Genomic DNA, 72,089 nt, shown 5'->3' with positions numbered 1-72,089 from the left:
CTGAGAGGGAATATTCCCTTAAATGATGGGAATTGCACCAGGAGATATTTGCAAACTTGAGTCTTTTGCCTCAAAGCATTCCTAAATCTGTACATGGCCTAAACAGGGGAAAACTACAGTGTTACTTGTAATGTTAGAGGATGTATTTTTGGGCTGGAAGAGTAGCTGGAAAGTTAGGGGAGAAATTCTGGAAGGGAGAGAGACACAAAGAGGAAAATATCAAGATATATATGTAAATCTCTCCCCCACACACACCAAATTGGCAGATCTTTGAACAACACACATGCAGGGTAGGCCCCAGAAGGCCTAGTGTAAAAACAGCAGTTAGAAGATGAAAGAACTGACTGAGGATTTCAGCTATGCCCCCTGTAATGGAGATAGGATTGGAATTTCAGCCCAGCCAAGTTGATTCCCTGTTAGAAATGTAACAGCACTCTTCAAAGAAATACAATAGAATCCCGACCCTCTATACATATCTTTCATGATTTCCAGTACACAATTTAAAAGAAGCATGAGATTTGAAAAAATAGGAAAATGTAATCCATATGTGACCAAAAGCAGGAAGTAGAAACTCTCCCCAATGTGTTGCAATTAGCAGTCAATAATACGAAAGCAGCTATTATAAAGATGATCATGGTGGTAAAGAAAAATATTCCCATAATGAATGAACAGATGTGGGAACTCAGCAGAGAAGTGGAAATTACACAAAAGAACCAAATAGGAAGATGAAATAAAATAAATACTTTTGAGTTTACCAGTAGATTAGAAACAGTAGAAAAAACATGAAGATACAGCAATAGAAATTATCCAGTCTGAAGAAAAGAGTGTAAAAATTTTGAAGAAAAATGAAGAGAGCCTTATGACCTGTGAGATGATTGAGTCCCCAGCAGAGAGGAGAAAGACAGAAAAATTAAATGAGGCAGAAAGGCAAATCAGTAAATAATAGCATAAAACTTCCAAAATTTGGTGGAAAATCTAAAATTTTAGATCCCAGAAAGTCAGCAAACCCACAAAATAAAACATAAAATAAAAGCATACTTAGGTACATGATAGTCAAGCTCCTAAAATCCAAAGATAAAAAGTAAATCTTGAAAGCAGTCAGGGAAATACATATATAAAGGGGAAGACATTACATACAGGGAGAAATAAGGTGAATGATGGATGATATATTATCAAAAACAAAAGAGACAACACAACAACAAAATGACATCATTCAAGTGCAGAAAGAAAACCCAGAAGTCAACACAAGATTCTATATTTAGAAGAACTCACTTTCAAAAAGGAAGCAGAAGCCACAATAAGATACTGCACGCCTATTAGGTGCCTGAAATAAAAAATAAAATTGAAAATACCACATGAGGAGGTGGGTGAGGTGTAGGAGCAATTAGAACTGGGAATGCAACATGATAGTTGCATTCAGAAAACAGTTGAGCAGGTTCTTATAAAGCTAAACATACACTTATTATATGACTGAGATATCCCACTCCTAAGTATTTACTGATGAAAATTGAAAACAAATGTTTAAACAAAAATCTTTGTGGGAACATTTATAGCCATTTTATTCATAATTGCCAAAAGCTAGAAATAAACTAAATGTCCTTTGTCAGGTGAATGGAGAAAGAATCTGTGATGCATCGGTACATTAGAATACTACTTGGCAATAAAAAGGATAAACTCTTTTTTCTGTGTGTGTGTGAGAAAGATAAGCCCTGAGCTAACATCCATTGCCAATCCTCCTCCTTTTTCCCCCCAAAGCCCCATTAGATAGTTGTATGTCATAATTACACACCCTTCTAGTTGCTGTATGTGGGACACGGACTCAGCATGGCCAGAGAAGCGATGTGTCAGTGCGTGCCCTGGATCTGAACCTGGGCCGCCAGTAATGGAGTGCACGCACTCAACCGCTAGGCCACGGGGCCAGCCCCAGGATAAACTCTTGATTCACACAACAACATGGATGAATCTTGGATGCATTTCTCTAAGTAAAGGAAGTCAGATTTAAAAGGCTGTATAGTATATGATTCCATTTATATGACTTTCTAGAAAAGGCAGTATTACAGGGATGGAAAATGATCAGTGGTTGGCAAGGGATGGAGTAGAGGAAGGGGTTGAATACAAAGGGATAGCATGAGAGAACTTTGGGGGTGAAAAACACAGCTCTGTATGGTACTGTGGATATGGATGCATGACCATAAAGTCAAAACCCATAGAACTGTACACCGCAAAGAGTGAATTTTACTCTGCAAATTTTAAAAATCAATCAGGATGCTGGGGAACCTAGATGGAATGGAGTGACAAATGAATCTCACTGTATTACAAGCATGTGACATAACCATACAGAAGGGGTGGGGATGACAGGTCCTGACCTAAGTTACTTTGGAAGACAGTGATTTGACGGGATACTGTAGAACTAAAGTACTGGACACAAACACTGTACTCTAGATGGTAAATTTGTTTTTCATAAGGGTATGGAGTAGCAATTCTGAAACTAGTTGACAAAGTAAATATATTGTAGCTAACTGGAGTTTAGTTTCTCACTGTTGGTGAAAGAAGTTACAAATAAACAAAAGGAGAATGCTAGAATAAACTCTGTGGTGCTGGATTGGAGTTGGAAGTATCAGTATGAATCCATGTCTCTTTTAATATATCTATCCAAATAGATAGATAGATTGATATATAGATGGATAGATCGATAGACAGATGTGTCTACCTGAGTTTATATTCATACATACATTTCCAAGCTCTGCTGAGACGGTCTAGAGGCAGTGACACTCTAGTACTAATGAGCACACCTAGCTCCCAGATCTTGTTTTCTAAATATCATTCTCCAATAAAATAAAGAAGATTTTCTTGGAGAAATGGCTAATTCTAGGGCTGGAGATGGAAAATACAAGATGAGCCTGGATCATCTTGTAGTGCCAGAAAGTAGGAAAGTGCTTTCAAAAAAAAAACACACAGAAAATGATGGGACGTGTCAAAAGGAATCAATCTGAAAGACTTTCCAATGACTCAAGCTGGAAAACTCTGAACAACAAAATAAATAATGGTAGCATTGGGTAATTACTCAGAGAATAAAATAAATATCCATGAGGCTATACTGATATAAAAAATATTAAATAAGTAAGGAAGGGAAGGAAGAAAGAAAAACGTGGAAAAAAAAGAATGAGATAAAGAAAGGAAGAAGGAAGGGGGGGGGATCTTCCTCACAGAATTCCAAATAATAAAAATGCGAGATAGCATGAAATAGAAATTTGTCACTTTAACACTACAGTAATAATTACTTTTGGAAAGAATGACTGATGAATGCAAAAACTGTGGATGAAACTTAAAGAAGAAACAGTACCTTAGTAGAGTCTCAAAGCATTTCCTTTCCAAACACTTAACTTATTTCTCTTATTTCTTTTTTTTATGATTTTATTTATTTATTTATTTTCCCCCAAAACCCCAGTAGATAGTTGTATGTCATAGCTGCATATCCTTCTAGTTGCTGTATGTGGGACACGGGCTCAGCATGGCTGAAGACGTGGTGCGTGGGTGTGAGCCAGGGATCCGAACCCAGGCCGTGAGCAGCGGAACGCATGCACTTAACTGCTAAGCCATGGGGCCGGCCCCTCTTATTTCTTTAAAATACCTATGACTATCTAAAGCAAAAATTATAACACTGTATTGTGGGATTTATAACATGAGTAGATGTAAAATTTATGATAGCAATAGCACAAAGGACAGACAGAGGTAAATGGAACTGTTCTGTAGCAAGGCTTCCATATTTTACATTGATTAAACTGATGAACTATTAACTCTAGGTAGGATGTGCTATCTTAAAGATGCATATTGTAATCTGGACCACCCAGTAAAAATGCAAAGGTGTGTCACTTAAGTGCTAATAAAGGAATTAAACAGCATGCCAAAAAACGTTTTTAAAATACTGTTCCCAGGAGATGACCTGCACGTCCCCAAGAGGAAGCTGAGCGCACTTTGGGGCATCCACAGAGCAGAACGTCCTCAGCCGTGCCAAGGAGCAAACGCTGACACACACATGCTGAGAGAGACTCATCAACCTCGTGCTGAGGGAGGCAAGCTGGACAGAAAACAACACACATAGGATGATTTCAGCCAAGATGAACCTATGCTGAAAAAACCAGAACAGGGTTTGCATCGGGGAAAGGAAAAAATTGCCTGGGAAGGAACAGGAAGGTGTTTTCTGGGGGTGATGGAAATATCTTATTCTTAAAGGGATGAAAGTTATATGGGCATGTTTATTTGCCAAAACTGTACGGTTGAGATTTGTGTCTTTCAGTGTGCATACATCTTACTCCTCACACACGCACAAAGGCTTAAAAGAATAATAAAGTGAGGTGGGAATGGGATGGAGTGTGGATGAAAAAAAATGGCAGATGATTAGTAGTTGCTGAAGCTAGGTGACGGGCCTACTGTTATATTTTGTTTATTTAGTATATTGTTAAAATTGTTCTGTAATAAAACACTTGTATAAGAAGACAAACTTGACATACAGTGTTCACTGGTAAGATATCAGTTACCTTTGGGGAGGAACTAGGGAGAAAGGGATTGTCGGGGCCTGAGTGAAGCTGGTGCTAGTTCTTGGTCACACAAGTGTGTTCACTTTGTAATAATTCTTTGTGATTTACATGGATGACTTCTGCATATATTTCTGTACGCATGTTATATGTCAATAAAGATTTTAAATCCTGCATATTTGCACAAAGATACTAACTCAATATCTCAGAATGACAGCAGTGTTTTGTGTTAAATTGGAACACATTCACTCATGACACCATCAGATGGATTTTAATACTCCCAAGTATCTATTAATGCCCTCATCCTTGCGTGGCCCCTTGGGTCTTTCCATTTTTGCCTCAGTTTTGTAAGTGGCATGGATTTGAGATTTTATGATGCCATCTTTCTCCAGCAAGGTCCACCCCCACCACGATGCTCACCAAGGCCTCGACACCTAGTACAGTGCTGTGTTCACAGCATGCACTCAAGACCTGTGGGACTGGGTTGAATGAGGAAGAAAATGAGGAGCACACGATGTTCTTAACTTATGTCTAGGTGCCATATTGTGACTTAGGAAATTGATAGAGTTTTTCAATAAATTTGCTATGCCTTCTAATTTTTCCTATTTAAAACAATGCGAAATAGGGTCTCACAGTTCTTTCTCAGAGAAAGTCTGACATTTCAGGCACAGATTACTGACAATTATTAATGGCCTATGACTTTCCCACCTCATCTTAGTGTTAAGTTTTTAATTCCTTACCTTGGAAATGACCTAACTTTGCTTCTTCCGAATCTTGTAGTAATACTGATGCCCCAGAAAATCAGGCCATGGATATTCTGCTGTTGTGCGTTCTCCCTGAAAGAAGTGGAGCTGTGCATCCACCAGTCTGAGAAGCGTGTGGTGCTGTAGTATTTGAAGTCAATCAGAAAAGCTAAATGGAAAAACGACTTCAGAGAATTATCACCATAATCCTCCACAGTAACAAATTATATTGCATAATTATTTTGCGATTCTGCGGGTATATTTAAACAGGGATATTAAAACTAGTTCCCAAGGAGCCAGCCCCATAGTAGAGCAGAAATTGCATATTACCTTCCTGCACAAACTTGCCTAACATTGTGGGAAGGACCAATGGGAAGTTTCGGTGTTGTTGCCTATGTTAACGAGGCCAAGAGGTCCACAGTGGGATAAGGAAGTCCAGTGAACCAGCCTGTGTGCAGCGTGGGAGTAGGGGAATGTTTGTGTTCCCCTGAAGTGGCTTAGGGGTCACTTACCAGTGCACCTGAGTTTCTTGTCTGTATAATGCAGGAATTGGGGCTGTCCAATGTGATGTTTTCTCCTTTTTATGACATGGATCAGGGCAGTCCTTCTAAGACTCCTGACAAAGGTATGGGCCCTTCAGGCAGATGGGGTCCAAAGGGAGGATCTCTGCAGCGACCCTGACCACGGGGTCCAGAGGGAGGATCATGGCAGCCTGGAGAGATAGGGGGGATGAAAGGACAGGTGGCGTTGAAAAGGCAAATTCCAGGATGCCAGGCACCCGATATTTCCATTTTAGATATTGAATTTACATTTCAAATACTGGCCAGGGGGCTTCGACAAGGGCTGCAAGCAACCTCAGCAATAGCTAGGCTGGTGAGCCCCACTCCTACCTGAGTACCAGCCTCAAGGGATGCAGCCCAACCATACTGCGCATACTGTGGGGGGTGGGCAGGGCATGGAGATTGGGCATGGTATAGAGAAGAAGTGGAGTGGGAAGAAGAAGGTGGGATGGAGAAGCAGAGGGGTGGGGACCATGGGCCAAAGGACAAGGCAAGCGTTGAGGCCACGAGCTGTGCATGCTGGGAGATTTTCTCTCTTAACTGCTCCCAGCTGGCAACCTGTAGGGCTGCAGGACTAGAACTGCCAGGATGCTCTGGGCACGGGGCGGTGCCTGGCCCTGGGGGGAGAAGCAGGGCACTGTGAGCTTGGCCGAGGGCCAAACCATTGACTCAGGACTCAGGTCCTGCACCCGCTCCATGTTGACTGATTCCCAGAGGGATGTGATTGGACGAAAGGGACCGGGAAGTTAGGAGGGTGTGGCAGCTGCATGGGAAGCCTCGGGCCTGCAGCATGCAACTGCTTTTGTCCAAAATTGAAGCCCAGACTGTCACCTCTTCCCCACCGCCTCCCTCCTTTGCTTGATTCCTCCGCCCCCCTGTGTGCCTGTGGGTCTTTCCACAGCCTCCTACCTAGTCCAGGGCCAGGTGCTTCTCTAAACTGCTTATGGGAACTGGTTTGACATCCCAGAAATTTTCCACTTTCCCTGCTGCCCTCTGCCTTCTCCAGCCAAAGTGCCATCATTTCATCAGCTTTTGGGAGAAATTCGCCCTTGTGGTCCCTCTTGGAAGCACAACTTTGGAGTTTTGTAAGGTGGTAACATTGGCTGTTGCTTACCTTTTTCACAGATGTGGAAGTTGAGGATCCTTGGGGTTAATCATTGGATTCCCCAGGATCTGCTAAGGGCAGAGTAGAACAACACGATTCCCAGGCAAGTATCTAGTAGGCTGTTTTCACTAACCCATTCCAGTACAGAGGTCTCCAAAACAGCATCGTTAGGATGAGAATAGCTTAAGGATTTTGCCCTTTAGATTGATCACCTAATCTCAGCTCAGGACTGAATGGCCAGTCTCTCAGGGACATTAGGGATGACTATGATCCCTCAGGAAGAGACTGGTTGTCCGGCTTTGGGAGAGGCATTTTCATGGTAGACAGCACCTGGGCAGCACTTGAAACCCGTCAGCATTAACATCTCTGCTTTGGATTCCGGCAAGGTTCCAGGATAAACACGCCCAGGGATAGTCAGATGAACCGTATGCTTTAAAAATTGATTAGGGTAGTGAAAGGAACAGAGCATAAAATATCCTGATTATTTTCAAAAGATGAAATGCAAGCAAGACCTTCTTGTTAATTTTTTTATGCTCATTCTCTTGGTTTTACTGTACTCTTGAATGTAGAAAAAAATTTTGAATTGAAATGTTATCTTTTCCTGAGATTGGTAAATTAACTTAAAAGTCTTATTGAAACCTGTGGAGGAATGGTTAGCAGCTTTCACGATTTATGTCCTCCCTAAAACTTTGGGTGTTGATCTACATGAAAAAAAGTCCTTGTTTATATTACACATCCCAATAGGTTACATTTCCAATTCTTGTATGTGGGATATTATCAAAACAACTGAATAAGCTGGTCATGGAAACGGGACCCTGCCACTATGTGAAGAATTTGCCTCGTTATGTATTAATGACACGAATTCTTTAACATTTTTTTAAAGAACGGACGAGAAACTATGCAGTGTCTCTGAATGTGGCAAGACGGGGAATTCTCGTTAGACCACATCCTCGGGTTCTTCTCTCGTGTTCAATAGTCCTGGGTGATAGTCCGTGTGGTCAGGTGCAACGCCACTCCCCCAGCCCCCAGTGTTCCATCCTACTCTGGCCTGTGACCTCTTCAGGGGGTTCTGATGACACTCGTCCACAAGGGTTGGAAGGAGACATTGTAACATGAGGATATTCTTCATTTTGAAACAAGGATTAATGGAGATGAAAGTCTCGGGGTCTATGTGCTCCGATGCAACTGCTGTTGGTGTGTGGCTGCAGTGACCACTGTTCTCCCAGCAGTCCCCACAATGGCTGTCTCAGACGTTTGATCTCCTGGTGCAACCACAGCAGCTGTAGACAGAGCTGAGCGCTCGTGGTTCAGTGTCTTCTGTCAGATATTGTGGCTCTGACCCTCCTATGCTCGCCCCCTTCCCATCCCTATCTGCTGATTTGATTGCTTTGTAGTTGTTTCCTAGGAACCACTGTGTGTAACTGGATTTCACAGTGTCTTTAGGGACCCACCCTCACTACACGAGTCACTGTACAACAGCGACATATCCTGGTGTAGCTCGTGTTCATCGTCTCCAGTGGAGCTGTGAAGAACCTGCTTTCTCGGAGCTCCTCTCATTCTCATGCTGCTGGGGCTGCTTACAAAGTTGAGCATCCCGTCTTTGGTCTCATTAACATTATTCTTTTTATCGATTATTTTGAAGTCGGATATGACTTTGTTAATAATGTGGACACTTGCTGTCACAGGAACTTTTATGTATCTTCCCCAACAGCTCTGTGAAGTAGACCTATGATCCACACATTACAGGGGGGACACCGAAGCTCAGAGAGATGGAGTAGCTTCCTTCACTTCACACAGTTTCTTGGTACATTTTGTGTCTCCACGTGGAGCTCCATCTCTCAGGTATGTGCACTTAGCTGGTGTTCCACTTTATGCCTCTCTGCCAGCCTCCCCAAAGGCACACGCCCCATCCTGATTCCATTGTCTGCATGATGGCAGTAGCCCTGAAAAAACAGGCTCCGGGCAAGGATTGGACTAGCGGGCGTCGTCCTCCGGCTCACCCTGGGCAGTTTCTAGGTTCATTGCGAGAGCTGGAGCAGTGGAAGATACTGACTGTCACTCACCTGGAAGGTTTGTTATGTAAAAATACTCCACTGACTTTTTGCAGGTGTCATGTCTTCTTTGTCTTCATTGCTCCTCTGGGCTTTCTCCTACAGTCCGTGCTGTGCAGTAACATAAAGAACAGAGACTGGTGAACATAATACTGTTGCCCTGTACCAAACGGTCACATCACTCATTTTTTTAATTATGAAACAAATACACACTGTAAAAAAAGTCAAATTGCACTGATCTATGTAGAGTAAAGTGAAATATTTCCATTTCATCCCCTTCCCTGAAAACTAACTCTCCTACTCAGAAGGAACTATTGTTAAGAGGTTGTGGCTTATTCTTCTGGAAATTTCCCAAGAACTTGTAAATACACAAAGTTTTTTTAAACAAAAATTACATAACTACATCGTTTTTCAATTTGCTGTTTCCCAAACTATATATCATAGATCTCTCTCTTTATCAGTGCATATAATTCTAACTTACCTTTTTAGAAGTTTTAGAGGTATTCCAAAGAATAGGCATACCATGATCTGTTTATATCTTCTTTGATAGCAAAGTGATTACATCCAGTTACACTATTATACATAATGCTGCTATAAGATCCTTGTGTGGAATTTATTGCACTGCTTTCAAATGCTCAATTTGCTTTGTTTCCTTTTAGTCAGAGACTATGATATATTTGTAACAATTTTATGGTAATTATTTTATAGGGAAATTAATTTTATCACAGAATAATGACATGTATGGGGAAGCTGGACTTCAAGGTCATCCATCTCAGTATTCTGGAGAAAAATCAGGAAACTTAGAAGGTATTATGCTTGCTCCATCACATTCTAACAAGTCATGTTAACAATTTAAAGTTGAATCTTTGAATAGCCTCTACTTTTTCTGTTCAAATGAAGGATGACTTTTGTTGTCTTGAAAACTTCTGACTCCAGGGGCTCTTAGTTGTGCTTCAGAGAGTGTAAGATATTGGTATTGTATCTATTTCTCTTCAGCTACAGGTTGCGTCTTCTGAAGATCATAGAATTGAACATGGTTCAATCGATATATATGATTTGGTTCAAAAATTCAAAGTAATGAACTCAAGATTAGGAATCTATAACTTTGATTCTTAATAAAGAATTTCCTTTAATATCCTTAAGTCCCTGTCATTACTTGTAAAATCTCACCTATGGGTGAAGAGATGTGGTTCTGTTGGCAATGTCTGGCTTGAACATCCATAGTTAATCCTGCCACATCTGTAGGTAGATTAGACTTGACCTCTTGATGACCTCTGCCCTTGTTCTTTGAGCTGGGAAAAATAAGTATTTAAAAAAGCTGCAGTTATTAACACTCAATGCTAGAAAAGCCCATTAAAGAGTGAGTTTGGTTTGGTAAACCAAAGGGAGTATAAGCAGAACAAAGTCTTTAATATCTCTAAAATTCCAAAAAATTCTAATTTTTAAAACTATAACTCTAGTTTTGCCACAGTGCAAACTGTGTATATATGAATGAAGTACCCCTCTGTCCATTTCTTAAGTTGTTTCCCTTGATTTGATGGACTTATCTTGTAACCCGGATTCCAAGTGTGAAAGAACATCTTGGTCCTTCAAAGAAAAGAAACCATTGAAATTTAATTTTCTTTTAGCTCGGCATCCCACAGGTTTGAGGAATAAATGATCATATAATGATACAATGATTTTGAAATCTAATTGTTAATTAGGGGGGTATAAGTGATGATTGAATGGTGGTCCATCACCATGGTCAGGGGTATTGTACACATGGACGTGTAAACACAATTCAGGAAGCGGCTTTAGCTCCTTGACTTCCCTAAGAACCACAGTGCAGGAGGATCTAGGTACACAGCCGTCTGCCTCGATCTCCTGGGTTACATGTAGATCCAGGTGTCTTGACAGTGGCTTCAGAGCAGTTAACTTTTATCTATTTCTCCCCTTCCTTATCTCCAGTTTATCTCACACAGTCTTGACTACCATATTTTAATGTAAGACCAATTATAGTTATCTACATGAGTTTCTTGTTCATTATTTCAGAGTAATAATCAAGGATACCATTAAATATAATTTAATTGACCTTATTAAATTTGTTGTACTTTATAATTGATTAGAACACTGCATGTAGTTCGGCGTTTGATATTCACCAAGCATGTTAATCTGCTTATAACTGCTATGTGCCTCATTCCTCTTAGAAGTGTATCTTTGGCCGATCACAAGATTTTAATGACTCAAATCATCATAAATTAAGATAATGTACTGTCTTTTGGATGATAGGGAGGCACATGGGTCCATTTTGGAAATATGCCCATCTGTCTTTGCTCCCCATGAGAAGTTTCTGGTCACTAGGTCTCCAGATGGCTTGCACAAGCCCTAGGTCTGTAATAGCTTGGTGCCTCTCCTTCGAATTGGGGTAGAAATAAAGGAGATTAGAGAGACTTATTAAAGTTTTGATTGCATGAAGTCTTCTAGGAAGACCATCCATGCATATTGTTCTGGATAGCTCTCTGTTCCTAAGACTACTAGTTATTTTAAGGGCTTGTCGGGAACTGTGAAAGGTCTGATATTTTACCTTGCCTGCAAGCTAATAAGTTAGCCCACTGTGTTTTAACAGATGCTGACAAAAGACACGAGACCCATGGGTCAGAGACAAAGGACTTAATGACACAGCAATAGCAGTGGCCAGAGTATCAGCATTTACACCGGTTCACTAAATCTCACTTCCTACAGGGTGATACACAGTAGGCCAAGTGACATGCAAAGGGTTGCAAGATCTCAGAGCCTAAGGAACTCAAATCTTTGATAACGGGCAAGATGTCTGCTAACCTTTGTGCTCGGGGGGGGTGTTAGTTTTATTATACTGGGCGGTAAGCAAGCCTGCCCTTTGCTCCAGAGGAGGCCACTGTTTCTATCTTCCAAGCCTCACAGCTCTACACACATCCTTGAAAAGATAACCTGGTCTTACTGGCTTTCAAAGATAAGCTTGAATGAGACTTGATCATCATTCGGTTCTTCTGTTTCCTTTATTGAGATTGTGCAAATATGCTCTTTTCTCTGTAAAGTTCACTAACTTTATTCATACATAAGGGATGCTTTTGGTATTATTTATTAAGTTGAAATTATCTTATTAGAGCAAACGATGAAACTGTTATGGGTTGGATCTGAAAGTATGATTTCCAGGAAAAATGTGAAAGAAGATTAGTGCGCACAGAACTTTGCCACAAGGAGCTGATAGCAACTTAAATGATTTTAATTTGAATACTGTTTTTTACAACTTTCTTCCATTTACTTCATCCTCTCTGTTTCCTGTAACTCTCATATGGGCATGGGGCAGTTTCAGGGATTCATTGAACTCATTTACAATATTCAAATGGTTTTGTCTGTTGTGTTTTTTTTTATTGAGTTAAAGTTGACATACAACAATATATCAATTTCATGGGTACAACGTAATGATTCAATGTTTGAGTATATATTGAAATGATCACCACAATAAGTCCAGTTAACATCCGTGCATACATAGTTACAAATATTTTTCTCTTGTGATGAGGACATGGCATATTTCAAGGTGCAGAAGAATCAACGATGGTGTCATACTTTTCTATATACAGCTTGATGAATTTGGACATAAGTATACACCCTTGAGACTGTCATTACCATCATGGCCACAAACATATCCATGACCTTCCAAAGTTTTCTCTCACCTCCTTTATTACTATCATTCTGTGGTAAGAACTCTTAGTATCTACTCAAGTAGCAAATGTGACGTATACAATAGAGTTTTGTTAGCTGAAGGCACTACGCCATATCTTACATCTCCAGATCTTATCTTGATAACTGAAACTTTGTATCCTTTGATAATCAGCTCCCCATTTCCCCATCCCTCCAGCTCCTGGCAACCATCATTCTAACCTCTGCTTGTATGAGTTTGACAATTTTACATTCCACATATAAGTATTTGTCTTTCTCTGTCTGCCTTATTTCACTTAGCATAATATCTTCTAGGTCCCTCATGTTGTCAAAAATGGCAGGAATTCCTTCTTTTTTTAAGGTTGACAAATATTCCATTTCTTTATCCATTCATCCATCAATGACGTTTAGGTTATTTCCATATCTTCGCTGTTGTGAATTAGCTGCAATGAACATTAGAGTACAGGTATCTCTTTGAGACCTTGATTTCAATTCCTGTGGGTATACACCAGAAGTGGGATTGCTGGATCATATGCTAGTTTTCTTTTTTGGAGGAACCTCCCTACTGTTTTCCATAATGGCTGTACTGGTTTACATTCCCACAAGGTTTCCTTTTCTCCACATCTTCACCAATATTTGTCATTTTTAGTTTTTTTGATAATCACCATCTTAACAAGTGTGAAGTGATACCTCATTGTGGTTTTGATTTGCACTTCCTGATGAATAACGATGCCAAACACCTTTTCATACACCTATTGGCCACTTGTATGTCTTCATTGGAAAAAGTCTATTGTGGTCTCTTGCCCATTTTTTAAATTGATTTGTCTTTTTGTTATTGAGCCAACAGAAAAAAAGGAGAACAAAATTTCCAGGCATTATGGGTACTTCCCAGTTGATGCAGATGGTCTTGTGTTTACAGTGGTACCAAATGGTCATGTTTCGTGCTTTTTCTTCAGCTTGTCATAAGACCAGCAGTAGCTGCTGCATGGCAGATAATCGGAATCTTCTGGGTTTGGAGGTTTACAAAATAAATGAGTGGTAAGGAATTTTTTATATTTCCAAGGAAATTATTGTGATCATAGTCTATGGAATCCAGGATTAGTTAGGTTAGGAGGAAATTAAGGTGAGGATTGGTGATCTGGCATTACTTCTGATCTTGAGGGACAGGTATCTACTGTATGAGTGTTTGAATAATAATATTAAAGATCAGGAATTTGTGGTGGGTGAATATGTTTTCTGAATTATTTACTTGTGAACATAGTCACTAGGATTATGTGAACATCTGGGTGATTGGAGGAAGTTGTTAACAGGGGGTGGTTGAAAATATCATTATTGATTTAACCTCTATGAACACCAAGTGGTCAATGGATTCAGCAAATGTGTAGACAGAAAACACAGAAACAGTGAGATTTTGGTTTTACTAAAGGACTGGGGATTGACTGTCCTTAGTAGGAGTGCCAGGACTTGTGCGGTTGAGAGTGACAAGGACAAGAAGAGAATAGAATCACACTCAAACAAGGAGGGGGTGTTAACAGGATGGAGGGGGAGACATGATATGGAGTAGCCTTGACTTTTGACCTTGAGCTTTCTGTTCTTGATGCAAATGTGCCTGATGACATCCCAGGACACAGGTCAGATCTATCCCCACAGGATAGAGGGGGGGTGGAAGTACAAAACAGCCAGGATAATTGTCCCAAAAAGGCAGTCTTCTTTTATCATTTGACTTACTTTCATGATTGGTTTTTGTAGCGTAAGAGGAAAAGAAGTATGATAAGAAGGATGTCAGTCACGTCTTCACAGAGGAAGCAGCATAACTGTGAAAACCAGTCCAAACCAAAGCCTGGTTTAAGCATCTCCATCCCTTTGAGGATGTCCAGTGAAATATTCAAGAGGACGGTGACTAGAATCCCATCACATCCTCGCAGTGACGGGTCTCACGGAGGACTCCTTGGACCAGCCCCACCAAGTCTGCTGGGCTGAGAGACCGCAAGGACTCCAGGCCTGCAGCAGTGCAGGACAACTTCTAAGTCCTTTCAATCTTGCCAAAGCATTGCAAAATCTTGCACCTAGTCACACCGGTGAATCCCTGCCAGGTGTGATCGCAGGTGGTCTGCATTCCAGGTCCCATTTCCACTCCTGCTGGTCTTCAGATTTGGCAGAGATGATTCCAGGAGCTGATATGGGCATTCCACAGCTCGACTGCCAACAATTTCTGACGACTGAGGAAGGTATCAGGAAGGAGGAAAGGGCAGTGAAGAGCACAGGAGCGAGACTGGTGATAGCACTGATGGCGGACAGACTTCCTAGCAAGGCAGAGAAAGTGAGGGGCCAAGAAGGCCGTCCTGACAGCAGATGAAATGGAGCAGGCACCTCAGTGAGGTCTTATGGCTGCGTCCCTAATGTTTCCTAGCTTTGAGCTATTGAACTTTTAAAATATACCAATACTTTTCTTTTATTAAACTCTGCTGCGTGACATAGAAAATATACATAGTGGTTTCTTTCTGAGGTGAGAGGTTGAGTTTCAGGTGAGGAGAGAAAGATTTTCCTTTTTCGTGCTGTTTTCTCATTTTCGTTTACTATGAACAATATTTATTTGTACTTTAAAGTCAGCAGCCAGTTATCAACGTCACGGGATGATTCAGCTTTTCCAATCACAGTCACAGTAAAACCTACATAAAGTGGATTATTCTTTTTGTATAATATTCCAAAAGATTCCAAAATATTATTTCAAAAGCACTTTTGTGTCTATGTTCTCAAATTAGATATTTACTTCTAGGTCTCCATTTTTCTGTTCTCTGTTGCATGCCAATTCAGAGTTGCATCAAAGGAAATACCAGATTTCCCACAGTTTTTTAGATCCATATATGTTGGAAATGTGATTCATGAAAATGGACATGGCAGTTGGGGGATCGTGCTATTATCAAAAGAGATCTTTTCAGCATCAATAATGCTGAAAGAAACCACTGCTTGTTGGGATTTAATTGTCTATTTGAGGGATCAAGCTTTCACTGTTGGCACTTCTCTTTCTCTTTGGAGGGCAAGTACGGCCTTCCCAGTATTTCCATTAGCAAATCACTTTCCTGGGTGGCTTTGCCATGTCAGGAAGGTCTTGAGATGACGGGAACCAGGGCTCATCCTCAAATTCTGGCTGTCCTGACAAGGCTTCCCTGGCAGAGTGTAGCCTGTGTGTATGGGTGACACTTGCAGCCGGACAGCAAGGGACAATGTGGGGTCACTCACTGGCCAGGATTATAGTCTCTTATACTGGCAAAGTAGAGCTCACCGGGGATCCTCTGGCCAAGTCAGAGAGGAGGCTTGGGACGTTGTAGGGAATTTCTGCCCTAAAGGGAATTGCTTTAGGAAGGCAGGGGTGCTGAAAATGCTAGTTGACAGGGAGCAGTCATGTTTATGGAACGAGGCCCAGCAGTAGCCTTAAAAGCTGCGTCACAAATCTTTCCGCCTGGATACAAAACAAGCAGGAAAAGGAATTCAGAGTCTTGGACAAGGATCACAGCAGGATTCAAATCCAGGTCAGGAGTGAACAGGGAGCCCCTAGAGGGTCCTCAGGAGGGAAGTCCTTCCTGCCTTTAGTCCATTTGCAAATGAGCTTCCTTGGGCATTGTCCTCTCCACGTGTACGTTCTGATCTTTTTACATTGTTTTCCCCACTTAGAGCTGATGCAATTCCAGAGATTGAACTAGAAAACTAGAAGTTCCTAAAATTTACTCAAAAGAAATCTCAACAAGAGAAGCAGAAAATGTTCCCTGTTCCTCAAGAATGTAGAAAGGCAGCCCCTGCCTGTGGCACGACATGGTCCTGGGTAGTGCTGTTTTAAAGACACCCACATTTCAGTGGTTGTTGCTTTGCCTGTGAAAGTACCTTCAACATTTAAATCTCAAGAGAACGGGTGGGGGGACACGTCTGTTCCTGGAGGAGCTGAATGATACTGAAATGAACTGGTCTTCAGAATTAGGGGGACTTGGCGGTGTCCCCACTAGCCAGGGAAGGGGCTGGCCCTTCTCTCTTCTCCCACATACAATAAGCTGATGACCCTGAAGAGTTCGTGATTCAAGGAGAAATGTGAGATTCAGTGTCTCACTTACATGCCTAAGGAAGCCAGAGAACCACACCACAACTCCCAGAGTGTAAAGGGAACAGGACTTTAATATAATATTCAAATATGTCATTTATTGTTTACAACAAATAACTTCTGTGCCTCCCCAGTGGGTGAATAGTTGCTGGGGTAGAGAAGTCAGGGGGCAGAGGTGAGTGTGTGCCCTCTCTCTTGGGCGTCAGGGGTCACAGGAATCAGCTTACAATGCTCTCCTTCCTGTCAGGTAGGAGGAGCTGGCCCGGTGCATGGAAAACCTCCCAGCTGTGTCCCCGCTGCTGAGGATGGGGCTGTGATCAGCCACGGGTACGGGGCTCAGTGTTGGGGCCTGGGGACTGAGTAGAAGAGTCGGGTTATCTTGGTAGCCTGGAAGAATCATGGCCCCCCACCCTGTCCCCATTGTACTGGGTGCTCCAGACCCTGTGCTCAGTGTTGTCATCCACCAGTACCCCATTTGTCCCTGCCACGCCAGCGATCATTTAGTATCAACTATTTCACAGAGGGGGAAATGGAGTCTCAGGAAGCTGAAGAGAGTCACTCCAGTCACAGGACTGCTCAGTGGTGGAGCTGGGATCCCATTGCCAGCTGTTCGACTACCCAAGACCATGCTTAGCCCGAAGCCTTCCTGAATACCTAGGAGTCAGTCACCCCGGCCCAGACACTCACTCACCCCTGAACTTAATGATGGCGGGTTCTTCTTGGCCTTGAGTATTCTGCTGGCCAACTAGGAGTGGAGGTCCAGCTGGCAGGACAGGCTGTAGCTCCAGGATAGAGAGGTTCCTGAGAATCTAAGAGAAACCACACCTCAGGTGTCCCCCCACTGCCTGCCCAGCAGCTGGAGTCTGAGTGTCCCAGAGATCGCCATGCAATAAGGCCTGGGGCTGAGTGGAGGGCACGGAGACAGGATCTCTGGACTGGCCAACAGGGAGAGTCCACCCCTGCCTTCACCCAACTCTTGCCCGGCCTCACCTATCATTCTCGTTGAGCAGCTCCATGTCCTGGAAGCAGGCCCCAAATCGATCCTTGGGTTCTAAGTTGTAATTTTTGCAGCCACCTGGAGCAGCAGGATCTCCCTCATGACTGGGTATTCCTGGGACCAGAGGGAAGGAGAGGCTGCAGTTAGGGCCTGGGTGAGGAATGCTGCATGGGCCTTGTCGGGTGTCAGGGGTGGGACAGGGACCAGTCCTGGGAGCCCTTCTTCCCTCCAGTTCCTACCAGGTTTTACCTGTTCTCAGAATGGGAATAAGCAGCGCCTCCTCCAGGACTTTTTCCTTGATGCCATCCTCCCCTCAACCCACCCGCCAATTGGATGGGTCTCCCACTTCTCTGTTATCAAGCTCTTCCACTCAATGTAAGATACAGGGGGTGGAGCCAGGGACTGTTCTGCTCAGAGGGTCACTGATTTCCTCCTTCTTCCCCTCCCCTGCAGCGGGTGCGGCAGCTGTTCACTTCAGTCCTCTTCTCAGGTTGATCTCATTCCCTTGGAAGGCAGAGAGCCAGAGTCCATCAGACAGAGCCCCCTAGCCTGACTAGACCCCTATGCCTACCCCTTCTCAAGTTGCACTACTGTCAGGTCCCCAGAGGGGGCCGGGCATGCAGAGAAAACAAGACTTGGACCTAGGCCTGGCTCTGGGCTCTAGACAAGGAGGTCATGGGGGAGAGGCTGAGGGACCTGGCAGCACAACCCTCTCTGATGACAGACTTGGAGGCTGAGGCCTCAGGCAGACAGGACTGCTCAGCCACTTATGTGCTGCCTGACTTGGAGGGGCCCGAATCCTCTCTCCCTCCACGGGCAGCATGGGAGGGAGAGGCTGAGTCCAGCTTAGATAAAACCTCACGCAGCTGTGCCGTCAAGCAGCGCTGAGCTTCCCCAGCCTGGGGAACCGGAATGGGTGTCTCAGGTGGAACCTCTCTTCACTCATCCCTAAGATGTGTCTGATGCCCCAGCTCCCAGAGGCGGCTGTGAGGCTCTCAGGAGAGATGTGCCAAGTGCTCAGAGCTCAGAACTCTGTTCGGGGGCTCCCACAGCCCAAGGCTCAGGATCCTGTTCCCCAAAGCCTGGTCCTCAGGTGCATCCACCTCGAGATTATCACCCATCAGCAGATGCAGCATCAGCAGGTGACCAAGGAAAGTGCCAATATAGGGGATGACACTCTGTGACATCGGAGTGTGGGTGGGATGAGCCCTTGCTCTCAAGTTGGTGTCCTACAGACCCTCCCATGAAAAGTCCTCACCCTCAGCCTCCTGGCCCACCCCAGGGTTCCCATGGGGAGCAGCCTAGGACCGTTAGCAGCCTCCCCTCAATTCCTCCTCCCTTCACACCCCAAGAACACCACACTCCTCCTCCTCACCTCCCAGGGCCGGCTTCTGGCAAATCACAGTGTATGCGGTCCCTGGCCCTCCCCACAACAACCATCCTGCACCAGATCTCCCAGGCCCTCCTCCTGGTCACTTCTACTGGGGGATTCAGGCACTTTGGCAGCAAGAGGAAGGGCCATCCTCTCTTGATTTGAGGCCTCCAGTTGGGAAGGCAGAGCCCCTCCCCCACAGGCACACTCACTTGCTGCTGCTGCTGCTTCTCCTGCTCTCTCTGGGGCTTGACCTGCAGGGGGACAATCATGAAGGGCACCTCCAGCCAGGGTCAAGTAGGGTGTCAACGGGCCATACTCCCCTCACCCCATTTCTCTCCAGCTCCACTGGCCTCCGAACCTGGACATCTGACTCGAGTCAACTGATACCAATGCCACTCCATCCTCCAAGGTGTTGTGATTCTAGAACAAGCCCAGCTCCAACCTTCACTCTGGGCGTGAGCTTGGGCTTTCGGTCTGGCCTCCACGAGCCTGTTTTCTCATATGGAAGGTGTGAGAACTCCACCTGCCTCACAAGTACTCCTGAGGACTCAGTGTCACATGACTGTCATCATTGTGCTCTCATTCACCCTTCCAGGTGGAGCAGGCAGAAAGCTCCCACAGTCCTTTCCTCCCTCTTAACTCATCACCACCCTGTGAGGCCTGCACAACACAATCACCATCCCTCCCTTCCCTGATGAGGAGATAGAGGCCCAAACAGGGGCAGTGAGTTGCTCAGGGGCCCAAAGAGGAGAGGTCGCTTAACCCTCCCAGCCAGATGCCCTGTTCCCACATCCTCAACTAACCCGCAGCCCCACCACTGACAACAGTCCTGTCCTCTGAGCTCTCAAAGCTTGGTCCTGGGCCGAGCAGTGGAGAGGACGGAGTGTCTTGGGAGTCTGGTTGCCTGGCTCCTGCCTGCCCCAGTCTCGTGGAGTGTCTGGCCCCCAGGCTGGGCCAGATGCCATGCCAAAGCCTTCTCCTCCCCAAGGAAGCCCTCAGGACATTCCCCTGCCCTGAACTCTTTCTTTATCCACTCAGGAACTAAACCCCCAATGTGCCACATCTGATCCACAGGGAAGGTGGTGACAGGACACTTTGCTTCCTCATTTAAGTGAAGCTCCAAACGTCCTTTCAGCAGGATCCACTAAGAATCCATGAGTTGCCTAGACGCTTCTCATAAGCCCCTGGGGACATATGTCATTGCCAACCAGGAACTCAGGTGAGACTCTTGTGGTTGACTCGAGTGACTGCTCTAGGGGTCCGGGGGGGGGGTCCCCGAAAGCACACACATCTGTCTCTGGTCCAGCCTTTCAGGCCCAAGGATGAGCAGCCTGTTTGTCCACCTGGGCCATGGGAATCTTCTGCCATGCCTGCCCCTGAGACAGGCAGGGTGCCTTCCCCTTGGAGACATGGTGAAGACAGAAGGAGCAGCAGGGGCCTGGCTTTCTGAGGACAGGTTTAGGCTGAGAGCTAAACCCACCGCAACAGCCTGGAAGAAGCTACATCCAGCAGGATGGACGTGCACTGAAGCCAGAGACCTACTGATGGCACCAGCTCGGCAACTCCTCCTGGAACAGCCCAGCCAACACCACTGTGTCCCAGGGCCTGGGACAGTGTGACCAGGGCCTCCTGCCCAAAAATGGCACCCTGCTGCCCATGAGCTGAACAGATCCCTCTGCTTGTTAACCTGGACAAGATAGACGGGAATGTTTCAGAGAACGTTCAAGTGAGAAACTATCAAAACCACAGCCTGCCCGATACACCTGCCCCTCTCCCCTCTCCTATGTTTCCAGACCCACAACCTCCACTGTATTTTGGTCATCAGTTCTCTGCTCAAGGACTCATCTTGGCTATAGAGCTCCTTAAGTTTTTCAGAGCTTTACCCGAGGAGAGTGGAAAGAGGGAAGGATAAATTTAGGGATAATGTGAGGAGTCTGAGTGCAAATTCCTTTTCTTTGACAACCCAAGAGATTCAACCTGCCTGGAGGAGTGTTCTCACTGGGCTCCTCTGAGCGCTAAGGTCTCATGGGACTGGGAGGGGACTCTCCTGTTGGTCACTGGAGTCTCCACTCCCCAGCTCTACAGAGCAGCTCTGTTTTGACCACTATGAGTTTCAACTGGCCATAGAGTTCTGTTGCTATAAACACTTGAAAATCTCCAATGTGGCTCAACCCAGTAGCTGACATTTAGGGAAACTGAGTACTGAAGCAGAACTGGTGCACTAAGGACACCAGGAGACTTAGAGACCAACTAGCCACTCCCAGGCCCTGTCCCCAGCATTTGCTGCCTCCCAGGAGTTCCCTGCTGACTGAGGCGCCAATGGCAGACAACAGGAGATCCCCCATCCATCCTGGTCCTCCTATGGAGAGAGGCCTACCCACAGGGAAACTTCCCCCCTTGTGTTCTTCAGGTGGCTTGAGGAGGCTTTCTGCAGAGCAGAGATGAAAGTGTTCGGCGAGGAGAAGTTCTTCCAGATCTCACACTCTTGGAGAAGGAAAGAGAATGAGGTGTGAGGTTGGGCACTGGAGCCCCACTTGCTCTAGCTTCAGCCCCCTTCTATTTAAATCGCCCCTCCTGGATGAGACAGATGCTCAGGGAGACCCAGAAGGACATTTAGGACCCATAAAGTAACACTCACAAGGTGGAGGAGTTTAGCTCAACCCAGGAAATTAGCCAGGTTGGAAGTGAGCATCCTCCCACTGGGACCTGGAGTCAAGGTCAGTGGGGGCCCCGGCAGGAAGGGCCTAGGGACTTGCAAGAGCTTAGAGCACACACTTCAATCCTGGGAGCTGATAAAGGTGGAGAGGCAATTCCCAAGTCTCCAGAGAGGGGCTCTACTGGGCCTCCCACGGCACACCTGGGCCACCTGGACTCAGTGCTCTACCATCCTCGCCCTGTCCTGGGCTGTCATACTCTAGTCCTCTAGGCAGATGGTGATGACGAGGCTGGCCACCCTCCTGAACTGGTCGATGGTGGCCTGGATGGTGGGTGCCTAGTGCTCACTGCCAGGCTTGTTCTTTTTGTGCCAGGTGGATCCCAGGCATTGAGAGAGCACCACATTCCAGAAGAGCTCCTGGGGAACAGGGGGAGTGTCACCCAGCCCTGCCACAGGCCACCTCTGTGTCCACAGCCACTAAAGTCCCACACAGTTGTCACAGTTTAGAGCTGGAGCTCAGGAAGCTCAGGATGTGGCCTGAGCCTTGTGAGAGTCCTTGGGTTTTATTCTCTGTCCACCGAGGGTACCCAACACAGGATGACCAAGGACCTAATCCCTGCAGGAAAGGGAGAGGGGCATTTGCACCCAGCCCGTCCTGGCTAACTCCAAGCTCCAGATGGTGGCTCAACTCTGCTCATGCCAAGGGGGTATCTGCCACCACCCTGACCTCCGCTCTGGTACCACTCCCCATTCTGATGCACATTCCACCGTGGCAGCTACAACCACTGGCCTTGTCTGTCTCCATTGTAGTGAAGCACACATCAGGTGTCAAGTCCTGAGGCTGTTGAACCTCCTGAGGAGACGGCTGTGCCACCGTAGTCCTGTCTGCACACAGTGAGTTCCCCTCCACCACTGATGGGCCAGGCCCTGCCTAGTTTTCCATCTCTTCTACCTCATGGAGCCGGCACAGCCACTCTGTCGAGCAGGTACTGTTAGTGTGTACCTCTACGGTCTGCAGGTGGACAGCAAAGTCTTGGGGGTTCTGGAAGTTGCCCAGGTAATATGGTTGGTAAGGGGTGAAGCTGGGATTTGGGCCCAGATCATGGGAGTCTGGATCAGGTCTGGGGCAACGATGGCAGAGGGAAGGCCTGCCCCTCCCCGCCCTGAGAGCCCAGCTGTTCACCACATCCATCACGGTCAACTGCTCTACAACCAGCTTAGGAGAGAAGGCCGTGAGGTTGGGCTTCTTCTCACGCTCCTTAACAGCCACAGGTGGAGATGGACTTCCCACTAGAAATGATGGTGTAGGTGACTCCAGCTCAGCAGCTCTCACTCCTGCTGGAGCCGAAGTTGGCCCTTGCTCCAGCTCCAACACTACTGATGGAGGGGACGCTGGCCTCAGCACTAGTAGTGGTGATGTGAATGGAGCTGTAGCCAGGTCTACCTCCACCACTGCCCACTGTTCTGCTCCTGCCACTGGCTGGAGTGCTGCAGCTGGCGCTACAGTGGGATAAAGAGTAAAATTCACCCACATATCTGACTTTCCATGTGTCCTTCTAAACACAGGAAAGATCCCACTTCCCTTCCAGGAATATCCAGCCTGCAGTCCCCTTTACCCTCTTCCTCTGCCTCAGTGGCCTCCAGACGCTCACACCGGGCAAGGGTAAGAAGGTCATGGCAACTCAGCTCCGAAACAGGCAAGGTTACCTGCGTGTACATCCCCTTTAGCTTGAAAAAGGGACAGCCCCAGTCTTGTCATGCCCTAGTTCTGGTCCAACCTGGTCATCTCAAGGTCCTGAGTGTGGAGACCCTCTGTTCCTGTTCTCTTCTCAGAGCAGCACTGGATGGTGTTTGTGGCCTCAGGCACCTTCCCCTTGCCTAGTGAGTTGGTGAAATTGAAACCATTGGGCAGCTCCTCGATGACCTTCTGACTGGAGTTCTGCAAAGACTGCTCTGGAGCTGGGCCAGAAGGAATCAAGGGCTCCCTGCACACTGCCATTGGGGTCATCCCTCAAGAGAAAGTCTGCTCCTCAGTTCAGGCACAGAGGGACATCTCTGCAAAGAACTGTGGTCAGGCAGGAAAAGAGAAGAAACCTCTACGGCTCAGTAATATGAGTAGAGGAGCTCACCTTCTCATGCTGCCAGCCATGACCTGGGTTATGAACATGACAGGCCCACCATGCTTCAGACAACTGACAACCAGAACCTGCCCAGGAATGGCCTGCCCCTCATACCCTGCCTTCTCCCCTCAACACAAACACACACAGACACACACACACACGATGAGGAACAAGGGGTGTGGGGCTGATCAGGTGGGATCACAGTTGCGTCCTGGCCTGCACTAGCCTTTCCTTGGCTGCCTCGTGTTACCCTTCACTGCCTCCTGCCAGACGCCCAGAGGCGTCGGCGATGAGGGCTGAGTCAACGTGGGCAGTGACCAAAAATTTCTCTTTCTGGGTTTTTTTGTGCCTAGATCCTCCAAAATTTGGGATACAACAACAACATATTTTTTCCTGTTGACTGTCTCCAGTCAAGTGAGCTGGATGGGGGGCTGTGGGTGCCTGGTTACCAGAGTTCTAAGATCTGTTGAGGTCTATGACCAAGGAAGTGAGGTCAGTTTTCAAGATTCCTTTACCTGGGTCCCTTACCTCAATCAGATTTGTCCAGAGCTGCCTCCTGTGCCCTGGCTGCTAACCCTCCTCCTCCATGTCATCTCTTCAACTGTACACAAGGAGACTACACAACTCTAGCCACAGCTTCCTGGAAATCTAAGTAGGGTCTTAGCTTTGAGGAGACAGAGATGAATGTAGACCTCTTTTTTCTTACCAGTTCTTCATCCTGAGAAATTCCTTGTACCTCTCAGGTCCTCCCCAGTCCTTAAAGCTGCACCATGGGGATCAGGCTAGAATCTACTTCCTAGGGATGTCAGCCGGTGTATATGACATAATATCTATTACCCCTGTGGGCTGGTGTCCCATGTACCTAAGGTACAAACTTAGAGCTGAAAGAATAACAAGAAGGGGTGACAGGTAGCACAGAACACCACTCAAAACAGGCCTGGGTTCTAGCAATGTGATATTGGAACAGTCGCTTCCAACTTGGCCTTATTTTCATATCAGCATCATGAGGAGGTTGAAACTAATGGAAATTTAGATACTGCCATCCTGTGGCATAAAACCATTCAATTGTTTCCTGTTTAATGGAGCATGCCACCAAAGTGCCTCGTCTTGGCCTATGAGATGGACAATCTCCACAGTGGTGCCCAGTAAGCCCCACCCATGGTATAGCCATCCCAGTAGAACCACTAAGTAGTTAGTAACTGGTTTCTTAACATAATAACAGCTAAAGTGATGGGATGTCTTGTCTAAATTATAACTTAAAAAGTCTCTCACTTCCTTTTACTCCCTCTTTCATGGTCCATCTCTCTCTCTCTCACTCTGTCTAATCTCTGTAACTGAGGAATCAAATACCAGTGTTTTGGGGCTGCCCAATGTGGACACCTATAGAGGACAGAAGCACGAGATTGCCCAGGCCAACAGACAGAAAGAAACTCAGGCTCTCAGTCCAAACTGAATCATGAAAGCTGAGAGTGAACTTGGGGGCCAGTCCACCCCCAGTTGAGCCTCAGTTGCAGGCCACACAGGGTGATGATGAGGTAAGAGGGAGGAAAGGAATGTGGGAGCTTTCTGCCTGCTCCAACTGGAAGGGTGAGGGCGAGAACAATGTCATGTGACACTGAGTCCTCAGGAGAACCTGTGAGGTAGCTGGAGTTCTCACACCTTCCAGATGAGGAAACAGGCTCGGGGAGGCCTGGCCCAAAGCCCAAGCTCACACCCAAAGAGTTGGAGCTGGACTTGTTCTAGAATCACAACATCTTGGAGGATAGAGTGCTATTGGTACCAGTTGCCTGGAGTCAGATGTCCAGCGTCAGAGGCCAGTGGTGCTGGAGAGAAATGTGGTGAGGGGGCTATGGCCGTACTGACACTCTCCTCGACCCTGGCAGGAGCGGCCCTCCATGTTTGCACCCCGCAGATCAGCCCCCCATAGAGTGCAGGAGAAGCAGGAGCAGCAGGTGAGTGTGCCTGTAGGGGAGGGGCTTTGCCTTCCCAGATGCAGGCCTCAAATCAAGAGAGGACGGCCTTTCCTCTTGCTGCCACAGTGCCTGAATCCCCCAGTAGTAGTGACCAGGAGGAGGGCCTGGAAGGGCTGGTGCAGGATGGGTTGTTGTGGGGACGGCCAGAGACCGCATACCCTGTGATTTGCCAGAAGCCCTCCCTGGGAGGTGAGGAGGAGCAATGTGGTGTTCTTGGGGTGTGAAGGGAGGAGGAATTTAGGGGAGGTTGCTAAGGGTCCTAGGCTGCTCCCCATGGGAACACTGGGGTGGGCCAGGAGGCTGAGGGTGAGGACTTTTCAGGGGAGGGTCTGCAGGGCACCAACTTGAGACCAAGGGCTCATCCCACCCACACTCCAATGTCACAGAGTATCATCCCCTATCTTGGCACTTTCCTTGGCCACGTGCTGATGCTGCACCTGCTGATGGTTGATAATCTCGAGGTGGGTGCACCTGAGGACCAGGCAGAGAGGACCAGGATCCTGAGCCTTGGGCTGCGGGAGCCCCGGAACTGAGCTCTGAACTCTCAGCACTTGACACATCTCTCATGAGAGCCTCAGAGCCGCCCATCGGAGTTGGGAAATCAGACACATCTCATGGATGAGTGAACAGAGGTTCCACCTGAGACACCCATTCCGGTTCCCCAGGCTGGGGAAGCTCAGAGCTGCCTGATGGCACAGCTGCGTGAGGTTTTACCTGAGCTGGACTCAGCCTCTCCCTCCCATGGTGCCCGTAGCGGGAGAGAGGATTCGGGCTCCTCCAAGTCAGGCAGCACATAAGTGGCTGAGCAGTCCCGTCTGCCTGAGGCCTCAGCCTCCAAGTCTGTCATCAGAGAGGGTTGTGCTGCCAGGTACATTAGCTTCTCCCCCATGTCCTCCTTCTCTGGAACCCAGAGCCAGGCCTAGGTCCAAGTCCTGTTTTCTCTGCATGCCCGGCCCCCTCTGGAGACCTGGCAGTAGTGTAACTTGAGAAGGGGTAGGCATAGGGGTCTAGTGAGGAGGGGGCTCTGTCTGATTGACTCTTGCTGTCTGCCTTCCAGGGGAATGAGATCAACCTGAGAAGAGGACTGAAGTGAACAGCTGCCGCACCCCCTGCAGGGAAGGGGAAGGAGGAGGAAATCAGAGTCCCTCTGCACATAACAGTCCCTGGCTCCACCTCTTGTATCTTACATTGAGTGGAAGAGTTTGATAACAGAGAAGTGGGAGACCCCTCCAATTGGCGGGTGGGTTGAGGGGATGATGACATCAAGGAAAATTTCCTGGAGGAGGGGCTAATCATTCCCATTCTGCGAACAGGTAGAGCCTGGATGGAATTGGAGGGAAGGACAGTTCCCAGGACTGGTTCCCTGCCCAACTCCTCACCATCCACAAGGTCCATGCAGCATCCCTCACTCAGGGCCTATCTGCAGCCTCTCTTTCCCTCTGGTCCCAGGAATACCCAGTCATGAGGGAGATCCTGCTGCTCCAGGTGGCCACAAAGAATTACAACCTAGAGCCCGAGGAGCGATTTGTGGCCTGGTTCCAGGATATGGAGCTGCTCAACGAAAATGATAAGTGAGGCCTGGCAGGAGTTGGGTGAGGGCAGGCATGGACTCTCCCTGTTGGCCAGTCCACAGAGCCTGTCTCCGTGGCCCCCCACTCAGCCCCAAGCCTTATTGCATAGCGACCTCTGGGACACCCAGACTCCGGCTGTTGGGCAGGCAATGGTGGGACACCTGAGGTCTGGCTCCTGTTAGGCTCACAGGTGACTCTCTATTCTGGAGCTACAGCCTGTCCTGCCAGGTGGACACCCAGACCTAGTTGGCCAGCAGAATACTCAAGGATAAGAAGAACCCGCCATCAACAAGGTCAGGGGTGAGTGAGTGTCTGTGCTGTGGTGACGAACTCCTATTGGTTCAGTAAAACTTCGGGCTAAACGTGCCCTTGGGGAGTCGGACAACTGGCACTGGGATCCCAGCTCCACTACTGAGCAGTCCTGTGACTGGGGTGACTCTCTTCAGCTTCCTGAGACTCCGTTTCCTCCTCTGTGAAATAGGTGATACTAAATGATCTCTTGCGTGGCAGGGACAAATGGGGTACTGGTGGATGACAGCATTGAGCACAGAGCCTGGAGCACTCAGTGCAGTGGGGACAGGGTAGGGGGCCATGATTCTGAGGGAGGCCCCACAGGATAACCTGACTCTTCTACTCAGTCCCCAGGCCCCAACACCAACCCCCGTAGCAGTAGCCGATCACAGCCCCATCCTCAGCAGCGGGGACACAGCTGGGAGGCTTGGGATGCACTGGACCAGCTCCTCCCTTCTGACGGGAAGGGGAACATTGTAAGCTGATCTCTGAGGTCCCCTTAAACCCAAGAGAGAGGGGACGACCTCGCCCCAGCTCCTTGATGTCTCTACACCAGCACCTATTCACACATTGTAGAGGGACAGTAGCTATTTGTTGTAAACAATAAATGCCATATTTGAATATTATATTAAAGTCCTGTTCTCTTTACTGTCTGGGAGTTGTGGTGTGGTTCTCTCGCTTTCTGTAGGCATGTAAGTGAGACACTGAATCTCACATTTCTCCTTGAATCACGAATTCTTCTGGGTCATCAGCTTATTGTATGTGGGAGAAGGGAGAAGGTCCAGCCCTTTGCTGGCTAGTGGGAACACACCCAAGTCCCCCTAATTCCGAAGACCATTTCATTTCAGTATCATTCAGCTCCTACAGGAGCAGACATGGCCCCCCGCCTGTTCTCTTGGGATTTTAAGGTTGAAGGTACTTTCACAGGCAGAGCAACAACCACTGAAATGTGGGTGTCTTTAAAACAGCACTAGCCAGGACCATGTCGTGCCACAGGCAGGGGCTGCCTTTCTACATTCTTGAGGAACAGGGAACATTTTCTGCTTCTCTTGTTGAGATTTCTTTTGAGTAAATTTTAGGAACTTCTAGTTTTCTAGCTCAATCTCTGGAATAACATCAGCTCTAAGTGGGGAAACCAATGTAAAAAGATCAAAATTTGCACGTGGAAAGGACAAAGCCCAAGGAAGCTCATTAGCAAATGGACTAAAGGCAGGCAGGACCTAGCGCCTGAGGCCCCTCTAGGGGCTCCGTGTTCACCCCTGACCTGGATTTGAATCCTGCTGTGATCCTTGTCCAAGACACTGAATTCCTTTTCCTGCTTGTTTTGTATCCAGGCGTAAAGATTTGTGACACAGCTTTTAAGGCTACTGCTGGGCCTCGTTCCATAAACATGACTGCTCCCTGTCAACTAGGATTTTCAGCACCCCTGCATTACTTATGCAATTCCCTTTAGGGCAGACATTCCCCAGAAGGCCCCAAGCCTCCTCCCTCGTTTGTCCTGATGGATCCCCGTTGAGCTCTACTTTGCCAGTATAAGCGACCATAATCCTCGCCAGTGAGTGACCACACACTGTCCCTTGCTGTCCAAGGTGACTTCTGAGCCCGTGTCATTCTCAGGTCCATGGTCTTGGACAATCCTCTAGTTTACACACTAAGTGTTGGTGTTACCACTTCGTCCAAATGGGGCAATTGGGCCCGAGCCCTTAAACTGTGTCGCCCCTGGGTGGTTGTGTTCTTGTCCCCAGTCCTGTGCTGTGGTTACATTACCACCACCTGCTGGGGTGTGAACACTGTTTGAAGCTTTGAAAGATGAAGCATGACAAGGGTATGGGGGTCTCCAGCAGGGAATGACACTGAACTGGTGGTCCATGGATGTGCATGAACACAGCCTTAGCAATAAAAATACTGAAGTGCTTCCTATCTGGTGATGAAGACACTGCTCTGAGCTCACACCGAGAACCCATATCATGACTAGGAGCTTTCAAAGGGATAACAAGTGGCATTTTGAACCTCACCACTTGGGAACACCCTGTAAGACAAGGACCAGATTAATTGCTTCGCACTTGTGAATTGTCCCCTCATTTCTGATGGCTGCAAGTGTCACCCAGACACACAGGCTGCACTCTGCCAGGGAAACCTTCCCAGGACAACCAGAAGCAGAAGATGAATCCTGGTTCCCGTCATCCCAAGCCCTTCCTGACATGGCACAGTCACCCAGAAAAGTGATTTGGTAACGGAAAGACTGGGAAGGCCGTACTTTCCCTCCAAAGAGAAAGAGAAGTACCAACAGTGAAAGCTTGATCCCTCAAATAGACAATTAAATCCCAACAAGCAGTGGGTTCTTTCAGCATTACTGATGCTGAAAAGATCTCTTTTGATAATAGCACGATCCCCCAACTGCCATGTTCATCTCCATGAATCAAATTTCCAACACATATGGATCTAAAAAACTGAGGGAAATCTGGTATTTCCTTAGATGCAACTCTGAATTAGCATGTAACAGAGAACAGAAAAATGAAGACCTAGAAGTAAATATCTAATTTGAGAACATCGACATAAAAGTGCATTTGAAATAATATTTTGGAACCTATTGGAATATTATACAAAAAGAATAATCCACTTTTAGTAGGTTTTACTGTGACTGTGAGGGGAAAACTGAATCACCCCGTGACGTAGATAATTCGCTGCTGACTTTAAAGTACAAATAAATAATATACGTAGTAAAGGAAAATGAGAGAACAGCATGAAAAAGGAAGATCTTTCTCTCCTTACCTGAAACTCAACCTCTCACCTCAGAAAGAAACTGTTGTCTACATTTTATATGTCTCGAAGCAGAGATTAATAAAAGAAAAGTATCGATATATTGTAAAGTTTCAAGAGCTCAAAACAAGGAAACATTAGGGACGCTGCCAAGAGACCTCACTGAGGTGCCTGCTCCATTTCATCTGCTGTCAGGACGGCCTTCTTAGACCCTCACTTTCTCTGCCTCGCTAGCAAGTCTGTCCACCATCAGTGCTATCACCAGTCTCGCTCCTGTGCTCTTCACTGCCCTTTCCTCCTTCCTGGTACCTCCACAGTGGAGCTGTGGAATGCACAGATCAGTTCCTGGAATCACCTCTGCCAAATCTGAAGTCCAGCAGGAGTGGGCATGGGACCTGGAATGCAGACCACCTGCGATCACACCTGGCAGGGATTCACCGGTGTGACTAGGAGCAAGTTTTTACAACGTTTTGGCATGATTGAAAGGACTTACGAGTTGTCCTGCACTGCTGCAGGCCTGGAGTCCTTGCGGTCTCTCGGGCCAGCAGATCTGGTGGGGCTGGTCCAAATTGTCTTCTCAGAGACCATTCATTGCCAGGATGGGATGGGATTCTAGTAACTGGACTCTTGAATATGTCACTGGACATCCTCAAAAGAATGGAAATGCTTAAACCTGGCTTTGGTTTGGACTGTTTCCCACAGTTACGCTGATTCTTCTTTGAAGACGTTACTTATCATCCTTCTTTTCCTCTTACCCTATATAAACAAATCATGAAACTGGGTCAAATGATAAAGGAGGCCTGCCTTTTTAGGACAATTATCCTGGCTGTTTTGTACTTCCACCCTCCTTCTATCCTCTGGGGATAGATCTGACATGTGTCCTGAGATGTCATCAGGCAGATTTGCATCAAGAACAGAAAGCTCAAGGTCAAACTCAAGGCTCCTTCAGATCATTTCCCCCTCCATCCAGTTAACATGCCCTCCCTGTTTGAGTGTAATTCTATTCTCTTCTTTTCCTTGTCACTCTCAACCGCACAAGTCTTGGCACTCCCTCTCAGTACCGTCGGCCCCCAGTCCTTTACTAAATCCCAAATCTTACCATTTCTGTGTTTTCTGTCTACTCATTTGCTTAATCCATTGACCAATTTGTGTTCATAGAGATTAAATCAATAGGGACGTTATCAACCACCCCATGTTTGCAACTTACTCCCATAACCCAGATGTTCACATAATCCAAATGGTTATGTTCAAAAGTAAATAATTCAGAAAACATATTCACCCACCACAAATTCCTGATCTTTAATATTTTTATTCATACATTCATAAAGTAGATACCTGTCCCTCAAGATCAGTAGTAATGCCAGATCAACGATTCTCACCTTAATTTCCTCCTGCACCTATAATTCCTGGATTCCATGGATTATGATAACAATAATTTCCTTGGAAAAATAAAAAATTCCTTACCACTCATTTATTTTGTAAACCTCCAAACCCAGAAGATCCCGATTATCTGCCATACCACAGCTAATGCTGGTCTTATGACAAGCAGAAGAAAAAGCACGAAACATGATCTTTTTGTACCATTGTAAATAGAAAGCCATCTGTATCAACTAGGAAGCACCCATAATGCCTGGAAATTTAGTTTTCTTTTTTTGTTTGGCTCAAAAACAAAAAGACAAATCAATTTAAAAAATGGGCAAGGGGTGACGTCAGCATCATGGCGGAGTGAGATTTCCCGTGAATTCTTCCCCCACAAGATACAACAAAATCAACAGCCACAGACCAACAACGGAATCCCAGACAGTGAAAACCTAGAGCAGAGGGATCCACACTGCCGCACATCTGAGAGCGGAACGTGCTGGGCCCCCAGAGGAAGTGGGGAGAGGTAAGGAGAACTTCGCTCCCTCCCCATCAGAGCAGCGATCCTGGTCCGCGCGGCTCCCAGAGAGGGGGGAGGGGCGGCCCTGGGCGGGAAAACTGTAGCTCTTCGGGCTCTCTCAGCCAGTGGGAAACTCCCGCACAGAGGACTCAGAGGAGCCACAGGGCTACCATCAACATCTGAACACCCCAGAGAGCGGATAAAGAGGGGCAAACGAGAAGCCTCCCACGTCAGGGACCCAGAGGGCAAAAGAGAGAGCTCCCCCCTCCCCGAAACCCGGAGTCTGCAGCTCGACCAGACTTAGCGATCCAAGGCAGACCTGAACAAACTGGACTGGACCCGTGGATCACAGCAGGGCAAAAAAAAAAAAGAAAAAACTGCAGATCGCAGCAGAAAAACTGGGGCAGAGCAAAGGGGGCTTAGACTACACAGCCCTTTACCACCAGACAGTGGCGGCAGGTGGAAATTGCAAGCAGAGACTTCCAGGATGAGGAAAATCAAAACCAACACAGGAACCACAATCCAAAAATATATGAAATTACCAGACCAGAAACAAAATGACAAGCACCCAGAAATCAACCCCAAAGACACAGAAATCCATAAACTAAATGACAGAGATTTCAAAATAGCTATCATAAAAACACTCAACGAAATACGAGACAACACAGACAAACAATTCAATGAGATTAGGAGTTTCTTCACAAAAGAGATTGAAATCATAAAGAAAAACCAATCAGTGCTGATGGAGATGAAGAACACAATGGAGGAGATAAAGGAGAATCAGGAATCTTTAAACAACAGAGCTGACAATATGGAGGAAAGAATTAGTACTTTAGAGGATAGCAATACAGATATACTCCAGATGGAAGAAGAAAGAGAACTAAGACTAAAAAGAAATGAAGAAAGACTCCGAGAAATATCTGACTCTATTAGAAAATGTAACATAAGAATTATAGGTATTCCTGAGGAAGAGGAGAGGGAAAGAGGAACAGAGAGCCTATTCAAGGAAATAATAGCTGAAAATTTCCCAAACCTGGGGAAGGACCAGTAAATACCAGTAAGCGAAGCCAACAGGACACCTATATATATTAACAAACAAAGGCCTTCATCATGACACCTAGTGGTAAGGCTAGCCAGGGTCAACGACAAAGAAACGATATTAAGGGCAGCTAGACAAAAACAAAAAATACAGTACAAAGGAACTCCCATCAGGCTCTCAGCGGATTTCTCAACGGAAACTTTTCAGGCTAGAAGAGACTGGAATGATATATTCAAAATACTAAAAGACAAAAACTTTCAGCCAAGAATACTTTATCCAGCAAAAATATCCTTCAAATATGATGGAGAAATAGTAACTCTCCCAGATAAACAAAAGCTAAGGGAGTTCATGGCCACGAGACCCCCACTACAAGAAATACTGAAGAAGGCCCTCAGGCCTGAAAAAAAGAAGAGAAAGGGAACACAAAGCTTGGAGGAAGGAGAAAAGTAGGTAGACAAAAATCAGAGAAATAGTAGATCCTTACCAGAATAGGTTAGCAACCACTTAAATACTAAACTCAAAGATCAAAGGAAGAAATTCACCAAAAATAAATTTAACCTCATCACTGTAAACACACAGCCACAACACAAGATAGAATAAGGTATAACAAGAGGAACTAAGAAGGGGAAGAGGAAAGTGACTGAATTGAACTAGTATAAGGAAATAGGAGGCTATCAGATAATGGACTATCTCATACACAAGATTTTTTGCCCAAACCTCAAGGTAACCACTAAACAAATAATCAAAGCAAAATCACATATGATAAACAAAGAGAAAACCAGAAGAATCATAAGACAGAACAACCAAACTGAATTGGCAGTCCAAAACAAATGGGACAAGAAACAAAGGAAATGCAAAAGAACCAGAAAATAAGTGACAAAACAGCAACATTCAGCCCTCATATTTCAATAATTACCCTAAATGTAAATGGATTGAACTCTCCAATCAAAAGATACACAGTGGCAGGATGGATTAAAAAGCAAGACCCAACAATATGCTGCCTTCAGGAAACACATCTTAGCACTAAAGACAAGCACAGGCTCAGAGTGAAAGGATGGAAGACAATACTCCAAGCTAATGGCAAACAAAAGAAAGCAGGTGTTGCCATACTCATATCAGACAAAGTAGACTTCAAGATAAAACAGGTTAAGAAAGACAAAGAAGCGAATTATATAATGATAAAAGGGACACTCCATCAAGAAGACATATCACTTATAAATACATATGCACCCAACATAGGAGCACCAATGTACATAAAACAACTATTAACAAACCTAAAAGGAGAAATCAACAACAACACAATAATAGTAGGGGATCTTAACACCCCACTTACAGCAATGGATAGATCATCCAGACAAAAAGTTAATAAAGAAATATTAGACTTAAATGAAAAACTGGACGAGATGAACCTAGTAGACATATACAGGGCACTCCACCCAAAAACAGCTGACTACACATTCTTCTCAAGCACGCATGGAACATTCTCTAGGATAGACCATATGTTGGGAAACAAAGCAAGCCTCAATAAATTTAAGAAGATTGAAATCATAACAAGCATCTTTTCAGACCATAAGGCTATGAAACTGGAAATGAACCAGGAAAAAAAAACTGGGAAAGTGACAAAAATGTGGAGATTAAACAACATGCTACTGAACAACCAATGGATCATTGATGAAATTAAAGGAGAAATCAAAAACTATCTGGAAACAAACGAAAATGATAACATGCCATATCAAACCATATGTGATGCAGCAAAAGCGGTGCTGAGAGGGAAACTCATAGCGATACAAGCCCACCTTAACAAACAAGAAAAAGCCCTAATAGGCAACCTTAAATTACACCTAAAAGAACTAGAAAAAGAAGAACAAACAAAGCCCAAAGCCAGCAGAAGGAGAGAAATAATAAAAATCAGAACAGAAATAAATGATATTGAGACCAAAAAAACAGTAGAAAAGATTAATGAGACAAAGAGTTGATTCTTTGAGAAGATAAACAAAATAGACAAACCCTTAGCCAGGCTTACTAAGAAAAAAAGAGAAAAAGCTCAAGTAAATAAAATTAGAAATGAAATAGGAGAAATTACAACGGATAAAATGGAAATACAGAGGATTATAAGAAAATACTATGAGAAATTATATGGCAACAAATTGGAAAATCTAGAAGAAATGGATAAATTCTTAGACTTATACCACCTCCCAAAATTGAACCAAGAAGAAATGGAGAATCTGAATAGACCAATAACAAGTAAAGAGATTGAAATAGTAATCAAAAACCTCCCAAAAAATAAAAGTCCAGGACCAGATGGCTTCTCCAGTGAATTTTACCAAACATTCAAAGAAGATTTAATACCCATCCTCCTCAAACTATTCCAAAAAATAGAAGAAGATAGAACACTTCCTGAATCATTCTATGAGGCCAACATCACCCTGATACCAAAACCAGACAAAGACAGTACAAAGACAAAAAATTACAGGCCAATATCGCTGATGAACATTGATGCAAAAATCCTCAACAAAATATTGGCAAACCGAATACAACAATATCTTTAAAAGATCATACACCATGATCAAGTGGGATTTGTACCAGAGACGCAGGGATGGTTCAACATCCGCAAATCAATCAACGTGATACATCACATCAACAAAACAAAGAATAAAAACCACATGATCGTGTCAATAGACGCAGCGAAGGCATTTGACAAGATACAACATCCATTTATGATAAAAACTCTCAATAAAATGGGAATAGAAGGAAAGTACCTCAACATAATAAAGGCCATATATGACACACCCACAGCTAACATCATACTCAACGGGGAAAGTCTGAAAGCCATTCCTCTGAGAACAGGAACGAGGCAGGTCTGCCCACTCTCACCACTCCTGTTCAACATAGTACTGGAGGTTTTGGCCAGAGCAATTAGGCAAGAAAAAGGAATAAAAGGAATCCAAATAGGTAACGAAGAAGTGAAACTCTCACTATTTGCAGATGACATGATTGTATATACAGAAAACCCTAAAGAATCTGTTGGAAAACTGTTAGAAACAATCAACAACTACAGCAAAGTTGCAGGGTACAAAATCAATCTACAAAAATCAGTTGCATTTCTATATGCTAATAATGAACTAACAGAAAGAGAGCTCAAAAAGATAATACCATTTACAATTGCATCAAAAAGAATAAAATACCTAGGAATAAATCTTACCAAGGAGGTGAAGGACCTATACAATGAGAACTACAAGACATTATTGAGAGAAATCCACGATGACATAAACAAATGGAAAGATATCCCATGCATGTGGATTGGAAGAATAAACATAGTTGAAATGTCTATATTACCTAAAGCAATCTACAGATTCAATGCAATCCCAATCAGAATCCCAATGACATTCTTCACAGAAATAGAAAAAAGAATACTAAAATTTATATGGGGCAACAAAAGACCCCGAATAGCTAAAGAAATCCTAAAGAAAAAGAACAAAGCAGGAGGCATCACAATTCCTGACTTCAAAACATACTACAAAGCAATAGTAATCAAAACAGCATGGTACTGGTACAAAAACAGACACACAGATCAATGGAACAGAATTGAAAGCCCAGAAATAAAACCACACATATACGGACCGCTAATATTCGACAAAGGTGCTAAGAACATGCAATGGAGAAAGGAAAGTCTCTTCAATAAATGGTGTTGAGAAAACTGGACAGCCACATGCAAAAGAATGAAAGTGGACCATGTGCTATCGCCATTCACAAAAATTAACTCAAAATGGATCAAAGACCTGAAGGTGAGACCTGAAACTATAAAACTCATAGAAAAAAATATAGGCAACACACTATTTGACATTGGTTTTAAAGGAATCTTTTCAGATGACATGCCTACCCAGACTAGGGAAACTAAAGAAAAAATAAACAAGTGGGACTTTATCAGATTAAAGTGCTTTTATAAGACAAATGAAACTAGAATCAAGATGAACAAACAACCAACCAGCTGAGAGAGAATATTTGCAAAACATACATCTGACAAGGGGTTGATCTCCGTAATGTATAAAGAACTCACACAATTGAACAACAAAAAAACAAACAACCCGATCAAAAAATGGGCTGAGGAAATGAACAGACACTTCTCCAAGGAAGATATACAGATGGCCAATAGGCACATGAAAAGATGCTCAACATCACTAATCATCAGGGAAATGCAAATCAAAACAACACTAAGATACCACCTCACGCCCGTTAGAATGGCTATAATCACCAAGACAAAAAACAACAAATGTTGGAGAGGATGTGGAGAAACAGGAACCCTCATACACAGCTGGTGGGAATGCAAATTGGTGCAGCCTCTATGGAAAACGGTATGGAGATTCCTCAAAGAATTAAAAATAGAGATGTCCTATGATCCAGCCATCCCACAACTGGGAATCTATCCAACGCACCTGAAATCAACAATCCAAAGAGGCTTATGCACCCCTATGTTCATTGCAGCATTATTCACCATATCCAAGAAGTGGAAGCAACCTAAGTTTCACTCGACTGACGATTGGATTAAGAAAATGTGGTATATATATATACAATGCAATACTACTCAGTCATAAAAATAGACAAAATCGTCCCATTTGCAACAACACTGATGGGCCTGAAGCGTATTATGTTAAGTGAAATAAGCCAGAAAGAGAAAGACAAACACTGTATGATCTCACTCATATGTGGAATATAAACCAACACATGGACAGAGAAAACTGGACTGTGGTTACCTGGGCAGCGTGGGTGGGGGGTGGGCACAAGGGTTGAAGGGAGTCATATATGTGGTGATGGACAAACAAAAATGTACAACCCAAAATTTGACAATGTTAGAAACCTTAAAAACATGAATAAAAAAAATGGACAAGGGACCAGAGTAAAATTTTCCAGTGAAATCATACAGGTGGCCAGCAGGTGTATGAAAACATGTTCAGCATCACAAATCAGGGATGCAAATCAACACCACAATGAGCTATCATTTCACACCTGTTATGATGGCAATTATCAAAAAAACTAAAGATGACAAATGTTGGTGAGGATGTGGAGAAAAGGAAACCTCGTGGGAATGTAAACCAATACAGCCATTATGGAAAACAGTATGGAATTTCCTCCAAAAATGAAAACTAGCCTATGATCCAGCAATACCAATTCTGGTAGACACACACAGGAATCGAAATCAGGGTTTCAAAGAGATACCTGCCCTCTAATGTTCATTGCAGCAAATTCACAATAGCCAAGATATGGAAGTAACCTAAACGTCACTGATGGATGAATGGATAAAGAAATGGAAATACTCGTCAAAATTGAAAAAAGAAGTAATTGCTGCTATTTTTGACAACATGAATGCACCTAGAAGACCTTGTGCTAAGTGAAATAAGGCAGACAGTGGAAGACAAATACTCGCTTATATGTGGAATCTAAAATAGTCAAACTCACACAAGCAGAGGTTAGAATGGTGGTTGCCAGGGGCTGGGGAGATGGAGAAATGGGGAGCTGATATTCAAAGAAACAAAGTTTCAGTTATCAAGATAAATAAGTTCTTGAAATCTAGGATGCGACATAGTGCCTACAGCTAACAAGACTGTATTGCATGCGTTACATTTGCTAATAGAGTAGATACTAAGAGTTCTTACCAGAGAATAATAGTAATAAAGGAGGTGAGAGAAAACTTTGGGAGATGATGGATATGTTTGTGGCCTTGATGGTGGTGACAGTCTCAAGGGTGTATGCTTATGTCCAAATTCATCAAGCTGTATATGGAAAAGTATGACATCATCGTTGATTCTTCTGCACCTTGAAATATGCCATGTCCTCACCACAAGAGCAAAGATTTGTAACTCTATATGGGGACGGATGTTAACTGGACTTATTGTGGTGATCATTTCAACATATATACAAACATTGAATCATTATGTCGTACCGCTGAAATTAATTTAATGTTGTATGTCAACTTTATCTCTATTAAAAAAACACAACAGACAAAACCGTTTGAATACTGTATATGAGTTCAGCGAATCTCTGAAACTGTCCCATTCCCATATGGGAATTACAGGAAGCAGAGAGGATGATGTAAGATGGAAGAAAGTTGTACAAAACAGTATTCGAATTAAAATCATTTAAGTTGCTATCAGCTCCTTGTGGCAAAGTTCTACGAGCACCGATCTACTTTCACATTTTTCCTGGAAAAACATACTTTCACATCCAACCCATAATAGTTTCATGATTTTCTCTAATAAGAAAATTTCAACTTAATAAATACAAAGAAAAGCATCTCTTATGTATGAATAAAGTTAGTGAACTTTACAGAGAAAAGAGCATATTTACACAATCTCAATAAAGGAAACAGAAGAACTGAATGATGATCAAACCTCATTCAAGCTTATCTTTGAAAGCCAGTAAAACCAGGCTGTATTTTAAAGGATGTGTGTAGAGCTGTCAGACTTGGAAGATAGAAACAGTGGCCTCCTCTGGAGCAAAGGGCAGGCTTGCTTACTGCCCAGTATAATAAAACTAGCACCCCCACCCAGGGCAAAGGTTAGCAGACATCCTGCCCATTATCAATGATTTGAATTCCTTAGGCTCTGAGCTCTTTCAACCCTTTGCATGTCACCTGGCCAACTGTGTATCACCCTGTAGGAAGTGGGGTTTAGTGAACCGGTGCAAATGCTGATACTCTGGCCACTGCTATTCTTGTGTCATTAAGTTCTGTGTCTCTGACACATGGGACTCGTGACTTTTGCCAGCATCTGTAAGACCATTGTAGGCTAACTTATTGGTTTGCAGGTAAGGTAAAACATCAGACCTTTCACAGTTCCTGACAAGCCCTTAAAATAACTAGTAGTCTTAGGAACAGAGAGCTATCCAGAACAATATGCATGGATGGTCTTCCTAGAAGACTTCATGCAACCAAAACTTTAATAAGTCTCTCTGATCTCTTTTATTTCTACCTCAAGTAGAAGGAGAGACACCAAGCTATTACAGACCTAGGGCTTGTGCAAGCCACCTGGAGACCTAGTGACCAGAAACTTCCCATGGGGAACAAAGACAGATGGGCATATTTCCAAAACGGACGCATGTGCCTCCCTGTCATCAAAAAGACAGTGCATTACCTTAATTTATGATGACTTGAGTCATTAAAATCTTGTAATGGGCCAAAGATACACTTCTAATAGGAGTGAGGCACATGGCAGTTGTAAGCAGATTAACACACTTGGTGCATATTAAACTCTGAACTAACTTTAGTGTTCTAATCTATTAAAAGGTACAACAAATTTAATTAGGTAGATTAAATGATATTTAATGGTATCCCTGATTATTTCTCTGCAATAATGAACAAGAAGCTCATGTAAATAACTATAATTGGTCTTACTTTAAAACATGATAGTCAGGACTGTTTGAGATAAGCTGGAGAGAAGGAAGGGGAGAAATAGACAAAAGTTAGCTGCTCTGAAGCCACTGTCAAGACCCCTGGATCTACATGTAACCCAGGAGATCGAGGCAAAGGGCTGTGTCCCTAGATCATCCTGCACTATGGTTCTCAGGGATGTCACGGGGCTGAAGCAGCTACCTGAATCGTGTTTACATGTCCATGTGTACAATACCCCTGACCATGGAGATGAACCACCATCAATCATCCCTTACACCCCTCTAATTAACAATTAGATTTCAGAATCATTGTATCATTACATGATCATTTATTCCTCAAACCTGTAGGATGCCGAGCTAAAAGAAAATCAAATACCAATGGCTTCTTTTCTTTGAAAGACCAAGATGTTCTTTCACACTTGGAATCTTGATTAGAGGATAAATCCATCAAATCAATGGAAACAACTTAGGAAATGGACAGAGAGATATTTCATTAGTATATACATTTTGCATTGTTGCAAAAATAGAGTTACATTTAAAAAAATTAGAACTTTTTGAAATTTCATAGCTATTAAAGACTTTACTCTGCATGTACTCCCTCGGGCCGCTGCAAACCCTGGGCCGCCGCAGCGGAGCATGCGCACTTAACCGCTTGCACCACCGGGCCAGCCCAAACATTCAACTTTAAATTGTTAACGTGACTTGTTAGAACGTGATGCAGCAAGCATAATACCTTCTAAGTTTCACGATTTTTCTCCAGAATACTGAGATGGATGACCTTGAAGTCCAGTTTCCCCATAAATGTCTTGATTCAGAGATAAAATTAATTTCCCTATAAAATAATTCCCATAAAATTGTTAAAAATATATCATAGTCTCTGATTAAAAGGAAACAAAGCAAATTGAGCAGTTGAAAGCAGTTTAATAAATTCCATACAAGGATCTTACTGCAGCATTATGTATAATAGTGAAACTGGAAATAACCCCATCTCTATCAAAGAAGAAATAAACAGATCATGGTATTCATCTTCTTTGGAGTAGCTCTAAAACTTCTGAAAAGCTAAGTTAGAGTGACATGCACTGATAAGGAGAGATGTCTATGATATATGGTTTTGGAAACAGCAAGTTGCAAAACGATGTAATTATGTAATTTATGTTAAAAAAACTTTATGTGTATTTATAAATTCATTGGAAATGTCCAGAAGAATAAGCTGCAACCTCTTAACTATATGTCCTTCTGAGTAGGGGAGTGAGTTTGCAGGGAAGGGGATGGAAGGGGAAGGTTTCACTTTACTCTACATAGATCTGTGTAATTTGAGTTTTTTTACAAAGTATGTAATTCTTTCATAATTAGAAAAATGAGTGATGTGACCGTTTGGTGCAAGGCAACAGTATTATGTTCACCAGTCTCTGTACTGTATGTTACTGCACAGCACGGACTGTAGGAGAATGCCCACAGGAGTAATGAAGACAAAAAGACATGACACCTGCAAAAAGTCAGTGGAGTATTTCTACGTAAGAAACCTTGCAGGTGAGTGATGGTCAGTATCTTCCACTACTCCAGCTCTTGCAATAAACCTAGACTCTGCCCAGGGTAGGCCGGACAACCACGCCCTTCTAGTCCACTCTCCACCCAGGGCCTGTTTGTGCAGGGTGACTGCCAACAATCAGACAATGGACTCAGGATGGGCCATGTGCCTTTGGGGCGGCTGGCAGAGAGGGACAAAGTGAAACACCAGCTAAGTGCACACACCTGAGAGGCGGAGTTGCAGGTGGAGACTCAAAATGCACCAAGAACTATGTGAAGGAAGCTACTCGACATCTCTGAGCCTCAGTGTCCCCCCTGTAAAATGGGGATCACAGGCCTACTTCACAGAGCTATTGGGGAAGATACATAGAAGTGCCTGTCGTATCCGACTTCAGAATAATCGATGAAAAGAATAATGTGATGAGACCAAAGACGAGATGTCCAGCTTCATAAGCAGCCCCAGCAGCATGAGAATGAAAGGAGCTCCGAGTAAAAGCAGTGTTCTTCACAACTCCACTTTAGATGACGAACATGGGCTACACCAGGATAAGTGGCTGTTGTACAGTGACTAGTGTAGTGAGGGTGGGTCCCTAAAGACACTGTGAAATCCAGTTACACACAGTGGCTCCTAGAAAACAACTACAAAGCAATCAATGCAGCAGTTACGAATGGGAAGGGGGTGAGCAGAGGAGGGTCAGAGCCACAAATTCTGATGGAAGACACTTCACCACGACGAGTGACCAGCTCTGTCAACAGCTGATGTGGTTGCACCAGGTGATCAAATGTCTGAGGCAGCCATTGTGGGGACTGCTGGGAGTACAGTGGTCACTGCAGCCACACCCCAACAGCAGTGCATTGGAGCACACAGACCCAGAGACTTTCCTCTAAATTAATCCTTGTTTCAAGATGAGGAATATCCTCATGTTACAATGTCTCTTTCCAACACTTGTGGACGAGTGTCATCAGAACCCCCTGAAGAGGTCACAGGCCAGAGTAAGATGGAACACTGGGGGCTGGGGAGCTGCGCTGCACCTGACAACATGGACTATCACCTGGGCCTGTTGAACATGAGAGAAGAACCCGAGGATGTGTTCTAACGAGAATTCCCCATCTTGCCACATTCAGAGACACTGCAGTGTTTCTCATCCTTTCTTTACAAAAATGTTAAAGAATTCATGTGTCATTAATTCATAAAGCGGCAAATTCTTGACAAAGTGACAGGGTCTAGTTTCCATGATCAGGTTTTCCAGTTGTTTTGATAATATTCCACATTAAGGAATTGGAAATGTAACCTATTGTGATGTGTAATATAAACAAGGACTTGTTTTCATTTAGATCAACGCCCAGACTTTTAAGGATGACATAAATCAGGAAAACTGCTAATCATTCCTCCACAGGATTCAATAAGACTTTTAAGTTAATTTACGAATGTCAGGAAAAGAGAATATGGCAATTCAAGTTTTTTGTTTCTGCATTCAAGCGTACAGAACAGCCAAGAGAATGAGCAGAAAAAAATTAACAAGATAGTCTTGCTTGCATTTTATCTTTTGCAAATGAGCAAACTTTATGTTCTGTTCTTTTCACTGCTGTAATCAATTTTTAAAGAATACGGTACATCTGACTATCTCTAGGCGTGTTTATCCGGGAACCTTGCCGGAATCCAAAGCAGAGATGTTAAAGCTGATGGGTTTCAAATGCTGCCCAGGTGCTGTCTACCATGAACATCCCTTTCCCAAAGCTGGACCACTGGTCTCTTCCTGAGTGATGAGAGTCGCCACCCCTGTCCCTGAGAGACTGGCCACTCAGGCCTGAGCTGAGATTAGGTGATCAATCTAAAGAGCAAAATACTTAAGCTATTCTAATCTTAAGGATGCTGTTTCGGAGGCCTCTGCACTGGAAGGGGTTGGTGAAAACGGCCTACTAGATACTTGCCTGGGAATTGATTTGTTGTCCTCTGCTCTTAGCGGATCCTGGGGAAAACAGTGATTAACCTCACAGATGCCTCAACTTCCACATCTGCAAAAAAGGCAAGCAACAGCCAATGTTACCACCCTGCAAACTCTTAAGTTGTGCTTGCAAGAGGGGCCACAAGGGCGAATGTCTCCCAAAAGCTGATGAAATGATGGCACTTTGGCTGGGGAAGGCAGAGGGCAGCAGGCAAAGTGGAAAGTTTCTGGGATGACAAACCAGTTCCCATAAGCAGTTTAGAGAAGCACCTGGCCCTGGACTAGGTAGGAGGCTGTGGAAAGACCCACAGGCACACAGGGGGGCGGAGGAATCAAGCAAAGGAGGGAGGCAGTGGGGAAGAGGCGTGAGTCCAGCTTCAATTTTGGACAAAAGCAGTTGCACGCTGCAGGCTGGCGGCTGCCCATGCAGCTGCCACACCCTAACTCCCTGTTCCCTCTCATCCAGTCACATCCCTCTAGGACTCAGTCCAGTTTGAGCTGGTGCAGGACCAGAGTCCTGCGTCAATGGCTGTTTGGTCCTCAGGCAAGCCTTCACTGCCCTGCTCCTCGCCCCAGGGCTAGGCACCGCCCCATGCCCAGAGCGTCTTGGGAGTTGTAGTCCTGCAGTCCTTCAAGCTCCAAGCCGGGAATGGTTAAGAGACAAAAGCACTCAGCATGCACAGCTAGGGGACCCAACTCCCACCTGTCCTTCCACCCCTTGCCCACTCCCCTCTGCTTCTACATCCCACCTTCTACCCCGACTCTTCTCTATACGATGCCATCTCTCCATGCCTTGCCCATCCCCCAGAGTATGTGCTGTGTGGTTGGGCTGCATCCTTTGAGGCCAGTACTCGCGTAGGAGTGGGGCTCACCAGCCTGGCTATTGTTGAGAATGCTTGCAGCCCTGGTGGAAGCTCCCTGGCCAGTATTTGAAATGTAAATTCAATATCTAAAATGGAAATACCGGGCTCATGAGATCCTGGAATTTGCCTTTTCAAGGCCATCTGTCCTACCATCCCCTCCATCCATCCAGCCTGCCATGATACTCCCTCTGGACCTCGTGATCAGGGTTGCTGCAGAGATCCTCCCCTTGGAACCCACCCACCTTAAGGGCTCATACCCATCATAAAAACTCAAAGCCATGTCACTTGACAAATTGAGGCAAAAATGATACGACCCAGCGGGGCCACTCAAGGGTGAGGGCATTACTAGATACTTGGGAGTATTAAAATCCATCTGATGATATCATGAGTGAACGTGTTCCACTTTAAAACAAAACACTGCTGTTATTCTGAGATATTGAGTTAGGATCTTTTTGCAAATATGCCGGATTTAAAATGTTTATTGATGTATAACATGCATATAGAAATATACGCAGAAGTCATCCATGTAAACCTCAAAGAATTATTACGAAGTGAACACACTTGTGTGACCAAGAACTAGCACCAGCTTCACTCAGGCCCCGACAATCCCTTTCTCCCTCCTTCCTCCCCAAAGGTAACTGACATCTTACCAGCGAACACTATATATCAAGTTTGTCTTCTTATACAAGGGTTTTATTACAGAACAATTTAAACAATATACAAAATACACAAAACAACATAGTAGGCTTGTCACCCAGCTTCAACAAAGACTAATCATCTGCCATTTTTGTTTCTTCCACAATCCATCCCATTCCCACCTCACTTTATTATTCTTTTAGTCCTTTGTGTGTGTGGGGGGGTAAGAAGTACGCACACTGAAAGGCACAAATCTCAACCTTACATTTTTGGCAAATAAACATGCCCATATAACCTTCAAGCCTTTAAGAATAGGATATTTCCATCACCCCCAGAAAACCCCTTCCTGTTCCTTCCTAGGCAATTTTTTCCTTCCCCCGAGGCAACCACTGTTCTGGTTTTTTCAGCGTCGGTTCATCTTGGCTGAAATCATCCCACGTGTATTGTTTTCTGTCCAGCTTGCTTCCCTCGACACGAGGTTGATGAGTCTCTCCCAACATGTGTGTGTCAGCGTTTGCTCCTCGGCAGTGCTGAGGGCGTTCTGCTCTGAGGATGTCCCACAGTGGGCTCATCTTCCTCCTGGGGATGTGCAGGTCATCTCCTGTGAATATTTTTGTACAAACCATTTTTGTATGCTGTTTAATTCCTTTATTAGCATTTAAGTGACACAGCTTTGCATTTTTTAGTGGTTGGTCCAGATTACAATATGCATCTTTAACATATCACAGCCTACCTAGACTTAATAGTGCACCAGTTTAATCAATGTAAAATATGGAAGACTTGCTACAGAACAGTTCCATTTACTTCTGTCTGTCCTTTGTGCTATTGTTGTCATAAATTTTACATCTTCCCATGTTATAAATCCCACAATACAGTGTTATAATTTTTGCTTTCAATAGTCATAGGTCTTTTAAAGTAATTAACAGAAAAACGTTAGGTATTTTGAGGCAGATGATTTGAGGCTCTGCAAATGTATTTATTTTTTTTAAGTTTCACCCACAGTTTTTGCATTCATCTGTCAGCCTAACCCACAATAGTTATTACTGTGGTGTTCTAGTGCCGATTTTCTATTTCATGCTATCCAGTCATATTTATTATTTGGAATTCTGTGAGGAAAATTCCCTCCCTCCCTCTCCCTTCCTTCTTCCTTTCTTTCTCTTATTCTTTTTTATTCCTCTTTCTTTCTTCCTTCCTTATTTTATGTCAGTATACACTCATGGATATTTATTTTATTCTCTGTGTAATAATGCAATGCTACCATTATTTATTATGTTGCTCACAGTTTTCCAGCTTGAGCCATTGAGAAATCTTTCAGATTGATTCCTTTTGACACAATTTATCATTTGCTGTGTTTTATTTAAAGCACTTTTCTACTTTCTGGCACTACAAGATGGTCCAGGCTCATATTGTATTTTCCATCTCCAGCCCTAGAATTAGCCATTTCTCCAAGGAAACCTGGTTCTTTTTATTGGAGAATGATATTTAGAAACCAATATCTGGGAGCTAAGTGTGCTCATTGATACTAGGGTGTCACTGCTCCCGGACCCTCTCAGCAGAGCCTGGAAATATATGTATGAATATAAACTCAGGTATGCACATCTATCTATTGAACTATCAATCTATCCATCTATCTGGATAGATATGTTAGAAGTGACATGGATTGATACTGATATTTCCAACTCCTATCCAGCACCACAGAGTTTATTCTAGCATTCTCATTTTGTTTATTTTTAATTTCTTTCACCAACAATGAGAAACTTAACTCCAGTTAGCTACAATATATTTACTAATGTGTCAACTAGTTTCAGAATTGCTAATCCGTACCCTTATGAAAAACAAATTTACCACCTAGCATACAGTGTTTGTGTACAGTACTTTAGTTTTACAGTATCCCGTCAAAACACTGTCTTCCAAAGTAACTTAGGTCAGGACCTTTCATCCCCACCCATTATGTGTGGCTATGTCACATGCTTGTAATACAATGAGATTCATTTGTCACTGCATTTCGTCTGAGTTCCCCAGCATCCTGATTGATTTTTAAAATTTGCAGAGTAAAATTCACTCTTTGTAGTGTACAGTTCTGTGGGTTTTGACAACTTTATGGTCATTTTCCACCTCCACACTAGCATACAGAGCTGTTTTTTTCACCCCCCCAAAATTCTCTCATACTGTTCCTGTGTAGTCAACCCCTTCCCCCATTCCATCCCTTGGCAACCACTGATCATTTTTCATCTCTGTAATGCTGACTTTTCTAGAAAGTCATACAAATGAAATCATATACTGTACAGCCTTTTGAATTGGGCTTCCTTCACTTAGAGAAATGCAGCCAAGATTCATCCATGTTGTTGTGTGAATCAAGAGTTTATCCTTTTTATTGCCAAGTAGTATTCTAATGTCCCAACTCACCACAGTTTCTTTCTCCATTCACCTAATGAAGGACTTTTAGTTTATTTCCACCTGGTGGCAATTATGAATAACATGGTTATGAAGATTCAGCCAAAGATTTTTGTTTAAACATTAGTTTTCAATTTGCTTAAGTAAATCCCTAGGAGAGGGATATCTGAGTCATATAATAAGTGTACGTTTAACTTTATAAGTACCTGCTAAACCGTTATCCGAATGCAACTGTCATGTTGCATTCCCAGTTCTAGTTGCTACTTGTCCTCACCAATACTTGATTTTTGCAATTTTATTTTTTATTTCAGCCACCTAATAGGTGTGCAGAATACTATTGTGGCTTCTGCCTCCTTCTTGAAAGTGAGATCTGCTAAATATAGTATCCTGTGTTGACTTTTGGGTTTTCTTTCTACACTTGAAAGATGTAATTTTGTTGTTGATTTGTCTCTTTTGCTTTTGATAATATATCATCCATCGTTGACGTTATTTCTCCCTGTATGTAATGTCTTCCCCTGTATATATGTATTTCCCTGACGGCTTTCAAGATTTCTTTTTATCTTTGGATTTTAGCAGCTTGACTATCATGTGCCCAGGTATGGTTTTATTTTGTATTTTATTTTCTATGTTTGCTGACTTCCTTGGATCTAAAATTTTAGATTTTCTACCAAATTTTGGATGTTTTATGTTATTACTTATTGATTTGCCTTTCTGCTTCATTTAAATTTTCTGTCTCTCCCCTCTCTGCTGGGGACTCAATCATCTCACAGGTAAGGCTCTCTTCATTTTTCTTCAAAATTTTTACATTCTTTGGTTCAGACTGGATAATTTCTATTGCTCTATCTTCATGTTTCTTCTACTGTTCCTTTTTATTTTTAATTTTATTTATTTATTTTTCGCCCCAAAGCCCCAATAGATAGTTCTATGTCATTGCTGCACATTCTTCTAGTTGCTGTATGTGGGACGCAGCCTCAGCATGACCAGAGAAGCGGTGCATCAGTGCACATCCGGGATCCGAACCCCGGGACGCCAGCAGTGGAGCGCGCACACTTGATCGCTAAGCCTCTGGGCCGGCCCTCTTTTACTGTTTCTAATGTACATGTAAACTCGAAAGCATTTTTTTAAATTTAATCTTCCTATTTGGGTCTTTTTTGTAATTTCCATTTCTCTGCTAAGTTTCCAGATATGTTCATTCATTATGAGAATATTTTTCATACCACCTTAATCATCTTTATAATAGCTGCTTTCTTATCCTTGTCAGATAATTGCAACACCTTGGGGAGAGTTTCTACTGCCTGCTTTTGGTCATATGTGGATTACATTTTCCCATCTCTTCAAATCTCATGATTTTTTAAACTGTGTACTGGAATCCATGAATGATAGTTATAGAGAATCTGGATTCTATTGTATTCCTTTGAAGAGTGTTGTTATTTTTCTAGCAGAGAGTTAACTTGGCTGGACTGAAACTCCAATCTTCTCTCCTTTACAGTGGGCATAGCTGAAATCCTCATTCAGTTCTCTCCTCTTCCAATTGCTGTTTTTACACTAGGCCCGCTGGGGCCTACCCTGTTTGTGTGTTGTTCAAAGATCTGCCAATTTGGTGTTTGTGTGGGGGAGACTTACATACATATTTTGAGATTTTACTCTTTGTGGCTCCCTCCCTTCCAGAATTTCTCCCTGAACTTTCCAGCTACTCTGTTAGCCCCAAAATACATCCTCTAACATTACAAGTAAGACTGTAGTTTTTCCCGTCTGTGTCATGTACAGATTTTGGAATGCTTTGAGGCAAATGACTCAAGCTTGCAAATATCTCCTGGTGCAATTCCCATCATTTTAGGGAAGACTCCTTCTCAGTTCTGCTTGCTTTCGGAAGAGATTTATGCATACACACATATACACATTTATTATATGTGTATTACATATAAATACATGATTCTATATAAATACATATAATATTTAATGCAGATTTTAACATTGTTATCTGTGAGAGTGTTAATTCAACAAGCCACTCCACCATTACTGGAAGCCAGACCTCGGTTCTGTTTCTTTTTTGGATTTTATATAAATGGAATTAAAAATTTATAGCCTTTTGAATATAATTTCTTTTATGCAGCATTTTGGTTGTGATATTCATCCATGCTATTACGTGTAGATAGTGTTTGTTCATTTGTTGAAAATAATTAATTTTTTTAAATGATCATAAAATATGCATAACATAAAATTGACCACTTTAACCATTTTTAAGTGTACAGTTCAGTGACATGCAGTTCATTCACATTATTGTGTAGCCATAACCTCCAACCATCCACAGAACTATTTTCACATTGCACTGAAACTCTGTGCTCATTAAGCAACAACTGCCTGTTGTCCTTCCCTCTTGTTCTTGGGAAACACCATTCTCCTTTCTATTCCTCTGAATTTGAGTACTGTACATACCGTATATGAGTGGAATCATACAGTATTTTTCCTTTTGTGGATGGCTTTATTTCACTTAGCATAAAGTCCTCAAGGATCATCCTTGTCATAACATGTGTCAGAATTTCTTCCTTTTAAGGGTGAATGGTATTCCCCTGTGTGTATGCACCACATTTTTTTTGTCACTTCATCTGTTGATGGACACCTGGTTTGCTTCCAGCTTCTGGCTATTTTGAATAATCCTGTTAAGAACACAGGTGTACATTTATGTCTTTATACCTCTGCATTCAATAATTTTGGGTGTATGCCCATAAATGGTGTTCTGAGATTCATTTTTTCACACGTGGGGGGTTCCCCACACTTCCAACAAGCAATTTTTGGAATGCCAGCTAGTCATCAGATAATTCAACTCAATTTGATGCTTTCAACCCAGAGATACATCAGATTCCACAGGTTGAGGGCTTAGTCCTATAAGACTGCACACCCACCCAACCTCACCTCAACTTCAGATGCTAATTACAAGCCCAGGTTTTTACCTGTACTTCTGACTGACTGGCTATAAACCAGAGATTCCCACAACCTCCTCACTGGGTTTGATTAATTGACTAGAGTGGCTCACAAAACTCAGAGAAACATTTACTAGATCACTAGTTTATTATAAAAGGATATGACTCAAGAAGAGCCTGATGGAAGTGGTGTATAGGGAAAAGTATGGAGAAGGGGCACAGAGCATTCATGCCATATCCAGGTGCACCACTCTCCAAGCCCTCCTTGTCATTGTCAACCTGGAAGCTCTCTGGACCTCCTTCTATTGGGATTTTAATGGAGGCTTCGTCATGTAGGCATGATCAATTATTAACTCAGTTACCAGCACCCCTTCCTTCTCTGCAGGATAAGGAGTTAGGCTAAAAATTTGAAGCTTCTAATAAGGGCTTGGTCTTCCTGGTGACCAGCCCCCATCCAGGAGCCATCCAGAAGCACACCCAGAGTTGTCTCAATAGAACAAAAGCTTCTCCTAGTGTTCTTATCAATTAGGAAATTACAAGGAGGTCGGCCCTGTGGCTTAGCAGTTAAGTGCACACGCTATGCTACTGGCAGCCCAGGTTTGGATCCCGGGCACGCACCGACGCACCGCTTCTCCAGCAATGCTGAGGTCACATCCCACATACAGCAACTAGAAGGATATGCAAGTATGACATACAACGATCTACTGTTGCTTTGGGGGAAAAAAAAAGGAGGAGAATTGGCAATAAATGTTAGCTCAGAGCCGGTCTTCCTCAGCAAAATGAGGAGGATTATCACGGATGTTAGCTCAGGGCTGATCTTCCTAAAAAAAAAAAAAGGGAAATTACAAGGGTTTATGGTCTCTGTGTCAGGTATGGTGTCAAAGACAAATATTAGAATAAGAGTCACTCCTAATGTTCTTATCATTTAGGAAATTACAAAGTTTTAGGAGCTCTGTGCCAGGAACTGGAGGCAGAGACTGATAAATGTGTTTTCTATTATTTCAGAACCCATAAGTTGAATTGCTAGATCATATGGTAATTCTATTTTTAATTTTTGAAGGAACTGCCATACTGTTTTCCAGTTTTATATTGTCACCTTCCTTGCACAAGGGGTTTAATTTCTCAACATCCTTGCCAACACTTGTTATTTTCTGATTTTGTGATAGTAACTATGCTAATGGCTGTGAAGATGTATCTCATTGTGGTTTTATTATGCATTTTCCTGATACTTAGTGATGTTGAACATCTTTTCATGTGTTTACTGGCCATTTTTTATTTTGTTTGCAGAAATGTCTATTCAAGTCCTTTGTGCATTTTTAAATTGTTTTTTTATTGTTGAGCTGTAAGAGTTCTTTATATATGCTAGATATTAATCCCTTATCAGATATGTGATTTGCAAATCTTTTCAACCATTCTGTGCGTTGCCCTTTTACTCTGTTGTTAGTATCTTGTGATACAGAAAACGTTTCATTTTGATGAAGTCCAATTTGTTACTTTTTTTGTAGCTTATGTCTTTGGTGTCATAGTAAAGAAATCATTGTTGGCAATGGCATTTGGACCCAATGACATGCAGCTTTTACCCTGTGTTTTCTTCTAAGGATTTTATATCTTCAACTCTAACATTTATATCTTGGATCCAATTTGAGTTAATTTTTGTATATGGTGTAAGGTAAGTGTCCAACATCATTCTATTGCATGTGGGCATCCAGTTTTCAAGCACCATTTGTTGAAAAACTTATCCTTTCTCCAATGAATGATCTTTGCACCCTTGTCAAAAATCATTTGACCATATATGCAAAGGTTTATTTCAGGGCTCTCTATAATATTTCACCAGTATATTGTGTGTATTTATGCCAGTACCAGACTGTTTTGATTACTTTGTAGTAAGTTTTGAAATCAGGAAGTGTGTGTTCTCTAACTTTGTTCTTCTTTTTTTTTTTACAATTTTATTTATTTATTTATTTTTTCCCCCAAAGCCCCAGTAGATTGTTGTATGTCATAGTTGCACATCCTTCTAGTTGCTGTATTTGGGACGTGGCCTCAGCATGGCCAGAGAAGTGGTGTGTCGGTGTGCGCCCAGGATCCAAACCCGGGCCACCAGCAGCCGAGCACACTCACTTAACCACTAAGCCACTGGGCCGGCCGTTGTTCTTCTTTTTCTAGATTGTTTTGGCTATTCAGGGTCCCTTGAGAGTCCATATGAATTTTAGGATAGATTTTTGTATTTTTGCAAAAAAATCATTGGAATTTTTACCTCTGTAAGTTGATTCTTAAGTATTTTACTCTTTTTGATGCTATTGTAAATAAAAATGTGAAGTTTTTAAATTTCTTTTTACTTGTAATTAATGTATAGAAGAACAACTAATTTTTGCAGGTTGATTTTGTGTCCCACTACTCTGCATAATTTATTAGTTCTAAAATTTTTTTGTGGAATTTTTAGGGGTTTCAACATATAAGATATTATGTGTAAACAAATATAATATTATTTCTTCCTTTCCAATTTGAATGTTATTTCTTTCTTTTTCTTATCTAATTGCTTTGGCTAGAACTTCTAAAACCATGTTGAATAGAAGTGGTGAAAGTTGACCTTCTTGCCTTTCTCCTGATCTTAGATAAAAAGATTTCAGTCTTTCACCCTTGAATACGATGTTCTCTGTGGATTTCTATATATGGTTTTTATTATATTGAAATAGCTTCCTTTTACTCTGAGGGTTTTTTAGTGTTTTTAACATGATAGCATGTTTAGTTTTGTCAAACGCCTTTTCTGCATCCATTGAGATGATCACATTTTTCCTTCATTCTATTAATGTGGTTAATTACATTGATTCATTTTCATATATCAAAACATCCTTGTATTCCAGGAATAAATCCCACTTAAAAATGACGTATAATCCTTTTAATATGCTGCTGAATTTGCTTTTTGTATCAATATTCATGAAAGGTATTGACCTGTAGTTTTCCTTTCTCTTAGTGTCTTTAGCTTTGATATCAGGGTAGTGCTAACCCCATAGGATGATTTTAGATGTAGTCTCTCCTCTTCAACTTTTTCAAAGAGTTTGAAAAGAATTGGTGTTAGTTAATTAAAAAAAGCCTTTAGGCATAGGAATAAATTCAACATAAAATAAATACAAATAAATATTTTTTAAAAATGTGAAAAAGTTTTTTCCTAAAAAAATTAAAAATTAAGCAAGTACATCATTTACCACTTTATTTCTAAAAATTGTTTTTAACCTAATAGTAAGCATGAACAAATTTTTAGAATTAAAATGACTCAAGTGTTAATTTTCTTCATTGCAAATTTTCTGACATAAGTATGTGATGCCATCATGTATGACATCTTTTATGAAAAAATGGTCATTTTTTTGCAGTATTTGAGAACACTATGAATTTTCCCAGTGGCCTCTGACAATACTCTGATATGCAAAGTTATCTATTTAACATGTATGTCTTATCATCTTTAACATATTAACAAACTCTGTCAGGTGCTAAGTAATCAACTACTTTTCATATGATTCAGGTTCTCTGCCATCAACTTCTCTAACCATCAATAAATTCTACAACTTCTGCAAGATTAACAATTTTACCTTATATTGTATTCATCTCGTGTGGTTTAAAACATCCAAAAATCATTGATAAACTGACCCTGTCCAAACTAAATCATGGTGAATTATGAAAGATGGTCTCTGTTAAGTGGAGAGGGATTTCAGGTTTAACTTAATTTTATAAGTGGTCAGTTTATTACAGTGTATTGTTCTGTTATGTATTTCACTTCTTGTTTTAAAAAAGTGATAGTTGAGGGAACTTAGATAATAAAAGTTGAGAAAATAAGGAACTGATACACACTATAAGCTTCAAATATTTTCAAGCATAAGATACAGTAAGAACTAAAACTAAGAAATGGCAGAGGAAATAGAGATAAGATGATAAAATTGCAAAACTGAATCTATATAACATCTCAATGGCTACCGTTGTGGTGCCAAGAAGATGGTGAAATCAAAGCATTCGTAAAGATGATAATAAACAGACTGCAAAGAAAAAAGACTGAAATTTTTTGTGTGTGTGTGTGTGTGTCAAGAAGATCAGCCCTGAGCTAACATCGTGCTAATCCTCCTCTTTTTTTGAGGAAGACTGGCTCTGAGCTAAGATCTATTGCCAATCTTCCTCCTTTTTTTCCTCAAAGCCCCAATAGATAGTTGTATGTCATATTTGCACATCCTTCTAGTTGCTGTATGTGGGATGTGGCCTCAGCATGGCCAGAGAAGCGGTGGGTCCGTGTGCGCCCAGGATATGAACCCGGGCCGCCAGTAGTGGAGCATACGCACTTAACCATGAAGCCACGGGGCTGGCCCAAGACTGAAATCTTTAAAGAGAGAATTTTTACAGCGATATTACAGATAGATAACAGGGAAGAGACGTTGGAGTGAGAGACCCTCTGTTGCTTAAATTACTTCCACTGTAGAGAACAAAAAACCAATTTGCTGAAATCTTTATTCCCCTCTATGACCCTATATTTACCTGCAAAATCTGAGCACTGAATCGATGTCAAATTCCTCCTTTTCCATCCCTGTGGAAGAGAACAATTAAGTTCATCTGAAACCTCAACTGCCCAGCCTGTGAAATAAGGCCGGCCATCCATTCTCACAGATGAGCCAACTGGAGGTAGGATTTTTGGTTCTGAATTCAGCTAAACATATTCAAAGAATTGTATCTGGCCTTCCTTATCCAGGGCTATCAATGAAGGGCTGGTTGGCTTTCAGAGAAGACCAATTCACAGTCAGCTCAGACATTTTCTGTTGAGCTCTCTAGAAAAGGCTGTGGGGCTTCTCAGTAAGAGTTGATTTCTATACGGGTTATAATTTTATTTTATTCAGAGATTTATAAAGAAATTTACATGGTAAATATTACTTATTATCCAGAAAAAAGGTGGTCTAGTGTCTGATCATTTAAGCAAAATCCTCCTCTCTGGGCCCAGCCATGGACAAAGCCCATATTCAATCTCCAAGTGTCTGCCAGGCACTCTGTTGTCCATGGGAAGCCCTCAAGTTGGCAGCCTGTTCCCTTGTGTCCTGTGCTGGTACATAATCTTCCATCTCTTCAGAGTACAACTAGACAGAAGCTCAAAGGACTTGACATTGGAGAAATGTACTTTTCATTATCTTTAGACTTCTACACTTTTCCAAAAGACTCTCAGTATTTCCAGTAATTGTGCAGCAATTTACCCAACACTATGGTTCTCACTATTAAAAATTAAAATAAATAAATTTTGAAAAGGAAAAAACTGATCTTTGCAACTTTGTACAGAATCTATATAATGGGTTCATCCTTATAAAGGGAGGAAAGATAACAAATTTAACTATTTTGGTTAGTTAACACAGTAAGTAATATACATTATATATTAACGTTTTTGAGATTATTTGTATTTAGAGATACTGCTTCAAACCCTTAAATCGTTGTACGTAGTAGAGTCTGCCATCTGCTTTGGCTGAACAATTATATACAGTAAGTCAGCCACAATTCTTCCATTCCTGTATAATCTTATATGTGGGTGGTAATGGATAGTTCTTATAGATTATGTGAACACGTGCATATCACAAAATACAAGTGACCATTAAAAATTAAAGTGTTCACCAACTAGAAGATTATCTGATTCCCAGAAAAAGAAAACATTACTGTGACATTAAGGCTAAAACTGTCAAAAAAGAAGTCAAGATACACTCAAGTAAAGCTTTTGCTGAAAAGTTACTTGGCTCATCTTTGAAACTTTATCAGTTTTACTATGTAAGCAAGATACTTTCAGAGCTTAGAATATAGAAAGTGCTCATTGGTACGTTAGCAATATTATCATTTATTTTGTAAATGTTAATATTACAGATGTAATTAATTTTCTACAATATTCAGGTTTTCAAGTTCTGCTAAATCTTAAGGCCACATTACTGGCAAGTTGGGATACTTCTAGACATCTGAAAAATATGAATCCTACACAGAAGCATATAAATTCTCTATTCATCAGGTTCAAAATTCTAAATCATTCTAAGCTTTTGGAACAAACCCATGGCATTCCAAATTGACAGTAAGGCTGCATGTGCGATACATGATCCTATAGGAAGAGAATTCCAGATTTTAAAGAGAGGAGATTGTGCACAAAAATAAAGTATATTTTCACGTCTGAAAAGGGATTTCAAGAAATAAGGGACTCTCAGAACATGTGGTAATTGGTAAATAACTTACCAAGGGCTCTCTAAAGGAGAACATATTGTGGAAAAAAGAGCTTCACATGCAGAGAGCTAAAATGGCATCTCTGGAATCCTCACGATGAAACAGACACTGAATTACTTTTTCCTAAAATTTAAAATGTGTCTTATCCTCCAAACAAATATCACCTCCCTGCCTGTGGCTTACCTGGGCATGGTGACGTGGTGGAATCATTTTTCTATTTCATTGGCTCTTAAACTTGATGGGCACTGGAAGCATCTGGAGGCCTTGTTGAAACCCAGGTTGTCAAGCCCCACCCCAGAACTTCCAGTTCAGCAGGTCTGCAGCAGCACCTGACAATTTGCATTTCTTTCCAGTACCCAGGTGATGCTGATGTTGCTGGTCCAGGGACCCCACTTTGAGAACCACAGCCTAACTTACACCCTATATATGGTTACCAAATCCATTATTTCATCCCTTGGCTGCTACTTTTCCTTTATCACATCAGCACCTTAGCTCCGAATCTCTTCACCTAGCAATGGGAATACTTTGAGAGTTATCAGCTGGTCCTTCTTTCTGGTTCAGTTCTCCCTCTTCCTCTCAAAACTACAGTCTCTTGCCAGGTAATTTTTCCTTAAACATCAGTTCATCCTAGATCTTCCTTGCTCAAAAACTCATGGCTCTTATACTGAACACAAGACATTTTAAATTCTCTACTTGGTTCTTAAGGTCTGTAATAGCCCGTAGAATGTGGACACTCTGTTCCCTACCCTGCCTGTTATAAAGGAGTATGTGAGGATTACATAAGATACAGTCAGTTCTCTTTATGCAGAGTGTGACATTTTACAGAGTCACTGTGAGGATTATGTTCCTGCAAAACTTAGTCACATTTTCTTCAACTGATCAATACATAACCTTTTTCTCTGTGTGTTTCTCTTTCAAGTCACCTTATTTAATATATATTGTTGATATATTAACATTGAACTTAGACTAATAGCACTGTACCTCGTGTCTGAAAGAAGCTTGTCGAACACAAATACTTTCTCTGTAAAGGCACGTCACAGCCTCTTGCCCTGAGGAACACCAGGCAGCATTGCAACACTACATATGGGGGACATATTAAACAGTGGAGTCACCAACACAATGCACAAAAAGATAACAAATGAGGAACTAAATACACTGTATGAAAGACACTTGTTTACAGTATGGGCTGAAACAACAGGGCAGAGAGTCACCTTGTACCCCTCAGCTGGGAACGTGCACTTCGAGTGAATCAAATTTTTCACCACTTTTTGTTTATCTGCAAATGGACATGAAAGCCCTGTGAATGTTGATTTGGGGGCTACCAGTACATTTTAGCTAGTAGGCAATTGTGCAGACACGGAATCCACAAATAATGAGGATCAACTATTTTATGAAAACATCTTTTCAAAATCAGAGTATTGTTAAGATATAAGAGCAATAATGATAACACAACAGCTAACATGTTAATGCCTACTATGTGCCAAGGAGTTCTTCTAAATACTTTACATAAGTTAATGCATTTGAATCTCACTAAAACCCTATGAGACAGGAGCTCTCAGTAGCTCCATTTTATAGATGAGGAAACTAAGGCTCAGAGAGTAAATACTTTGAACAGGTTCTCCAGTTAAAAGCGGGATAACTGGGACTGGTGCCGAGACAAACTGGTCCAAAGCCCACAGCCTCAACCACTATGGTAGGAACATGAGGGAATTTTCTACCACTCCCCAAAAAGCCCCTTCTTCTCCAGCCAGTGTGGTCTCCCACATATTCACTCATCAAACTTTTTCTGAGTGTCTCCAAGGTGTCAGGTACTATGTTTAGATACTAGAGGGACAAATAGAATGTCGACGCAAATAATCAATAAAAAATCTATAAAACCAACTTGGGGTGAGTTTACTATGAGCTAAACTTTGAGGACCATATAGCTTGGGAGAGTCCTTTCACAAAGAAATGGAGCACTCCAAAGAAGTGGGGTGTACAGCGTGGTTATATACCATCAAAGAGCATGTACAGAGAGGAGTCAAGATGGCGGCATAAGCACACTCGGAACTCACCTCCTCCCATGAACACAGCCAATTTACAACTACTCGTGGAAAAATTACCCCTGAGACAGAACTGAAAACTGGATGAGAGGAACTCCTGCAACAACGGACAATCCTAACTGAGGTGGAAGAGGCAGAGACTCCCTTCTGGAGAGGAAAAAACGCCGCCTTCACAAGCCATCAGCTTCACGGCTGCCGGGAGCAGCTCACAGGTACTCACCCTCCCTGGAGGCGGAGGGCCCTGAGCCGGGGAGCGCCCCCGCTGTGGGCATTTTGTGAACCCAGCACAATCGAGACCAGCGGCATAATGTCTGACTGTGCCTGCTACTAAAGCATTGGGGAGTACCCCCAGAAAACCCGGTTCACAAGGATACTAAAGCGGGCTCTTAAAGGGCCCACGCGCAAACTCAGCTGTTTCAGAAAGCATCCTAAAATCACCACAAAGAAAGGTGTACAGTGCTTTGGTGATAAGAGGTTCACCTAATAGGCCCTGAGTGCATCTCGGTGAGGGGTGAGACCTCTCCAGGGACTAAGACATTGGAGACGGCCATTGTTGTGGCCTGGTGTAGGTGTGCTGACACAGACACCATTGGAGTTCTCCCTGAGGCCTGCTAGCCCAGGGTCTGCCCCACCCGCTAGAGCACCGATTTAATCCAGCTCAGCCAGGGCAGGCAGCCCACCCTAGAGACTGGCCCCACCCAACAACAAGCACCCAGGCAACTTGTGGGCCTGCATAGATTGGTGACTGGATTCTCTGCAGCCTGGCAACTGAGCCGACTTGAGCGGGGCAGGGTGTGCACAAGGAGCAGGTGGAGAGTGTGGGGCAGTGGCAGAGTGTGTGGGGCTCCCGCCGTGGAGAGACTGGGTCCGCTTGGGGAGGTCGGGGTGCTCACATGGGGAAGGACTGTGTTGACTGAGTGTGTGGACCTGTGGGCGGCAGGGTTTCTCAGCCGCAGAACACGTGTGCTTCTCAAAGACCCACATAGGAGGTTTGCTCCACCTTTCAACACCTGAAACAATTGGGTGCTCCTGTGCCTGAGGCCAGCCCCACCCAGCTGCAATCCTCAGAGAGCTGACAAGAGACATAATAGGCTAGAGGCTTACAGCAATTGTAAGGCCCTGAGCCTAACAACCTGCCACGCTGGGGGCCTACTAACTTAAAAGACATACTGCAACACAAATGTGGTATTAGAAGTTGCAGCCAACTGTGCTGGGGCTCCCCACACCTGATAAAGAGACTGAAGGGCCCACAACAACTACAAGAAGCTGAGCATTACAACAGCTGGCCAGGAGCATAACTCAGCCTCCCTGGGCTCCTACAGAAAGAGCAAACGGGCCACAGCAGAAGGATACACGTAGCCCACATAGGGGTCACCCCTGGAACATTGAGAACTGAGGGAAGCACATTGGAAGCCTCCTAAAGCATCACTTACATAAGGTCACCTATCCAAGAGCAGGAGACGTAGCTGACCTACCTAATACGTAGACACAAGAACAGGGAAAGAGGCAAAATGAAGAGGCAAAAGAATACATTCCAAGTGAGAGAACAGGACAAAACCCCAGAAAAGGAACTAAGTGAAACAGAAATGAGCAACTTACCCGACAGAGAGTTCAAACTAAGAGTGTTAAGGATGCTCACTGATCTGGGGAGAAGAATATATGATCTTAGTGAGAATGTCAACAAAGAAATGGAATATATAAAAAAGAACCAATCAGAAATGAAGAATACAATACTGGAAATGAAAAATTCATTAGAGGGACTCAAAAGCAGAGTAGAGGATACAGAAGAACGGATCTGTGAGCTGGACGAAAAACTAGAAGAAATTACCCGAGGTGAACAGGTAAAAGAGAAAAGAATTAAAAAGAGTGAGGACAGTCTAAGGGACCTCTGGGACGACATCAAGCTCACTAACATCCGTGTTATAGGTGTCCCGGAAGGAGAAGAGCGAGACAAGGGGTCAGAGAATCTATTTCAAGAAAAAATAGATGAAAACTTCCCTAAGCTAAGAAAGGAAACAGACATTCAGGTACAGGAATCACAGAGAGCCCCAAACAAGATAAACCCAAAGAGGCCCACACCAAGACACATCATAATCAAAATGTCCAGAATTAAAGATAAAGAGAGAATCCTAAAAGCCGCAAGAGAATATCAAGTTATGTACAAAGGAAACCCCATAAGGCTATCAGCTGACTTCTCAGCAGAAACCTTACAGGCTAGAAGAGAATGGCACGATATATTTAAAGTGCTAAAAGGAAAAAACTTACAGCCAAGAATACTCTACCCAGCAAGGTTATCATTCAAAATGGAAGGAGAGATCAAAATTTTCCCAGGTAAGCAAAAATTAAAGGAGTTTGTCACCAAGAAACCAGTGCTACAAGAAATGTTAAAGCGACTGATTTAAGGGGAAAAGAGAAGACCACAAATAGGAAAAATTATCTATTTCCATGATTAGAAAGTAATGGATACAAATGCACAACAAAGAGGCTAGATATGATATCAAAAACATGAGGGAGGAGGGGAGTTAAAGAGTACAGCTTTCAGACAGAGGTCAAACTAAAGTGACCATCAATTCTGTATAGAAGAAGAAAGGAACAGAGAAGGACTACTAAAACACTGAGAAAAAAAAGTTAAAAAATGGCAGTAAGTACATACTTATCAATAGCTACTTTAAATGTCAATGGACTAAATGCTCCATTTAAAGGCATAGGGTGGCTGACTGGATAAAAAACCAAGACCCATATATATGCTGCATACAAGAGACACACTTCAGACCTAAAGACACTCACAAACTGAAAGTGAAGGGATGGAAAAAGATACTCCACACAAATGGCAATGAAAAGAAAGCTGGGGTAGCATTACTCATATCAGACAAACTAGACTTTAAAACAAAAACTGTAAAAAGAGACAAAGAAGGGCCTTACATAATGATCAAGGGAACAATCCAAGAAGAGGATATAACACTTGTAAATATCTACTCACCCAATGTAGGTGCACATAAATATATAAAGCAATTATTAACAGACATAAAAAGAGAAATAGACAGTAAGACAATAATAGTAGGGGACTTTAACACTCCACTTGCACCAATGGATAGATCATCCAAACAGAAGATGAATAAGGAAATATTGGTCTTAAATGACACACTAGAACAGATGGACCTAGTAGATATATACAGAGCATTCCATCCAAAAACCGAAGAATACACGTTCTTTTCAAAGGCACATGGAACATTCTCCAGGATTGATCACATATTATTAGGCCACAAAACAAGTCTCCATAAATTTAAGAAGATTGAAATAATACCAACCATCTTTTCTGACCACAACGGTATGAAACTAGAAATCAACTATAGGAAGAAAATCAGAAAAGCCACAAATACATGGAGATTAAACAAAATGCCACTGAACAACGACTGGGTTAACGAGGAAATCAAAGAAGAAATCAAAAAATACCTGGAGACAAATGAAAATGAAAATACGACATGCCAGAATTTATGGGATACAGCAAAAGCAGTTCTAAGAGGGAAGTTTATAGCGATACAGGCCTATCTCAACAAACAAGAAAAATCTGAAATAAACAATCTAACAATGCACCTGAAGGAACTGGAAAAAGAAGAACAAACAAAGCCCAAAATCAGTAGAAGAAGGGAAATAATAAAAATAAGAGCAGAAATAAATGAAGTAGAGACCAAAAAAACAATAGAAAAAAAATTAATAAAACCAAGAGCTGGTTCTTTGAAAAGATCAACAAAATTGACAAACCTTTAGCTAGACTCACCAAGAAAAAAAGAGAGAAGGCACAAATAAGTAAAATCAGAAATGAAAGAGAGGTTACAACAGACACCTCAGAAATACAAAAGATTATAAGAGAATACTATGAAAAGCTATATGCCAACCAATTCGACAATCTGGAAGAAATGGATAATTCTTAGAATCATACAACCTTCCAAAACTGGATCAAGAAGAAGTAGAGAATTTGAATACACCAATCACCAGTAAGGAGATCGAAACAGTAATCACAAACCTCCCCAAAAATAAAAGTCCAGGACCAGACGGCTTCCCTGGTGAATTCTACCAAACATTCAAAGAAGACTTAATACCTATCCTTTTCAAACTCTTCCAAAAAATTGAGGAGGGGGGGAAGCTCCCTAACTCATTCTACGAAGCTGACATTACCCTGATACCAAAACCATACAAGGACAACACAAAAAAAGAAAATTACAGGCCAATATCACTGATGAACATCGATGCAAAAATCTTCAATAAAATACTAGCAAATCGCATACAACAATACGTTAAAAAGATTATACACCATGATCAAGTGGGATTTATTCCAGGGATGCAGGGAAGGTTTAACATTCGCAAATCAATCAACGTAATACACAACATTAATAAAATGAAGAATAAAAATCACATGATCATCTCAATAGATGCAGAGAAAGCATTTGACAAGATACAGCATCCATTTATGATAAAAACTCTGAATAAAATGGGTATAGAAGGAAAGTACCTCAACATAATAAAGACCATATACGACAAACCCACAGCTAATATAATCCTCAATGGTGAAAAACTGAAAGCTATCCCTCTAAGAACAGGAACCAGGCAAGGATGCCCACTGTCACCACTCCTATTTAACATAGTACTGGAAGTCCTAGCCAGAGCAATCAGGCAAGAGAAAGAAATAAAAGTGATCCAAATTGGAAAGGAAGAAGTGAAACTGTCACTATTTGCAGATGACATGATTTTATATATAGAAAACCCTAAAGAATCCACCAGAAAACTTTTAGAAGTAATAAACGAATATGGTAACGTTGCAGGATACAAAATCAACATACAAAAATCAGTTGCATTTCTGTACAATAACAACGAAGTAGCAGAAATAGAAAATAAGAATACCTTCCCATTTACAATTGCAACAAAAAGAATAAAATACCTAGGAATAAACTTAACCAAAGAGGTGAAAGATCTGTACACCGATAACTATAAAACATTTCTGAAAGAAATTGAAGAAGACACAAAGAAATGGAAAGATATTCCGTGCTCTTGGATTGGAATAAATAACATAGTTAAGATGTTCATACTTCCTAAAGCCATCTATAGATTCAATGCAATCCCTATCAAAGTTCCAACAACGTTTTTCACAGAAATAGAGCAAAGAATCCTAAAATTTATATGGAACAACAAAAGACCCCGAATAGCTAAAGGAATCCTGAGAAAAAAGAACAAAGCTGGAGGTGTCACATTCCCTGATTTCAAAATATACTACAAAGCTATAGTAACCAAAACAGCATGGTACTGGCACAAAAACAGACACACAGATCAATGGAATAGAATCGAAAGCCCAGAAATAAACCCACACATCTATGGACAGCTAATCTTTGACAAAGGAGCCAAGAACATACAATGGGGAAAAGAAAGTCTCCTCAACAAATTGTGTTGGGAAAACTGGATAGCCATATGCAAAAAAATGAAAGTAGACCCTTACCTTACATCATACACAAAAATTAACACCAAATGGATTAAAGACTTGAATGTAAGACCTGAAACTGTGAAACTTCTAGAAGAAAACATAGGCAGTACTCTCTTCGACATCAGTCTTAGCAACATCTTTTCAAACACCACGTCTGACCGGGCAAGAGAAATAATAGAAAAAATAAACAAATGGGACTACATCAAACTAAAAAGCTTCTGCACAGCAAAGGAAATCATCAACAAAACGAAAAGACAACCTAACAATTGGGAAAAGATATTTGCAAACCATACTTCTGATAAGGGCTTAATCTCCAAAATATATAAAGAACTCATGCATCTTATCAACAAAAAAACTACCAACCCAATTAATAAATGAGCAAAAGACATGAACAGACATTTCTCCAAAGAAGATATACAGATGGCCAACAGACACATGAAAAGATGTTCAAAATCACTAACTATCAGGGAAATGCAAATCAAAACTACAATGAGATATCACCTGACGCCCGTCAGAATGGTTATAATTAACAAGACAGAAAACAACATGTGTTGGAGAGGATGTGGAGAGAAGGGAACTCTCATGCACTGCTGGTGGGAGTGCAAACTGGTGCAGCCACTATGGAAAACAGTATGGAGATTCTTCAAAAAATCAAGGATAGAACTACCATATGATCCAGCTATCCCACTGCTGGGTATTTATCCAAAGAACTTGAAAACACCAATTTGTAAAGGTACATGCACCCATGTTTTCATTGCAGATTTATTCACAACAGCCAAGACTTGGAAACAACATAAGTGCCCATCAAGGGACTAATGGATAAAGAAGATGTGGTATATATACACAATGGAATACTACTCAGCCATAAGAAATGATGAAATCCAGCCATTTGTGACGTCATGGATGGACATTGAGGGTATTATGCAAAGTGAAATAATTCAGAGGGAGAAGGTCAAATACCGTATGATTTCCTTCATTAAGTAGTAGATAATAACAACAATAAACAAACACATAGGGACAGAGATTGGATTGGTGGTTAGCAGAGGGGAAGGGGGGAAGGAGGAGGGTGAAAGGGATAATTCGGTACATGTGTGTGATGATGGGTTGTAATTAGTATTTTGGTGGTGAACATGATGTAATCTATGCAGAAATAGAAGTACAATGATGTACACCTGAAATTTTTACAATGTTATAAACCAATGTTACTGCAATAAACATAAAAATTTAAAAAAAAGAGCATGTACCACATGTGATTGCAATGTCAGTTTTTGCAATAGCCGCAACATTGACCTGTCAGCACCTCCATTGATGGACACAGTGGGTATCAGGTCTGCTGTCTCCATGGGCGTGGCTGTTGTCTCGAGTTGGGTGGTCACAGGATGAGCGCAACATTCAAATCATAGCCTAGGGAGAAATGTTTATCCTTAAGGAAATACCAATGTGGGGGAAGTTGCATTTACACCTTAAGGGCATTGCTTTTCTCTTTAGGACATGTTAATTGTTTAAAGCAGATATACAATGGATGAACAGAAGCTACAGGCCCCTTTTGGAAAAAAAAAAGAAAAAAACAATGTCAGGCCCAATTAGTTTTACACCAAATGGCTTCTTATATGCCCCAATGTATCCTATTGCTGGCCATTTATTTATCACGAAGAAGGATAGTCTCAGCTTTAAGGAGCTCACTGTCTATGAGACATGAATAAAACAACTGTTATGGAAAAGTAGATAAGTATATGGTCCCAGAGTGGGGACATCAAAATGGATATCTATATGGAGACCTCTCAGGAAAAGTCTCCAAGAGAAAGGAACATTTGACATGAGTTTAGATTATGAAATAGGAATTAAGTTGATTAAAAAACTGGGTAGGAGGACAGAAGAAGCACATATAAAAAGACAGATATAAAGGATGCTAAATCTTTCAGAAAATGGGTTGCATTTTTAAGGCTGGAACAAAGCAAACATGTGGGACAGAGTGGGTGATGAGGGTAAAGATGAGGACAGCAAGGGAAAGCCTGCGTGTCCAGCTCAAGAATCTGAATGTTCTCTAGGCTACTCCAAACAGTTATTGAATGAGTCAAAGCAGATATCAGATTTAAGCAAATTTGGATTCTAGAATGTAACTCTGCAGGCGTGGTGGAGGAAAGGTTAGAAGAAATTAGGACTGGAAGTAAAGGGATCTGTTGGGAGACTAGGCAGCGATCCAGATAAGATAGGCCTTGGCTCAGGCAGGTGGAGGAGGCCAGGAGGTGGGAAGCAGTGCCGGGCTTCTGCAGGAGGAAACTGAGCTGCCTCTCAGTCACGGGAAGACTGTGCCTGTCATGGCCTCCCCACCCCCATGCCCAAATGCCATATTCCTTTCTACTTTTTTACCTTTCCTCTCTTCCCCCATCTGAAATCCTCACTCTTTCTTCCCTCTACCTGCCCAAAGTGGTCTCTTTGAAGACTTGATCAAGTCCATCTCTCCTAAGAAGCTGTCTTTAACTACAATTTCTCAATAACATTGCCATATTTTTTAGGTTCTGTAATACAACATACACTAAATACCTTGGCAGAATCAAATTACATCTTGCAAACCATATCACGTATGTGGAAGAGCTTGGAACCCTATAATTCGTTGTATTTCCTTCAATACTTACCACACATACCTTGCTCATATAGGTCAATGGATGTCCAGTAAAGTTGAGTAAAGAAGAAGCACCCTTTATAAGCTAACAACTTTTATAAGCTCAGTTACTCCTTTAGATCAGCTGCTTAAACCATTTGTTTTTCTCCACATGTCAACAGTGTTGTCCAGCACAACTGTATTTTACACCTTCTCAAACTCAATAGAGCAAAGATGGAAATTCATTCACCCTGCAAGCCTTACTGCCTCAGACCAGCAAAATCAACCTGTGACATCTAAATCTTTCTTCACAGTCTCATTTCAAATTGCAACTGATTTCCAAATGTTAACTGGTTTTCATTGTTAAAACTGACAGAAAAAATTTCCCATTATGGCTTTGTTTCTTTCTCTTTTTTTGTGAGGAAGATCAGCCCTGAGGTAACTTTCGATGCCAATCCTCCTCTTTTTGCTGAGGAAGATTAGCCCTGGGCTAACAACTGTGCCCATCTTCCTCTACTTTATATGGGATGCCGCCACAACATGGCTTAACAAGCGGTGTGTCTGTGCGCACCCGAGATCCGAACCTGTGAACATGAGGCCACCGCACTGGAGTGCGTTCACTTAACAGCTGCACCACGGGGCTGGCCCCTCTTTTTATTTCTAAAGCTGAAATGTCTAAATATTTCACTGGGCTTGTTGGAGTTTCCATACAATGAAAACGTACATTCCAGAAAAATCCTTAACTTTCCAGAATAATCCTTAATATATTATGGTAAACACCTTTGCAAAATGTCACTGATTTTCAATGTCAGTGCCTCCACAAGGGTATCTTTGCATTATCTCCTCTCCCACCCACGTGTCACTTTGCTCCTCCCCAGGCTCATGGGGTCAAAGTGTTTACTGAGCACTAAGAATGTGCAGAGTCTGAGGGAGACCTCAAGGATGACTAAGCCATATTTTCTGACCCCAAACATCTCTTTCCATCTCTCCTTTAACCTCTATTTTTCTCAGTCTGTTTTGTACTTTAGTTGTTTACTTGTCTTTTGAATTGTTGTTTTGTGGTTTATAACTACCATGTAAATTCATGTTACTTTTTGCCTTAGAATTTAGAAAGAACTTACATTGAACAATGTTTTTTCCCAGCTCTTTGATGTGTCTAATAACTTCCAACGTAATTCAGGGGTTTCTTGTTTTTATGTCTGCATCATTATTCCTTCAGAATTATGTTCACCCCACACTTTTGATCTGACCAATGCTGCTTTACCCTTTGAACTTTTCTATGCCAAGATTCACATGAAGAATCCCTCAAACACCATCAGCTAGGTGACCCCACATTCCTCACATCTGTTTCCTTGATTTGTTCCTAAATAAAGATGTTTCTGAAACTAATAATAAATTGTACCATGTGGTCATTGCATAAAAAGCACTATCACTGATACCTTAAAGAGAACAAATGGAAATAATATTCAATTCCTCAGATAAGTTTACAATCAAATGAGGCATTAAGAGGACCTGGGGGCACTGATCAGAGCAAAATCCTAAGAGAAGAGTTTTCAGTCCATTTCAAATGAGGTTAAAACTGGAATGAGATAATATTTTAAGAGTTATCTGAAATCATAAGCATTTTTCTGACTTTTGAGAATTTATTTGCATATAAACTGTACAACATGTGGGGTAAGAGAGTGTTGATATCGTTCAATGTCTTTTTATTTTTTAGCACTTTGTAATAGACGTGGCTATTCACAATTAATAAATATCATACTGTGGAGAGACCCAACTTTCAACTGCCTGATATTACCAATTCTTACACAAATCTCGAGTTTTAAAGATCAAATTTCGGGCCGGCCCCATGGCTTAGCGGTTAAGTGCACGCGCTCTGCTGCTGGCAGCCCGGGTTCGGATCCCCGGCACACACCGCTTCTCCGGCCATGCTGGGGCCACGTCCCACATACAGCAACTGGAAGGATGTGCAGCTATGACATACAACTATCTACTGGGGCTTTGGGGAGGGGAAATAAATAAATAAAATCTTTAAAGATCAAATTTCATTTTAGTTACCTTTCATCTAGTCGATTTATATCAGAAAGTTGTTGAGTTTTAGGAAAATACTTCGAAACACAAATTTTATATGTAATTTCAAAAGCAAAAAATGAGTTAAAAACTGGATGGTAACCAGTTTTGCTACAATATATTAATCTTTAACATGGGTGCAAACCATTTTAGAGAATATAATTGATATTTGCCTATTTGTATATTGTAGAATGTTAAAGGATTTACAGTCTTAATAATAATTTCAAATACCAGAGAATAAAAAACAGTACGGTTTAAGTTTTATGAAATGGTTTTTTAGACATAGCAGATTTTCAGAGCATATTACTTGAAAATAAAACAATCAGTTAGTGAGGTTTAAGCAATGTGGTTTTATTTTAAACTTGCTCATTCCATGGGAGCATCAATAAACGCCCTCCAGGAGTAGCTGACACTCTTGCCTTCCGCCTGAGCACCAGCTGTATTTTATTTAAGCATCAGACTCTCGGGCAACACAATAGCCTTCAACTCCGTTTAGGTGACAAAAGGTTTTATGTGTCCTGTGTTTGTTCTAGGGGTATGGAGCTCCCAGACTTATTAAATACAGGGAGAGAGTAAGAGTAGAACACATTCAATAAACACCAGTGTGCTCAGGTGAGAGGACAGGTGCCTCAACTCACATCTGAAGGAGAACTTGGAGGATGCTTTCTGACTCTGCTTCGTGCCTCTGACTAAGCAGTCCTGATCATCCCCGTTACGGCCACAGAATAACACAGGCAGCCTTGATGGACCAGAAGTCCTCCTATGTCCATCATTTGTACAGATCAAACTGGCTTAAGATCTCTCGTTTCCTGCTGCAGTAGTAATTTACAGAGATACAGAATTGCCATCTAGTGAATAAGAAGAAAACAGCAAGGTGCTTGACACAAAAAGTGAAAATCTGTGTTTTTTCAAAAAGAACAGTGAAGCACTAAAGTTGTTAAAGTTGACACAAAGTTGACACGATGTGGCACACGAAAGTTGTAGTAAACCTGAAAAATGTGTAGGTGAACCAATCAGTTGCTCTCTATGCCTCTAAAACATGTCTTGACATCTGAATCATAAGTAGTACAGTTTAAATATAATAGAATACCTTTGGAAATAACTTCTCATCTCATCTCATCCAATGCTGTTGGCAGGAGCCAGTATTAAATAGCCAGATGGCGAGTACCCATGTTGAAGCACCATTTTTATCACAGTGGAGAGAATATGAGGCATAAGCTCAATGGACTGATGTTCAGATCTTCCCTCTTACCCTTGATCAATTTTGTAAACATGGTTTTCTTTATCAAATATGAATTATAACAGTTACTTTAAAGGATTACTGTAAGAATTGCATAAGGTAATACAGTAAAGGAACCGGTGCACACTAGATTGATAGTTAATTCTCCTGTCCTGTCTCTCTTCTAAGAAACATACAGAAATAATCTAAGAATAGAACCCATGTATAAAGTAAACTTATGACAAAGAGTCAATGGCTCCTGAAGTAAGGGACATCATTGTTGAGTGCTTAACCTCAACTGCCTCCAAATATTGTTAACTCTCAATCAATTTTTGTGTTTTCTGTCTTCCAGACACTTCACTGGCTACAAGGAAAGGAGAAAGTGTGAAATTTAAATTGATTTCACCCTTGAATGGTCTAGCTGTAACATCAGGTGTTTTAAATCACCTAGTTTTTCATGTTTCCTGCTTATTGCTGTATATTTTACCACGGTTCACGGCCAGAGAAAATTAGAAAATCATTATAATTTTACACACATGAATATATATCTTGCCTATTACAGATGGACTCTTAATATATAGAGCAATGTTGTACATGTTTTGTCCTTGTCGATAGTACGAAATACTTTTGTCAAGGTTTTCTTTGGCATTATCATTTATAATGAAGAACTCAGTAATATATGCCCTGGAGATAAGGGTTTAGAAAAATCTAACATACTATCAGAGTCATGCCTCAAAATTAAAAATAAAAAGCTATAAAGATAATGAGAGGATATTTTGAAGGCACTATTTTTCTTAATTATTTCCAACTTTATTTCCCTTTACCTCTTTTTAATCATTCTCTGTCTTATTTTCTATCGGCTAATCATCTCACAGTAATTAAATCACCCTCAGCTGAGTCCCCCATGCATCTTCAAGTGCCCCAGCCTGATGTAGGTCTCAGCTCTGAGAAAAAGAAGCTGGAAAACCTGTTTTGTGGCACTATTCTTCAGAATATCTTTACTCTTACAATAATAGCTATATTTTTGAAAGGCACCAATGGATTACAAAATGAAGTACTCGACCAATGTTGTATCCTCATTTTCCCTCCAGGGGGAGCACAACTTTCATGTGTAATGCAGGGCTGCTGTTTTATCGTTTTTTCCTTTCAAGACATTTTATTACTTGTAAAACACAATAGGGTTAATAGTGATACATGAGTAACAATATAAACTTACCGGCAGCAAAAAGATACTATTTTAGAGTCATAGTTTTATATACTGTAACACTTTCATAATTTAATATCTTGATTGATCATAAAGTTTCTCCTGTCTCATTTTTCTGCTAATTCATTTATTAGATTTTCAAATTTATACTTTTATGATATTTATTTTCA

The 72,089-nt window shown here is 42.3% G+C and overlaps 1 long non-coding RNA gene across 1 annotated transcript; it reads right to left on the bottom strand.

Moving 5' to 3' along the window:
- Positions 1 to 50,761: 50,761 nt before the first annotated feature.
- LOC131402088 (uncharacterized) lies at positions 50,762 to 58,375 on the bottom strand. The gene is made up of 3 exons (XR_009218260.1): positions 58,291 to 58,375; positions 55,609 to 55,657; positions 50,762 to 50,829 (listed from the first exon to the last, which is right to left on the bottom strand). It is a non-coding gene; the product is annotated as an uncharacterized LOC131402088 (long non-coding RNA).
- Between the last annotated feature and the right edge of the window lie 13,714 nt (positions 58,376 to 72,089).

The sequence above is a fragment of the Diceros bicornis genome (assembly GCF_020826845.1).
Source record: "Diceros bicornis minor isolate mBicDic1 chromosome 30 unlocalized genomic scaffold, mDicBic1.mat.cur SUPER_30_unloc_1, whole genome shotgun sequence".
NCBI classification, from domain to species: Eukaryota; Metazoa; Chordata; class Mammalia; order Perissodactyla; family Rhinocerotidae; genus Diceros; species Diceros bicornis.
This window is presented reverse-complemented; position numbering and strand designations above follow the sequence as displayed.